Below are 72,089 nucleotides of genomic sequence, written 5' to 3' on the forward strand. Positions count from 1 at the left end.
TCCAATTTGTGCTTTAAAGGAAAACTATTTGCATGATACAGAATTACATGTACTTAGAAGAACTGATGCCAGGAGAATTTAAAATTAAACTCTCCTAATATATTACTGGTATACCACACCATTTAATGGGATTTCTAATCAGATTTTCCTCTTAGAATGCTAAGTCAAATATCACTATAAGCACCTTAGTAATATCTTACTTATATGTACTATTTGACACTTAGTATTTAATTTCACTTTCTTCACCCAGCCATGAACTTCCAAGGACCCTTTGCCAGTAACCTCAGTTATTGCCCTACTCAACATAAGCAGCTAATATAAACAGAATTAAACATTTAGTTGCATTTGATTTCACTTCTTCAGTATTTCCTTTTTTTGGTAGGTTGTAGTACATATGTAAATATGTCAGACTAAGTGAAAAATACAAGAGGGGGCTGCATGATAACTGCTGGAAAACACTTAATCCTTTTTTCCCTTTCTTATTCAAGTATGTTTTCTGTAGCACACATCACTAAGTTGTCTTTTTCTTGGCTTTAGTAAACCTTCAAACACAAACACTTTTAGAAAAAAAACTTAAAAATGGAAAGGTGAACTTGATATACGATTAAAGTACTGCCAATCTTACCTATGCAACTCTACAGTACACAAGAAGCCATGCAAGCCCTTCAGCTAGAAAGAACATTATTGTCACCAAGTGATAATAAAGAAGATTTTGCAGTTCAGTTTTACAGTTTTAGCTCAAGTTACTACATTTAAATAGTTCCAAAGTCCAGTCATAGCACTGCTGTCTGCTGAGCCTTTATCACAAACAGCTGTGACCCACATTAGGGCCCCAAGAGAAGGAAATGCTGGAGAGTTTCTTTTAAAATCAGTTTAGAAACTAAGGACTATTATCAGGAGCAACAGCCAACATCAGGACTGGCCATTACCTATTCATAGGAAAGAAGAAAAGTCAGATATTTTCAATCAAGTGCCTGTTAACCATTTTAGATAAAGTGTGTGTGGTAATCATGACCAAAATCCTGAGCTCTCCTCTTAGTATGATATCAATTTCTCTACCAGAATGTTCAGGACAGGAACAGGTGTGAACTTCCTGCTACACTATATATTTAAAAAATCAGCAAATCTGGTAAAAAGAACCTAACTCACTAAAAACATACTTTTGGTCCATGGGCATTAATATCCTTCTCCTGCTGAGTAACAATTTAATAAAATAACTTTGGGGTCCTTTCTCCCCTAAGCAAAGACTCATTTTCTTGTAATTCCCCACAGAGTTAGAGAGGAAAAAATATTTTTTTCAACCAAAGAACCAATCTTCAATTCAAGGGCTTGCAGAGCTGACTTGCAATATATTTTTAAGTTGCAGATATGAAGTTTTCCATTTTGGACATTAAGAGCTAGTGAATTTTGTAAACACACCTTTCATATTTTTTTCTTTTTTATCATACCCATTGTAGACTTTGTCAATAGTTTTTAATTATTTTGTAATCTACAGAAAATTCTTTGCTTTTCTAATTTATTTCCATTACTTAAAATAGTCTAATTGTAAAAATTTTCATTTGTTATTCAGTTTGCTCCAGATGAATTCTCTCATTTTAGCTCTTGTTTCCTCAGTGTGTTCTCTTTTGCCATGATGGACTGCTGAGGCTGATCACTTGCTCTGTGAAAGCTGCTGACTACACCCTCCTGGAGCTCCCTGTCACTTAGGAAAGTGACACAGGTCCAGGTTTCTACTCCTACAACATTTTCTTAGGGAAACACAAGAGCATGCCAACAAAGTACTTCCCCATTTTGCAGATGCAAAAACTGAAATAAATTTGAAATGCTTGATCTAGTCACAACAGCAGGCTTAGAAAAAGATTTACATCCAAACTTGCTTCTAAATCTAGGAGAGTAACTGGATTTCATAATGTCAAATGTTGAATTTCTAGGTAGTAAATTGGTCCTGTCTTTCAAGCAAGATGAGAAATAATGTGCACTGAGCGCTATTGGAGTTTGCCCACTGATTCATCCAGTTCTTAATAACCCAGAGGCTTAAGACGCTCATGTATATCAGACTATCTTTTCATTATTTAATCTTCTTTCTTTATGATGCCAATCTGGTGTCCACAGAATTCAAAAGAACCAGATCAATGCCTTCAAGGGGCATTCAATCAGCTGCAGAGCCGAGATAAGGCTCTTTCCACAGTGTAGGCAAATGTCAGAGCCAGGGAGAGAGGCAGCATCCCCTCCTGCCTTGGCGCCGCTGGGGAGGAGGTGAGGGTGAGCTGTCTGAAGGGGTTCTGCTGCCTTCAGCCCTTCCCTGAAATAAATGCAAGGGCTCTCTTGCCCACCCCTAACTGCCCTTTAGCAGGGCTTGCTCAGGCTCTGGCTCCAGAGGAAGGAAATGTTACTGTCTGCTCTGTACACAGCCTTACCCTCCTTAGAGTATTTTAACCATTTAATGCTCCTTACAGCAGTTTTTGTAATGCTATTTATTGCCTGCTATAAGGAGCATTCTTACTAGTATTTATAAGAGTATCACATAACAAATACTATCCTTTTCATAGAAGCCTTATATCATAGCTGAGAGAAGACAGCGATACAATGACATTAATAACCATAAAACCAAAATATTGGATTGAAAGAACTACTTCATTCACACAGTGCTAATAACATACTGATGCTGTACATGTGGATAACGAAATGAATATTTTACCTAGTCTATTTAATCAGGAAAGTGCAGTCTTTATATCTATAAAGAAAAGTCAGAACTTGGTATCTTCTTCCCCGGAGTGCTAAGCAAAGGAGCAGTAATATGTATTCACACAGTTAAGAATAGGTAATTCTTCTGGTTCAAAACTGGAAATTTCCTTTTTCTTGGACTCTGGGATCCCAGCTGAGATAAATAATCTGCATGGAAAAAGAAACTTCTTTTTCCAGTCTTGAAAGACCTATCCATTTCTAAAAGGAAGAGATGGTGATAGAACTGCAAAAATACCTGAACAATTACCCCCTACTGCAGCACCTCAGGACAAATCATAGAATTAAAAAGGATTTTGATAGCTAACGTCTTAGGCTTGATTCCAAAAATATATAAATTTATTGAATAGACTGAGAAACAGCACTAGAATATATAACTTTAAAGACAATGAATGTTGTTGAAATATGAAAAGAAATCTAATTCAGCAAGTAATTTGACAGAGCTATCAATGGAAATCACTGAAGTTCAGTTTGGAGCCATAAATACTGAAATATAAACAAGCTAATTGCACAGTACTGATGTTCAAGAGTCCTTTTAAAAATGGCAAATCTTGTACATTTTCATCCTTTACACCATAATTCAAGTTCAATTCTACCATAACATTGTCTTATTTGTTTAAAATGTTTCTTGGAGAAGTCTGAGGCTTGCTATTAATTAAACATTTAAAAAATATAAACCCTTATTAAAATTTAGTCAAAGTCTAAGCTTCAATTCACATTTCTTTCACAATGACTTAACTGATCTCAATGGATTTCCCTAAATTTACACTGTTTAATTAAGATTAATTCTGGACTCCGACTGGTGCCAAACTGACAGTCTAGAGAGAAACAAAAAGTTTCTATTTGTCTAACAGAGAGAGCATAGAAAACTTCTCACTCTGGTTGGTCTTGGATTTGAGCCTTGTTGCTCCCTCTCATGAAAGACAGACTTGCTCTAAAGGCAGGGGATAAAACTGCATCCTCACTGAGATCAGTGAAGCCAGAGTTTTCCACAAAGTACTTCGCTCTCAACTGAAGTCCCCAGGCAGCACGAAGCTAACAGAGGAACAAATATTTGCAATTACATCTTTACTCTTTTCGGTCCACAACTAAATACAAAAACATTTTACAAAGGCAGCAAGTTCCACTGTTAAATTAAGTAGTAAGTTTATTCTGGCTTAAGCCAAAAGCAGAATAAATTACTCAATATTAACAGACCTGTAACACTGACACTGTTTATTCAGGACATAAACACTGATGTTCATAGCATCTGATGGCCTTTAACAGGAACTGGTGCTTTCCATTGATCAGACAGGACTGGTTTAAATTTTTGCCAGTTCCCCATGATAAAAAGTCACTAGTACCATAAGGGTTATTCCATAGTCTCTTTAGATTTAATTAAACAGATTTCTTGGAGTGATCTAACACAGTCCATCTCCTAGCAACTAAATTAACAATTACTTAAGTAACTTAAAACACTCCTGTAAGCCCATATCTGGGACAGGGCAAACATTGGTATTCTGCTGCAGCACCAAGGAGCTCTAGGTCCTTTCCCTCATGGTGACTTTCCTACAAGGGCTGTACCGGGCACAATTACTTCCTGGCAGGTTTGCATTGCCGGAAATAACGTGACAGGATTGCTTTGCATTTGCTCCTTTGCTGCTATGACAAAAGCGCTGCTGCTTTGGATGCAAATGAGGCTGCAAGGACAAACAGCTTCACTTAACCTCACTAAAAAACTTCTCATGCTTCCCTGCATAATGTCCTGCTTGCCTAGGAGTGAATTAGGGTATTTAGAAAACACAGCATCACTGAGTACAGAGAGTTGTTGAGAATGAGCAGCTCTGTTGTGAGCCAGGTGCTACTGTTGAGACACACCCAGGTGAAGAGAGCAAGAGAATCAAAAATTGGAACATTTCAAAGTGTAGCCTATAGTATTGATGTTGTAGTTAAATATGGCAGCACAGGAAACTGAGGCACAAACTGCATGAGCCACTTAAATTGCCTGTCACATTAGATACTCCAGAGAAGAAACTTGATAAAGCTCAAGGGCATAAAAGGGTATATTCTGCAAAGACCACCTAAATCTTATCGACAGAATATCACATTCCATGTACTGCACACAAGAAACGAAGCATCAATAATCTTTAATTCACATAAAGGACTTGGTGAGAAAGCAGTTTTAGGCAGATTAATTTGACAAAACTAGGCTGCATTGTCAACTTTTTAAAAGTCACGCAGGACTTATGAATTTTCATTTCTATTTAGATAAATGTACTACAGTCATTAAAGTTTTCCTTAAGTGGAAAAAAAAACCCCATCAACCTGATACAAGGTGGGACATTATGTGGTCAGACAGCTGAAGGGCAATAGAAAGACATTTCAGAAGAAACAGACAAGATCTGGGTGACAAAAACACCAGTTACAGTATTTCTTCCCTCAGACCAATGCTCTAACTATTCTATACACTCTAAATTAGACAATAATATGTTTGACTTTGACAAGAATTAGCTAAAGCATAGAGCAACATCTCCTGGAGTGAAAATTTACAGCAACAGCCTGAAAGTGGTTAAGGAAGGAAGCCCTGGCAAGCAGTGCCAAGGGTGCAGCACTGCTCAGTGCCAGTATAGAGGTGGTGTGGCAGAAACTGGGAAATATCACAGTAGAAAAAATAAGAGTTAACAGGTTGGATTGCTCTGTCTGCCAATCACCAAATCCATGCCTGGTCTCATGAATTGGTCTTGACAATGAACTCCAGCCCGGGGCAGAAGATTTGGTAGCTCTGAGTCTCTGTGATAGAAGCAGCAAATACCACTGCAAAATAAGGTGATGGTAGAGCAGAGAGATGAAAATTCAACTTCCCAGCTTACCCCTCAGGGCTATCAAAATGCAGCAGCTTCATATGTCTATCACTCAGAGAGTTCCTCTTCCCTGAAACCCCAGACTCAGTAGGGGCCAAGATAAGACTCAGAGTAGTACAAACTCCACAGCCAGACTCTATGAATTGAAAAAGATATATCTAGAGCCAAAGTGAAATGGGCACAGGGTTCTCTCTTAGGAAGTGCTTCTGCACTGAAGATTAAAAAAGGATGAACAAATAGAACCTTCAGGCTAGCTCTGCATTTGATGCTGAGCAAACAGTGGCATGCATAAATGTGTGAGGTATTTGGCCTGTCTTTCCACTTATTTATAAATCTAGTTGCTTCATGATAACAGTATATTTCAGTCTTCATCTGCTGGACAAATGCTGATCATTTTTTGTATTTATTTCCTAAATTGAATCCAGAAGTTGTGAAAGACAAGATTGATTTCACTCTGTTTGCCAGCTGCTGAGAAGACAGCAGGACTTGAGCCAGCCCAGAGGACTCATTCCACTGCTTATTAGTGCAGATAAACACCCAGAGCAGAGCCCTCTGCTCTCCCAGCCATAAGTCAATCACAAGAGTCAGAAGGCAGTTTGCTCTTTGCTACACTAATAGCCTGGCAATTATAAGCATACTTAATTTTTCTCTAGACATCCCATTTTTGCCATGAATGCACCTCATACAGAGTGCAGCCCAGCAGCTTTCACATCTCATTTCCGTTCCTAGGGAGGCAAACAGGAGTCCTTGGAGAGGTTTTATTTCAAAGTGCTGTTCCCTAAGAACAATCTGCCCATCGCTGCCTGTCTGCAGACCTCTTTATTCTCATTTTTAATGGGCTGCATCAACTCTACCTGCTTTTCAGCACCTGATTAAGTGCTTTACACACCATGACACCTTAATAGCAACCACAGACGCTGAAATAGCCTGTGCATAGCTATGAAGAAATGCACATTGTAATATTTTAGTGACATGCATGTTTTATGGGTGAACTTAAACAAATACAAAGACTTTAGAACGATGTCTCCCAGATACATTCACCTAAGAGGGTGGAAAACAGAAATTTTGTTACACCAAGGGTTTCCAGGGGATCACTGGTATTTATAGCACAGTTCATGACCTGAACAGACTGTGGAAGATGTCTTCCCTTATTGCCAGATTTTACATCTAAATTCGTTACTGTTGTGATGTGACTTGTTCAGAAACAATCTAATTGGTGTCTTTAAGCCTCAGCTGCCTGTAAACTTCAGCTGTATTTTAATGGAAAACTTCTGCAGATTCAACAAAACTGGAAGTGGATAGAATGACCAAAGGGACATAAAAGTCAAATAACCCAGTATAAAAAACACATTACAGGAAATCATGTGTAGAGACCATAATCTGAAAGTATATAAATAGTGCAAATGTATTTCTATATTTTAAGTATATAAATGGTATAGATAGGTTTTTCTGAACAATCCCAAGGAGAAGCATCAGTAGGTACTGTTGAAAGGAAAAACTTAAATTTCTAGACTTCTGGTTTGGCTTTTTTTTTCTTTTTTGGTAGTCAGACCATTGTTAATTTGAGTTTTATCGCCAGACTTCTCCCATTTTTTTCTTCAAGATTTTTTCATTTCAGTGAACTAGCTAACCTGATATTTTATGCACTACGGGCTGTCTGGCAAGAAACTGAACATTTTTGTCTACTTCAGTCACATAATCTGGGTCAGTGGCTCAAGATCCAAAGATCCAGGTGCTCTATCATTTCCATATCACTCCACTATGTAAAACTGAGAGTGCAGTATATTGTGATTTCTGAGCTCAGAAATGGCACATACAAATTATCTGTCCAAACACAGACAGCAAAAAACTGATAGCCCTAAATAAAATCTCAGCTGTCTACCACAAGCAGCAGCGTTGGAAAGAAAAAAGCTCAGCTTTGGCAAGTGAGTCACTAGAAATACAGCCTAACAGCCCCAATTAACAAACTTCATTGTTTTCTACCACCCTTGAAAAAGCCTGTTTCAAAGTGGTTTCTTCTCTTTGGTTAACTAGCAGAGGTTTACATCCATGCAGATACACATCTATTGATGGTCCACTCCAATCTATTTATTTCTGCATTTCAGTGAACGTTTCAGAAGCTGAACTGTTCTACTCCTATAATAGTAAAGAGATGAGATACTGCAGCTAAAAGGTTAACATTTTGAAGGAAAAACTTGTCAAAACAACTTCTGCCTTCATTTGAGAGAGTCACCTGAACTGTTGATTTTATAGCTCTAAAAACAATGCCATCTAATTTTGTTCCATACAGAGGGCTCCCAAAAAATTTGTGAGAATTCAGCCTTGACAAAATGAATAGAGAATGAAGCTCCAGGTCTCAGCCCTTCAGGATACTGCAACCACTAAGAATTAAACTAGGTCCCCAGGTTTGACTGCTCAAGGGTTCAAGAGGCTGCTGTAGAGGTCAGCTGGGTTATTACAGGTAAACATTTTGGCTAAAACAAGGCTAAGCTAAGCACATTTGTTCTGCTGTAATACCTCCCAATGCCTGCCATGACTGTTACTGCACTGATGAATCCTGGATGCAGATAGTCTTGAAATAATAGAACACAGAGGAGCTCCCTAACACAGAAGCATAAATAGCTCAGTAACAACAAAAAAGATATTAAGACTATGCTTGCAGTGTGAAATGTTATAAATTTAATTTAAGCTCTTTAGATAGAAATATTGCTTGCCTACAGCAGTAACTAACCCAAGGTATGGTTGCAGTTTCAGCTGCAGAAGTCTTTGCATCCTTTTATTGATTTTAAAATTGCCTGCCACATGCCCTAGGAAAAATAATTTGTAGTTTATGGTACTATGGATAAACAAGTATGATTAGTCCCAGAATAAATAAATGCATTTGTAGCCTCTCTCCTTCCCTTTGCCTCTTGTTTTCCCATTTGATAGTAACGATGGTGCTACACAACACCTGGAAAATTTATTCTAATACTGCTTTGATGTGTCTCACTGGCTAGGTTTAAAACCAAGGGAAGGAATTTGCTCATTCATTTTGCTGAGCAACAGGGAAAGGGCAAACCTCCTCCAAACAGAAATTAAACTCTGCAACTCATAATTAAATTGCTGCAGAGAGAGTCACAGTAACATAAAGACTCAGCTTATAAAATAGCTTTATGTTTGTCAGTATTACAAGTGCCTGATGGGAAAGATTATAGTCTTTTCTCTTTACCCCAAAGTAGTAAGTTTTAATTAACAATTATTTCTTGGCTTAGAGCAGCCTGTTCAAGCTGTGGCAAAATACCATCCTCCCATTTTGTTTTACAAGCATTTACTTGCACTTCAAGTAACACCTATTTAAAAATTCATCTTCAAAACTGAACTGTACTTTCCAATCCTGAAAGGTAACACAGTTCTATTAAGCAAAATTAATAAGCGAGCCTGCTGTTATTGTGTGAATGTCAACAGGTCACAGTTTGAATTCTTACCTCAGCTTTAATTACTCATGTGTGTGGGGGGGTGGGTATATACATATATACATTAAAAAAATATATATATATTTACACACGCATAAGATTTTCCTGGTATACCATTTCCCACTCCAGCCGGGGTTTGATTCAAAAATCATCTCTCAAATCAACTTCAAGTTAGTAAAATATTTAAACTAACCAGGTCTGCTAGAAATCTCATTAATTCCACAGAAATGAAAAACATCCTCCTGAATTAGCACCCAGCTCTCCAGTCTACAAGCACCATGTAATGCAAGGCTGATTTTGAAAGGATGCATGGTTATGGTGTGTTTAAGATATTTTTGCAGTGGGTTGCTAACTAGGTTTTATCATCATTCATATAAAAATGTTATTTTAATTATGAATTCTCTTCTGATTTAACATTTTCCTTTAATTGGCAAATATTTGTAGCAATTAACTCCTCCAGATTGACTCAGACAGTGTGAGTCATGGTTTTCCCTTGGGGATTTAACAATTACATAACTCTGCTTATACATACACCACATATAACACCTGGGTGTCAACTTGCTGGAAGTGTTTCTATCCTTATAAATAATGCAACATCCTAATGCTGCTAATTATGACATGTACATAATTTGCTGCTCCCTAAAGGCAGCAGAAATTTCTATCTCCTACAGAATGCATAATATTAGTTTTTTAAATGACAATTTTGAGGAAAATTATCTCAGGGCAGGAAGGCAGCTGAAATTCTTTTCCTTCTTATGTTACATTTCCATGAATAGAGTGGGAATTTTCAGTAAGTTGGCAATGTGAGATTTAGAACAATAGTCAAAATCCCCACTCCTTTATAAGTAATCCTTCACCCTTCTAAGTGCATTGGTTTGCACAGAATTTTCAACGGCATGTTTGGCAATATCTTCCTTTGACATCCCAAATTCACCAAGAGAATTTTAGTAGAATAAAGCATAATGGTTATGTTCTGGTTTTTTTGGTTTGGGATGTTGGTTTTTTTAGTAGTCCAGAAGCTGGTGAACATTGACTCAGAGATCTGAAGAGATACTTCAAAGGTCTAGATGACAAATTAAGTTTAAAAAATTCATTACATGAAAAAAAAATTAACATAAAAGGCTCATGTTGATTATATGTAGTTTGAGAGGACAAGACACAGTAAGTTGCAAGAAATTAGCAGAGCAAAATTTTCGTTAACCAGTAATAAACTTGGACATGTTTAGTTTTCAATATGCAACCTGAGAAATGGGAAAAGGTCTGATTCTTGATAAATTACTGCTTAACTAATTTCTCATCCACCACAAAAGACGTCAAGTGCTTCCTCACTCTTGGAAATCCGGACTATATATTGACTATCTGCTCTTTATTAAGAGGATTCATCTTGTTTCCTTTTTTCACTAGGGAAGTGAGAGGTTTCATGGGTAACCAGTTTGATTGTGAAGCTGAATTGTTATCGTCATGTTACACTTGATCTGTAAAAATCCCAACAAACTAAGTGGTTGAAATTACATTAGGTTTATAAAAAAACAAAAAGAAAACAAGCTTTACAAAATAGTCTTTTTTTCCCCAGCAAATTAGTATCACCTCCTCTGAGCCCTAAGGAGCTCTTTAAATATATGCTTTCTTTTGAAAAATGTCACAGCTATTGAATTTCTGCTGTAGTTAAATGCTGATACTTTCATCAAATTCTAATTTTCTCATTTTCAACAGAAAAAATAAATCTGCTTTTCCCCCCCCTTTATTTCCTGAGAATGTCATCAAGTTAGTTTTTTCAGAATGGGGTTGGGGAGGTAACAGAGAGGTAGTGAGGGTGAGACAAAGTCAAAGCTTTTTAAACAAAGTCTCAGTTATTGTAAGATTTACTGTAAACTAAATGGCTTTTTAAAAGTTTGATAGCATAAATCTCGCAGTACTGGAAGTTTTAAACATGCAAATAAAGATGGTGTGTCATCTCACCTAAGCTGCTTTTATAGATATATAATTACATTTTTGTGAAGATTGGTGGGTATAGCAAACTATTGTTCCTCATCGATAACATATTAGAAAAGATGCTAACTGCAGCGCACATCAAGCCTTCTTCCAAACTCCAGGCAAAAAATTCTAAGTTTTATTCGGATTTTGTGTATAAAAACTAGTGAAAACAGGTTTGCCATACCCTCTACATATTTAAGCTTTCTGTATTTTCCAAAGCACGGATTAAGGGTTTATTAGATCCAAAGATATTGCATTTCTCCTTTGTAAAACGCAGAGGTGAATCCACACTTTGGCCAATTGCATGTTACTAATTTCTATAAGAGAAGCACATTTCAGACACCAAGTAAGCTCTTCAGACAGCAAGTAGAACTGAACTGAAAGAGTATTAAGGGCTTAAAAATAAATACAATATAAATTCCTTCTGTCTTATGCTCAAAATATCTCTAGAACATTTAGTTTATTTCTGGCAGTATCATTGCAATGGAATTAGGCACATACTACACCAAAAATGGCAGGAAACTCACCTAAGGTCCAAACAAAATGGTCTCATAATGCTTAAAATCAAAATTAATGCACTAATAATTTATGGCTCATAGGTACAGAGACCTTGAAATAACCTCAATAAAGAAATGTTGAAGACAGTCTTAATTGTAAAATGTGTCAAGAAGAAATTTTAGTAGCAATAAGAAAGGTCAAGACAATAAATTTTACTGGGTTTTTCTTGGAGAAATAAAGTGATTCAGCATAGTAACATTGCTGTGTATACATCCTTTTATATACCAAGAAATCACAAGTGACTTATAAAAATGCATTATTAGAGCCCTTCATTTAGCATTATCATCTTCCACAAGCCTAACTGCCATTTGGACAGGTTTTCCCATTCCTTCAATTAAATTTCCTTTCCCAATGTGAAACACAATCAATGTCACTCAATTATTAGGTCAGACCAGAGTTAGGGAACTGAAGGCAGAACTGGCTTGGGCTAAGGAGGCTGCTTGTTCATTTCTGGGATTTGTACAGCACTGCTCCATGTCCTCTCCTGACAGATCATTTATAAGTATTTCTCTTTGCAATTATATTCCAAACTTGTTCAGTGAAATTGATTTTAAATTAAATAATTACTTTAGACAAAGTCATGGATTTCTCCACTATGACTAATTCTGAGAGGCAGCTGAACGGGAGGCATTAATAAATTTCTGCACTACTTTGAACAAATTACACTTATTTTTACAAGGAAGATTTACAGCAATAGCAGATCTAATTAAGTGCTTCATAAAGCAAAACATCGGGCAGATGTCAACCTGCTAAATCAGGTTTTATATTGTTATTCTGATGAGTGTTTATTTCCGTTAAGAAATATTTGCTTCCTACGTGACAGTATTCAGCTATCAAATGTTAGTGGTTTCTAACATTTGAGCAATGTGGAATCTTTAAATCTCTCATTTGGCAATTTTGTGTTGAGTGAATTGAAGTTCAGTTAAACATAATTCTTAACTCAGAAGTAATGTCAGATAATGGTGTTGTTTACATTTCAGTTAGTACTACTCCATGCATTAGCATGGTAGCTGTCTCTTCTAAAAGCAGAATTGCATCTATTGGGTATATTTGCAGGCAAAACCTTTTATGTAAAAGTAAAGAGAAAAGTTAGAGACCACATCAATGGCTAGAAACATTTTCATAGTTATTTTATCAGTGAACAAGTAAAGTTTTTCCAATCTCTAGGATTTACCATATCTTAATAGTATGTAGTGTTATATATTTATAAAATATTTCTACATGCATTCATGTACTATGGAGGGGATCAACAAGCAATCTCAAAACTACTCAGATGCTAAATTTTACACAAATACACAGAGCCTGCCCAGCTTATTTGCACGCAAAGAGTCATTTTGACATTGCCATGTTTTTAGACCCTGATCCCCTGATGTTGACACATCAAGCCTTGCCCCATGCTCCAGGGTGCAGCGTAGGCATGCTGGAGGATCTGCATGAAAAGTCTAGAACTGGCAGGAGAAGAGGATTTTACAGCATGGCTGGAGAAGCTTAATGTCTGTCTCTTTGCCACTTGAGCAGCACTCAAGACACTGATCAGAAGCAGTTGAATACATGAAGGAAAGAATCTGCAGCTTGTGTAATTTTTGTAATCTTTGCACACCACTGGAAGAAGGACAGAGGCAAACTGGACTTGGATAATAAACAAGGAAAATTATGGAGAGGCTAATTAAGGTCTTAACTGAAAAAGATGGTTTGTTTCTATGACAGCAAAACTGTGACTTGATAGCCATCCATGAAGGCCTGCAGCATATAAATATACATTAGGAGAAGATTATAAAAAGTGCCTTAGGATGGGATAAATTGGAATAAATTAATGAAGTAAGAAAGTAGAAAATATACGTTACCAGAATAAGAAAAAGTATGACCACAAATCTTTCAGAATAACTTTCTCACCTAGAAAGACTAAATTTCACAGTGCTGGAGAGCTGAGTTCACCTGTAAAGATAATACTATTCCTTTTTAGCTCAATGGTGAACCTAAGGAATGTATTTTTCTGAGGTTACTTACTGGTTAAGTCAGCATCTCACTTGCCTTGCATTACCTTTAAAATGAGTCTCCCACTGAGAGCCTGTGACTTTCCATTCAGGAAAACCTTCAAAGAGTACCCAAGAGAATGACCGCTGGCTCAGGAACAAGAAAAAAATTAAAAAGATTTCATGATCCAAATTATATTGTAGGAACAGGAGTTTGCATTCAGAGTAAAGATGTCTTATAAAAGACCAAAGTCAATAGGACTATAAACCTCTACCCTGCCCATTTCACCATTGATTTGGTGCAGCCGCAGAGAGAAAAGGAAGATTCTGAAAGCATCACAAAAGCAGAAGTCAGCAGACCTTACAAAGGCAAATACAAGCTTTAAGTAGAACATCAGTGATCTGTATCGTTGATTTCTCTTCCAGCATCTGCATATTCCAAAGGGCAGTCCAAGCCATGAAGGAAAAAGCATGCTAAATACAGGAAAGGATGAGTTAGGCATTGAACTTCTGCCTTGTAACTGGGAAATGAAGCACAAACAGCTTTTTCTGTCCAAAGTAGGTAAGGGAAAGAAAGAGTTGGTATTTTCAGAAGACTGCAGTGTTCCCTCACGTCCCCTGTACTCTGTAGGACAGTAGAGCAGCCCCAGGGTGCTGCTGATCAAGCCTCCAGTGAGGCTAGAAATACTTCAGCATTGTCAGGGAGGCTGGAGTCACCTTTCTGTGCCAAGAGCAGCATTGAGCTTGTCCTGATGGATCATCTCTGCTAGCTTCCCTTCCAGTGCAAAGTGTAGCTCTTCTGCACAGGGAGCCAACTTCAGGCAACAGAGAGTTCCTGACACCATACAGAACCTGCATAATACATGCAAATCATTATCTGTGTTAATCAAAATTAATTATGAGGTGTAAATGAAAACAAGGCTCTAGCAGCTGAACTGCCACATGGATAAGTGTCCTGTCAGGCTCTTTGTCATCTGTGACAGTCACACTGGGCTGTGTGGGCAGAGGTAACCATTCACACCTGCACAATTGCTGCATCAATTTCTAACCATGATTAACAGCACAGAGACAGCAGGTGGAAATTCAGCATTATATTTCCATTCTATTGGCTGCCTTCAAACTTTGATAGGGCTGCAAGTAATGGGGAAACTAAGTAAGACTTGGATCAGCAAGTGGGATAAATGAAGCCATGTTTCCTCTGGATCACATCAATGTTTTGCTTTCAGGTTGTGGTAGAATATCTGTCTTCTCTGCCCCATTTCATCCATACTCTCGAGGCATAAAATGGGAGGTAACCTTACATATTTCTTAACAGGGCAAACTTTGGGCTTTTTTACCTTCCAGTGTGTACTCAGCTGGGCTGGAGGGGAAAAGCTGGCACTGGATGGATCACAGCTGAGATGGGGCCCAGCAGGGCTGACAGAGCAGGAGAGGTTCAACTGAGTTTTGTTACGCGATGGCATTTTGGGAGCCAAGTTTTAAGAAATCAAAGGTTTATCTTGGACGTTTATACTTCCTTTTGCCTCATGTCTTCTACCATCTGCATGAGGGTGAATGAATGGAAGATTTGGGGGCTGGGATTAATCTACAGACATTCTAGGGCTCTGACACTAGAAATCTGAAGGTCTCACAGAGACCCACACATGCTCCCTTAGGTGCTTGTTGAGTTATTTAATCAAGTAAAGGCCATTTCCCTTAATTTTAAAACAGAGAAATGGAAATTTTTATTTGTACTCCAAGTTGGTTAAAGCTAAAAATATTTTTATTAAAAGTGATATATTGGGCAAGAATCATAACTCCAGACAGACAAAGGCATAAAACATGAACTTTACCTTAAAGACAACAAGTAATTTAAAATTCTTATTATAAAATTCTTATCATAGAATTCAGTAACATTCAGAAGGATTGAAAATTATTTAGACTCATTATTTTGACTTCTAGCCTAAGTAATTTTGACTCTGTAGTTAAGTCAACGAAAAGCAATTCCTTAATTCCAATGAGTTTTGGATCAAATCTATTATAACAGAAGGCAGTAAAGAACCTGCATGAATTGCACAGGAATATTAAGCAAAGAGAAGTACCGTGACCCAATATTTAAAGCCAAAATTCAGTACATGGTCCCTAAATAAAAAACCCTAACTTTACTCACTTAAAAAAACCCAACAAAATGTTAAAAACAAACACAACCCCCCCCCCAAAAGCCAACGACAAACAAACAAAAAACAAAACCAAACAACACAACAAAAGCAAATGAAGCAAAAACCAACGAAAACAAACAAATAACCAAAACCCCTCAAAAAACCCCAAACCAAATCAAACTTCTCCTCCAAACATCAGGATATTTTGGTTTGAGTTTTTTGCTACATATTATGAAGTTGAGAGGAAATAGATTTCTCTAATTTTTGACCAAGATGCAAAATAATTTTGAAAGCTATTAATTACTTTCCAGCATTCATTTACCTCATGACCTTGTAGAATTCAGTCTCTCAGAGGTAAACAACTATAAAAAGAGTTTATTCCTCTGATACTGCATACATTCTAGAAATGCCTAGAAGGCAGCAAAGAAAACCAGCTCCTTGTGCTGACTTGTCAGAAATCAGCCCATGTTTTTTGTACAGTTGTTGTTTCTATTTTACCCTGAAGAATAAGAGAAATCCTTTTAATTTCACCTAAAAAATAATTCGAGCCTTTTGTTTTAAATTTGTTAGATTTTGTTGCCACTGGTAAAGGATTACAAGACTTCAATAGTGTCACTCCTCCCCTGACTCTGAAGGTGTCAGATCTGCTATGCCTTACAAATCAAGGGAAAGAAAATCTGGAAGTGACAGTTTGCACTGAAACCAGATGATAACTCTTAGCAGCACATATTTCCTTTTCAAAAAGCTTTTTCTAGGGCTTGTCATAAGGATCTTGAGAAGACTTTATTGTTGATGCTCATTTGGAAAGCAGGACTGAATTCCATAATTTTGAACTTTGCAGCACAGAAGCTGCAGGTTTCCTGGAATCAAATGTTCTCTGGGTTCCCAGACACTTTTTGGTTTGTAGAGGAGGCAGCTCGCATTAAGTGAGTTGTGAAGGGGCAAATGTTAATCTCATTTCACCCATCTTTTCACTCAGGAAATTATTTCTCTTTTGGCAATCGGCAGTGCCAAACAGATATGGATGACTAATGATGAAGGTCATCTGCTGAACACTGTTCCTTTCTGAAGGAGATGTTCATTTCTCAGCTGCCATGGGCAAAATTAGGAAATTTTTTACAGCAAGCAGAATTTTAAGAATCAATAGATTTTTGTTTTTATAAAGGCAGTTTCTTATTTTCTGTCTGTAATTGCAAATGCACAACCCCAAACAGTAGCAAATGTACATTTTCACAAACTTAAATACAAGCACAGGTAATGAATTGACACTTAATAGCTTAACTGTCATTGATTTTAGTCTTCAGTTATATTGATTTATTTGGTGAAAGCACCTTCTTCACCTCAATCTATTTTACTTCTTCCTTGTTAAGAAAGAAGTTTTATATAGGTATCAAATGATCATTATTAAAATTATTCTAGTGAAATTTTTACACCTGTAACCTCACATAAAAATGCAGTTGCATTTCAGTGAACTCTGATCATTTTAATTACCTCAGAGGCTGGTTTGAAAATACAATTAGCCTACAATCAAAGATCCAAGTATGACAAATCTAAGGCAGAATTAATAATTGCAAGTGTCATGGTTTATCCCCAGCCAGCAACTAAGCCCCACAAAGCTGCTCACTCACTTCCTGCCCAGCAGGGTGAGGGAGAGAACTGGAAGGATAAAAGCAAGAAAATCCATGGGTTGAGATAAGAACAGTGTAATAATTGAAACAAAATAAAAAACCAAACCAAAACAAACCCAAAACAATAAATTGTAATGAGAAGGAAAAGATACAAAGACAAATAAAATCCAAGAAAGGCAAGTGATGCAAATAAAAACACTTGGCCACCACCAGCTGACTGATGCCCAACCCATCCCCAAGTAGCAACCCAGTCTCCCCACCAACCTTCCCCACAGTTTGTACACTGAGCATGAAGCCACACTGTCTGGGATATCCCTTGGGTCAGTTGGGGTCAGCTGTCCCTGTTCTGTCCCCTCCCAGCTCCTTGTGCACTTGTACACAGGCACTGGCTCTGGGGTGAGGAGCAGAAATGGCTTTGACTGTGTAAATCCTGCTCAGCAATAACCAAAACATCACTGCATTATTGACAAACCAAAGCCCCACACAAGCTTCTGTGAAGAAAATTTACTCTATTTCAGACAAAACCATCACAGCAAGTCAGTTTATTCTAAGTGGCACTGCAACTTTCAAAAGGTAACACTGTGCCTTTATACCCAGTCACTCAGAGGCTCTAGGCATTCTATAGAGGCTTAGGAATTCTATTTAATTATAAGCTTCATTTTTGTTAATGGCATGCTCTTCACAGATACTTAATAGGAAGCTTTTTTTGCAACTTGCAATGAATACAGTACATAAAAAAGAGAAAATACTTCCACTTGTAGTCATGCAAGAGTCTTACACATAGTTAAAATTATTTTTTAAAAAATAGGAATGCTGTAACAGGTGTTTTAAAGTAGTCTATTCTAGCTGCTAGACACAGTGCATCACAGAGTGTCACCTTCCCAGCTCAAAGGGCAAGAGTGACACAGCACTTTGGGGCTCTGAATTGCCTGGTGACTGACCTTGGCTCCACCCAGCAGAGCAGCCCACAAAAGCCCTGTAACTGCAACATCACTAGGCATCTGGGTTTGTTCAGAATCCCAGTGATTCCTTTGTCCCCAGCTTGCACACACATTTCTGCTTGCAATGCACAGACACAGCTCTGGCCCTGCATGGCTGGGACTCCTGTCCCAAAGGGGCCACAGCTGCTGCTTCTCTGCCTCATCCAACACAAAAGGGAAAAAATAGACTAAAGAGGTTTTGATCACACAGCAAGTCTATTCCACAGTTGTGATGAAAACAATCTGATTTTTACTGGTTTCAGTATTTATTCAGAAAATAAAGCACAACAGAAGAGACCACTGGATTAATTTGGTCTCAATTTGTAGTTACACACTGTCCTTTCCTCAGAATGGATTGCACTGCTACAAGCTAACCCACAAGAACATAAAATAATCACAGAGCTCTATTTGCCATGGCTTCTACTTCTGTGCAACTATTGAAGTAGCAACATATTATCTCACAGGAAAGATATTATCAAAGATTAGAAAAATGCCTCAGAAGAAAGCAGATTGCTATGTAAAGGCTGCTGTGATTCACCAGTAACCATTCAGTGAGAAGACTCTTCATATTTTATTGCTGTGAAATAGAAAAATATCTTTTGAGCCTGTGTAACACCTTTAAATTTCCCAAATACTAAAACAAAACCACCAACACAAACAAAATTTTCCAACCACTACATGCAAAAAAAGAAAAAAATGAAAAAAAAAGAGAAAACCAATTCAATGTTGTCCTGATACAGTTCATTCTACAAATCATACCTAAGATAGTTCATAATATTTAGTATTAAATATAATAAGCATTCAATATCATACTACATTTATCTTTTTCCATAAATATACTCTTAAATATCTGTTGAACTATGTAATATCATAAATGCTTATGAAATAAACTTCTGAGGGAAAAAAAAAACATTTTGGATATTTGAAAACCCCCATTGTTTGTGGATCTCTAGTGATTCAGAAAGAAATCCTGTGTGTATAAATAACCAAAATACCTCCAAAAGGTTGGGGTTTCAGGCTGAGAGAATAAAGGAAACAAAGAAAAATGAGGAACATGGGGTCTCCCAACTTGCTTTGATATCTAATTCTGGATTCCTGTTTCTTAAATACAGAAAATTTACTTGGGACATTCTAGCTGCCACCTAGATTTTAAGTAAAATTTTCTCTTTCATCATCTGCAGGAGTTCATAAATCCTGACAACTCATCCTGTAACTAACAATTGGATCTAGCTTGCCTTTTGTTTTTTGCCTTGCTGAATTGACAGCTTTTGAACCAGCTCTGCAGGGCAGCTGGAGGCTCTAGGGGAGAGAACACAGACAAAGAAAAAAGTAACAGAATAAGCAAAATAGGTATAGGGTGGGAGAAATACAGTGGTGGTATTAAAAGCATGGGAGAATGAAAAATGAGCTGTTCAATCAAATCAGGTGGCTACTAGCTTCACATTGCTTCACAGTAGAGGACAAAAAGCACTTCATGGGGCTGATGTCCATAAGTGAATTTCAAATGAGTGATAAAGCACCCTCCTCCACAGAAGTTATAAATTCTGCTCATCCCTGAAATAGCTACATTGCTATTTATATAAATGCTCTAAGCAGTAAAGTGCAAGTTTGAAAGAAGCAGCTTGGTGCATATTTTGATGAGGCGAGGAATAGAAAAATTGGATGCCATGAACTACAGCAGCTAATTCCAATTTCAGCTAGATCCTAGCTCTCATTAAAATACAAACTGACAAAATAATTTGGTGTTGCTGTGACACAATGAGATGGAGGTTGAGAGTGTTCAAATGGCTGGAGTACCCTAGCAGTAAAATTTACAATTAAATCTAAAGCAAGATTTGGGGGGGCAGGAGGGGAGGGGAAATATTTTTTTCTTTGGAAAATGGCAGAAAAATATCTCAGAGGGGAAGAAATATCAGTGATAAACCCTCAAACCCAAACGAGGGAGAAAGGAGCTGATAACACTCTCGACTCAGTTTTCACTCTAAGGTGACCTGCCACACACCACCAAGTTGGTTTCATCCCCTGCCTCCTACCAGGGAATTTTAATTGGCACCCAAGGCCAGGGTGCTGTCTGGAGCAAGTCACCACAAAATAACTCATTTTACAACTCTTGAGATCATCTTATTAGACAGAAATAGTTGAATGCTTTTTTGATAAACAATTAGTATTCAGAGGTACAACATCTGAAGAAAGTGTGTGTGTTTACACTTGCTTTCTTTGGTATGAATATTGGTATAATTAGTGCCAAGCAAAGCTGTGGGGCAAACCCAAACACTGAGGTGTGGCACAGGAGCTCCATCTGAGGCACAGGAGAACAAACCATTTTCAGCTCTTGCTGAAGGTCACACGTCTGTGCTCACAATCAAATATTCTCCTTGTATTCACACCATCTCTATTCACAGCATTCTTGCATCAAAACTAAGTTTTAAACCAAATCTTTCACATTAAAGCCATAACAAAGCATTTGCACTTTTAGAAATATTTAATTTTTAAAAAAACCCTTGCCTATTTTATTCTGATTCTACCTACTGTTAAGCATTTCAGTATCACTGCTTACATAAAACAAGACTTAGCATCTGAAGCAGACATTTCTTCTGGATTTGTTGCAAAAATTTTGGAACTCATAGTAGACCATAACAGAACTTTAAAAAGTAGCATTTATTTGCTGAAAGCATGACAAAACTCACATGTAACACTTAATTGCAAATTTACTAAACCACATCTCCTTTAGTTGTGCTCAGTCTATACTAATAATTCACTTGAATGGTCCAGTCATCAATACCAATGACAGCTGAATCATTAAAGCCAGCAGATGGACATAAAGGACACCTCAGCATGGGCTTCATTGAGGTGCTGTGAAAGCAAAGTGCACAGATCTTACAGTATCAGCATTACCCAGCATCCCTGCAGCTCTGCCAGGGAGTTAGGTGGATGCTCTGTGTTTAGATTCTGGGCACAGTCCCATTGACACACTTCCTGTGACTGAAGCTCATTTTAGGTAAACTTGGAAATCTTTTAATGAACAGGGGAAAGATAGTAAGGAGTACAATAAGGGAAACTACAAATGAAAGGCAAAACCTTGATGCCATTCAGAGTGGTCTCTGAAACTTTTTTGACTTTATTTGTTAAACATCTGCCTAGTCCTTTTGTTATTATACTGTACCACCAACTTAAATTTATCTCTGTCAGATTTTAAACAGCACCTGGAATGCAATTACATGCCTCATGATACGTTAGCAGCAAGAAGAGAATTCATTTGATATTTTTAACTTGTCCTTATGGGATATTACAAGGGCAGGGTGCTACAAGGAAAAATGAAGAAAAAGAAAATTAAAATAAGAGTGCCTCAAAATCCTCACATTAAAGTTCAAGACATTAACACTGATGACCATTACTACATAATCATAATGAAAGTTCATAATCAAAAATAATCCACAATATTATTTTGTATAGCCCAAACTCTAGATAAAATGTTTAATAATTAATATTTTACTCTATTTATGCCAGACAACTTGTTTGCATGAGTAAAGCCAAGGAAGACAACTTACATAGCTTTAAGAAACCAAATGATTTCTCACACCCTGTGTGACCTTTGAGGGAAAAATAGAAACGTATCAAAGTCATTGTTTTCAAAACCCAGCATATAACCAATGACTTTTCGGACGCTGATTTGGATTTCTGCTAATTTTTGTCCCCCTACCTCTGAGTTACAAGAAATCTTTCCACAATATAAAAAAACAAATCATCCTGACGGCTGTAGGCAAAGCCAGACAGAGAACAGATTCAGAAAGTGTTTAGAGCAAGAAAAGGCAACAGAACCCATTTATTGATTAAAAGAGAGCCAGGGGAACAAAGGTGCACACAATGCCCAGTTAATAAAAAGACAACTAGCAGCTATAAAAGAATGAATACTGGCCCCAAAACCCCCAGCTGATGAAAAGGCTATGTCATGACACAGCTCATGCCATGGAACTCAGTTTAAAGAAATGAGAGCTTTGATCTAAATTACAATATTATTCAGTGAAAACACCAACAAAACCTTAACTGTTCCTCTCCTGCCTGGTGGTGATCTGAGCTCTGCAGAAACTTTGATAAAGCAATGTAAGATCTAGCACAAGCTAAACAAAAAGCTTTGGTGATGCATTTCAACATGTGCTGAACTCCAGGCAGAACCCCAGAAATCAACCTCATTAATGAAGTGTGCTCCATGGTTCACAAGTGGTGCAAGAGCCTCCAGGGCACAGACTAAGTGCTCCAATAGTTTTGGAAGTTCAGTGTGGAAAAATCTACTTATCTTTTTAAAAACCCTGTACAATACCGATAGCCTCCACTGCCAATATACCAGAGCCCTTAACCAGCATCAGTAATCAGGTAATAAAGGATAAGAACCCATCTCCTGGAATAACACGTGCAAAGCTTGTCATATCAGAATACTTAGATGTCGTATTTGTATCTTCTTGTAGTCAGGTATTTAAAGCATGGAAGGTACTAAGGTACCTTTCAGCAGCAGGATTAACCATCTATCTGTGTTTGTCTTGGAAAGGAGAGGGTAAAGGACTTTTTCCTACTAAAGGTCACAGTACCTGAAGGAGAACTGCACTGAAGGGCATCTTATGCAAAGAAGCATAGAGCAATGATTCTGTTGGGTACTGGATTACCTCAACAGTTATATTGACAGTGCTAAGATGACAAACCCACACTGAGACTTGCATCAGGCGTTTGCTGTCTGTTCAAGCAAGAGCTCAGCACCTGCAGAAAACAACCCAAAGATGTTACAAACACCGACCATTCAGACAAATTACATCCATTCCCCTTGTGGGGAACATAATACTTTTAGTCATCAATACTGAATGCAATGCTGGAAGCTTTGTAAGCCTTCTCTGCCCTCTCTTATCCCTTGCACTAATTAATCTCAGTGGGATTTTGTAAAAGGGTGAGAACAGTAACTGTAAAATCACATCCAACAGTCATTTCTAAACTGGTACATGTTACTTCCCCAGCCACTGCAATTTGGGAAACTCAATTGCATTAAGAAATCCTCAATGCAAACTGATGGCATCAGGATGCCACACCGTGGAAACCAAGCCTATTCAAAGCACAGAGTGGCTCCATGTCATGGGGATGAGGGTAAGGAAAATGGTTTGGAGGGGTTGGTTTTTTTGGCAGATCTCTTTTCAAGCAGGTGTTCAATATTTCCTTTCAAAGCAGGACTAGTGGTAAAGTATTACACCTGTACTACTGCAGGACCATGGAATAGAAAAGGAGAAATGCTAGACAGGCATGTAATTCCCATGATTTGGGGGATTTTACCTGACATAATTTTAAAAATGTTTTCATTGCCTCATAAGATACTGCCACTAGAGGCATTAGCTTATTTTAGGGAGAATTCTCATGATGACAGCTAGGGAAAGCACTGGTTAGGCAACCAGTTTATATTATTGAAATCATAGGACAAACATCAGGACATAAGAACAAACATTTAATTTAAATACTTGTAGAGAAAGGGAGATATAAAATTAGCTTCCAGCTTTTTTTTAGAGCGCACTAAATCAAATAGATTATCTTTGGACTGAAAAATCTATTAATAAATTAAGAGAATTTTTGCAGCATTTTTATTACTTTAGAACAGATGTTGAATCATGCAATTCTAGCACTGTAAAATATGGTAAAGTCACACCTACAGCAGTAAAAAATGGATAAGAAAATAATCTGAAAGCACTTGGTGCAAAAAGACCAGAAACACCAGGGGCAGATATTGATGTATAAATTGCATAAAAATTATCTTTCCCAGTGTCCTCACCTTACATTTTAATATTGGAGAGCGCTGTATAGTTGCAAATCATACATAAAAGTAAACACACAGACAGGGATTCTCAGGAGTCTGTAAATTATTAACAGTGGACAAAAAAGTAGACTGTAGTAGGATTCTCCTCAGGCATAATCTCCATTTTGCTAGCATTTTAAACTACAGTTTGAATTATCACTTCAGAGGTTCAGCTTTGGCCACAATAAAGGCTAATCAATTTTTGTCATCCTGATACAGGTTTGTCATAACCTCAGTATCTCTGCATGGATTAGCAAAAAATATTGACAGAACCTGAACATAAAATCTATTGACAAAACCCTGCAAAGTCAGTTTCAAATAATGAAACAAGAATTCTTCCAACAGGTTGAAATAAGAGAACAAAATAGGCACTGATTATAAACATTCACAGTATATGGCATAACCTTGATCTCATTTCAAGCCAAAGTGTCTCTTTCATTGAGAAAACACTTTAGTCTGCTGGCAACAATTTAAGTAATACCTACTATTTGCTTGCACTTGTGACTTGTAATATATTTGGGTAGAGACAAATATATATATACTTAAATCAGAGATTCTGAGGTACTGCAAAATTGAGTCTTTGATTTAAAATGCTTTGAAAGCACTTCCCCAGCCCCAGCTCTGCCCGAGTAGCTTTGCCAGTGCTGACAAGCACCATGCATGGCACCTGTCCAAAGCTTATCAACACTTTAGGGTGTTTCATGTGAGGAAAATGCTGGATTTCAGAGTTTACAGTAAATGAAAACACAAATACTGAGCTCCCAGATAAATGCCTTCTCTTTCCTTTTGTTACTGTGGGATTTGTAATGGACCACAGAGGACTGAGGTGGTCTTTGTTTAGGGGGAATGTCAGACTTGGTATTGAAACAGCAGCCTTTAAACCTTTATATTGAAATTTATACTTGCAATGGAAGCCTAGGAAAAAGCAATGCTTTTCAGCAGCTCTTTTCACTGCTGAAACTGAGTTCTATATGGGTTTTAGCAACAAAGAAACAAATATTAACCACTTAAAGCTCTTGATACACACAAACATTTAAATCCCTGTCATTATGATTGTTACTCTGTAAGTTTATTATATTTCTGCAGAATTTTTATTTATAGAGAGGCCAAGTCTCCCCTGACTTAGGTTTGTAGTTACATGGCAAGAAATTCTTGTATTATGGGTCTTTACAGTAATACAAAGATCCCCTCCTGTGCTTCATACCATAATTCTCATACACTACAAGGAGCTCTCAGTGCCTTATCTATTTCAATTACCGTGTCAGAATCCAATTTTATTGGGTCTTGTGATTGTATTAGTGTCATTTAAATTAGCATTTGTTTGCAGCTACCCCAGACTGAAATTACCAAGCGACAATAGTATCTTTGCTTTCTTTTTATAAGAAACAGGAATGGCTGGTGGGGCTGTTTTGCCATTACAGAGCTTTGCTACATTTTCATGTTTCAAGCTTCATGCCCATGATACTATGGACAAGATAAAGCAAAACTGATTTCAATACATTCATTCTATAAATAGTTGTCTGTCCACAGAACCTTATTCCAAGTGTTACAACAAGAATAAAATCCCATACAAACCACATTTGACTAGATAATACAGCATGGTTCTATGGAGGGTTTTCTATGGATTTTTTCCCACCCACTTGTTCGATGTTGTCTGTGAAAGTCATAACCCTGGGCTTTGGGCAGTTCAAATAAACAGAAAAGTCAGAATATTGTACAAACCAGCTCTCCATCACACAGCCTGATGCTAGCAATAAAGCCAACTAACTACTCTCTGGCACAGTATTAAAGGCAGAAAGCTGCACATTTATTGTCCACTAGAACAACACTGTGTTAATTAGCTGAATCCCAGAGCTACTTCCTATGAAAATCCAGCCACTTCATCATCTGATTTTACCAGGCTACAGGAAGACCAACTCAGTCAATAGTGATGCACACAGATTATAGAGTGCATAATTAATTTTTTTGTTCATGGTTATGAATCTTCTAGTTTTGAATAATTGACTCTTGTCAATGAGACAAATTACAGATGTACTTGTGACAAAAACTGTAAGTTAAAGATGCAAAATCTCCACCAGCAAACATTCTTTCAACTTGTCCAATTTTAGGCATTTTCAAAAACCATTTAATATGATTTCACAATCAATGGTATATGTCCAAACTACCCTATAGACAAAGCTATGCTGTAAAGGATTTTTTCTACACTTCATCTTCCTAGGCCAAAAAAGACATCACACATTATTTATACTGTTCTCCTGAGTCCCCTTACAGTGTCTTCACCAATATAAAACAAATGGAAATAAGCCACATCAAAATCTATACTTAGTCCACTGAAGTAATAAATAGTCTTTACATTCTCCTGGATGTTTTTTCATTATACCTGCTGTTGGGGACAACTTTTGTCATGCAAATTTATGGGCACATTAGGTATAATAATTCTGTTTTGTATTTTATCTCTGCAGAAACACTATTAGGAGCTGTTCTAGTCATCTGAGTGCAATAAAACAGTTATGCTTTTAACACATCTTATTTGCCTATGAATAGCTTTTAGCAAGATAACCACAGGCTCCTTTTTATCAGCATATTAACATTTAATATATTTTTGGACTTGGGGCCTGGGTGCTTGTTTTAAAGCGAGATTATGACACTAAGATTTGTGAAAAACTCCCCATCGATGTCAGTAGGGAGTAATTAAACAGGACTGACATGACATTGTGTCAGTCCCACCCTTACCTGAGTTTGCTTTTTGTGCAAGGCATTCACTGAAAGACTCAAAGTAGGTAGTGTTTGCTCACACTTGCTCTGAAGACAGTAGTTCCTAAAGTTGAAAGCAAAATACCTCCATGCGCAAGCATCACTAATATCCTAAAAGTGTTCTTTTATTTCCATTCAAACGAAATGGGAGCAAAGACCTGCTGTTTATAACATCAAACTAGGTTAACTTCGCACTGAGCCCTCTTGCCTGGAGGAAGGAGATGAACAGCCCAAGCTGGCAGATCTAGGTTAGCAGCCTTCTAGAGGGGAGTGCCTGTTAAAACAGGGGCAGGGCTTGTTCCCCCACTGACATGCTATTGGTAGAGTACATTTTCTCACAGGGGAAGGAGATTTAGCCTACAAAATAAGTATGCAGCAGGTTAAATACTATGATAAATATATGCAGCAGTACCCAGCTCTAAAGGGACCCCAGCAGCCAATGTATTCTCAAGGTAGCAAAGCATTTACATGCTGAGAAATCCTAACAGTGTGAAGCATTTCCAAGAAATGCAGGTTGACTTTAAGCACATAGTTTAGCTCCCTTACAGAGGAAAGCAGTATAGCTGGGAAAATTGGAGATGGTTAATCTAAATCAACTTAAATTCAAACATTTTGCAAATATTGACCCCATTTCTTTTTCATGGGCAATCACAGTTGCTATCAACTGATTTTGCAGAGTATACATATACGTGAAGCTGATATTTGCTGAAAACAGTCCTTAAGCAAAACACTATATAAAATGTGGAATGCATTTTTAGCAAATAGTACAAACTTAGGGAAGGTTGGCTAAGTTAGGTCTAAGCAGTATCATAATAGAATTTCTGACAGAATAGCTTTTTTTCCTACCTGAAATAGTGCTACAACGTCAGCTAAAGAGTGCATTTCAGCTGGATAAATGAGACTTGAAGCTAAATTCAGTCATAACCAAACTCATTTTGTCTAATGGTGCCTTCCAAAGATTTAATATGTACTGCCTGTCCCAGTCATAAAAATTAGGAAGTTTAGCTTCATTAAGGTAGAGCTACAACTGTTTGCAAACAGACAGTAATTACAGACCTGTCAAAACAAACAGATTTGAATAGAAGGGAACTACTCAGCCTTTCTAATCCTAATTTTGGTAGGCAAGTACATCATATCATTACAAAACACATCACATCAGTCAACTTATGACCACAGGAAAACAGCTGAATACATTAGACCAATTCAAAGCAATTCCATTCAAATAGTATTTGAGTGCAAATCCAGACCTGCAGACATGAAAATTAAAATAAGGGTGCCATGCTGTGCAACCTTATTCATTTCCTCTAGATTTTTTTTCATATGTCTATGCTGATTATAATGATTATTTGCTGAAATTGCTGTACTGGAACAATAAATACAAGCAATGTAAGAACCATTGAATCCCATTCTGATTTCTCACATCTTTAAAAGTCAAATGTCCTATGAAGTTACTGTAGAAATTAAAAAACTGTCAGGAAAAGGCAGTGGAAAAATATTTGTTTTCAGAAGTGATGGAATTAATGCTAATTTTCTTCTATTTTAAAAAGACCTTTCGTACTACATCAATGACAATTACATTTAAGAAAATAAACTCATTCCTCAAATGCACATTTCTAGTCTAACAGCAGAAGCTAATATCCTGATTAATATTACATGAACATTTCCATTATCAGCTCAAGTTCACTGAAAAAATAAATGCCTTCATAATGCCTATTTTCAAGTTCAGTGTTCTCCCCTTGTCTTCCTGTAACCACTTTCCCTGTAATTGAAATATTTCAGTGTTTATCTTCCAGAACCCACACACAGGCAGATCAGTGCATGTAGACATGAAGGTGTTTTGCAATTCTTTCTCCTGTTGGATAGCTCTGATCACCTGCAGGAACAGGGTGAGCTCTGCAGCTGCCAGGGCTGCTCTGCATGAAGCTCTGCAAAGACATTTGCTTGTTTGACCCCTGAGATCAGTACTTAGTATCCTGATACTGTTCCTCCAATTTTGCTAGGTCTTAGATAATGGATTCTATTATGAATGACTCCTTTATTTATTTGAAAACTAAGCTCTTCTTCCCTCTGAGCTCAGATCAAGCCATAAAATGTCTCCAAAGAAATTATATATATTGCACAAAGACATTAAGTGGCTTGTAGGAGTAAGGTCTAAAAAATACTTATACTTATGCAGGTGAAATTAATAGCAAAATTCCATGCAAAACTATAGCTATCTGCTGCACTTCTGATAAAGTGTTTTCCACTGAATAGCCTACAGCAGTTATATGAATTACAACTTATATTAATTCGTTTTCTTAACTCATTTTTCACTTACATTAAAGAAGTCCTGTCTTGTTTTTTTGTACTGTTCCCAGAAACTGGAGAAAATTGGATAATCAGTCTTGAGGTACTAGTGGTAAAATTAATATCTTACTTGCACACATATTTCTTAATAGCTTTTTTTATTCTGCAATGATATAAAACATTTTACTTTCTCTGCACTTCTAAATTTTATTACTGATGCCCAGAGAAATTATTTTTTCAGTGAGAAGACAACTTTTGTACAAGTAAGAAAAATCTAGCACTATACTATGCTGTTTGCTGACACCATCTTTTCTCCTTCAACCGTGTAAATTGTGAGGAGAAATGATTTCATTAAGTTTGCTTTAACCTGTTTCTAAAGACTCTAATTTTGCTTTTCCCATCTTTGTGAGAAGAGAGATGATCTTCATTCCCAAACCACGAAGTGATGTTGCACATGGTAAATTAACTAAAGGAACATTTTTCTCTTAAATCTGTTAGCACTGAAAGTACACTTTTGCAGTTTTCATGTAACAACATGCCAAGCATTTTACATGCAACACAAAGCAAGAGCCCTGACTTGTGTACCATTTCCCATGTTCTTTGATTTATTGAAAATTAGGCCTAAGCCATTCTACCAAAAATGTATCAATCTTCTACTGCTTCTGGTGGCTTTGGATATGGCAAAGAGCTGCAGAGCTTTCTGACAGTGACTGATGGAAGTGCTGAGCATCTCTGACAGTCAGACCATGTGAATATTACTTTTCTGTTGTTTTTCTTGCCACAGCATTTTTCTAGGGCTTTCCTCTTTACACAGCTCATCACTTTATAGTTTAATGATGAATTTCCCGTATTTCACATGAGAGTTAAGGTTCCACATTCAACCTATTCCCATTTTGTCTTCAAACTCCTATTTAAATAGAGGTCCTTCCTTATGGATTTTCCTACATTCTTTTAAAATACAGCTTCCCAAGAAATAGTTTTAGTGTCTAGAGGTATAAATTGCAGCAGTTGAACTAGAGACAGTTTGACACAAACTGTCCCAACCAAAAAAACTCCAGACTCCTCCCAGCTGCTAAAACTCTCTCCCTCCAAGCTCAGGTCCCAGGACTGCCTCCCTCTGCAGGTGGAGGACAACTCACTAGGAGTTCCTTCAAGGGGAGCTACACTTGAACTACTTGAACTCCTCTGTCACTCCAAACAAGCTGGACTTACTAGTACCGCACCTCCTGGGCAAAGTGAAAATTCACTAAGCAATTCCTCTTTCACACTTTCCAGGCAGCTTTAAGAGGGCAAATACTTGTTGTAATTAAAGATTTGAGAACTGTAGCAATGCTGAAGGGATGGGAAGAGACAGACAGCAAAGAGCAGGAACAAGCAGCAACAGACAAAGGTTCATCAAAACCAGGGGGCTCAACTATTCTCAGTTTGGGATGAAACCACTCCTAGTCAGGCTGTCAAAATTGCAGGGTCTGCCTAAAAGCTCTGTTCCTGCCCAAAACTATTGAAGATATTTATGTACATGCCCCCTATCCTTCCCCCAGTAGAAATGCAGGAACCAATAATAGCACCCTGCAATACAAAGACTTATACAAGCACTTAAAAAGCTCCACCATTAAGTGTTTAGTTTTCATCCAAAACTAAACAAAAAACAAAATAAAACAAAAAAGGAACCAAAGAAACAACCAACTAACAAAAAAAGTCACTGCTTCAGCCATCGCAAACATAGACAGAGAAATCAACCTTATTTATGTGCCAAGGGCCTCATTATTAAGAGATAAAAGAAGGAAGCATTATAAAGATGACATGAACAGTTTTAAAGATTGAGGAGTCACAGATGAAGCCTGAAATGGAGTTAAGATGACACCAAACAAACCACTTTCAACAGGCCCATTCCAATCACATCATGTCCTGAAAACATCCAACTGAATGCAACTGAGACGTGAGAAAATGACAGCAGCATTTTCAGAGTTTAAATCCAATTTTTCCACATGAGGGGAAACTAAACCAGGAATAAAATGAAGTCATGGCTGAAAGAGGTAATTTGTAAAGCAACATTACAGCTGGTACATTTGAAACTGATTTTTTTCTGTTAAAAACCTAAAATATGCCAAATTGTTAAGCAACAAGTTAAGTACATCTGAATACACCTGAAGTAATCTTTTCATTAACATTTTGACAATAGATGTTGCAATATGAAATCGTTATGACAGAGCCAGGTGCCTCCTGTGTCTCTGTACTTGCTCCAAGCCTTTATTGAATACCTGCAACATGATATTGCTGCAGTGCAGAAACCATGAGCATTAAAAATGATGTAGTGATAGTAACTCTAGAGCAAGCTTTCACTCAGAGTGAGGATGACAACTTGATCACACCAAACTTGCCAGTATAATGTAAATGAGTCGAGGATGGTGAGAGAGTTACCTGCAGACTGCACACATGCAACAAGGCACAAAACCCTTCTGCTGCAGGTGTGGTTTCATGAAGAAAACTCAGAAGGTGTCAGGGAACATTGAGACAAAATTCAATAAAATGCTTTTAAGTATAGTGATTGTGTCAATCATCAACCCCATTAGGGCTACCAATCAACAAATAACCTAGAGATCCTGCAAACATCACTTACTGCTATAACCCTGGCAGGGCAGTAGCCAAAGTAGAACATGGGGAGATTATTTGAAACAGTGTTGAGGTATTTCAGTTTTCAAGCAGTTCCTTAATATGTTACTCAGCTTTTTAAAGTTTAATTATTGAAGTCAGAAGCACAAATTTAAAGTTACCGAGAGCACTGTCTTTATGCTACAGAAGATATACGTATTACGTAGGAAGCTTTATTTGCCCATAACTTCAGGAAAAAAAGGTATAGTTTTACCATTCTGTCTGTGCATTTGAACAAATCACAAGTCCCACAATTATTTAGGATGGAAAAGCTGAGCAACTCACAAGAATCAGTTCAATTTTATATTCTTCATACTTCAGTGTTTTAGAGCACACAGTGAATTACTGAATGATATCATTAAAGCTCATGAAATAATCAATATTAGAGTGACAAAGCCAAATCACCATGTGTTTTGAGAAATAACCTGATAAGCAAAGTGAAATATACATAAAAAATTGTTCTCTGAGACTGAGCACAAAGCTATGTCATAGAACACAGAACCCAAAGAGGTTAAAGCAACATATTCTGACTATGTGATAAAAGTTATCTAAATTTGCTAGGTTGTTGCAGGAAAAAAGTACCTAGGAAAATACTTGGAATCTGAAAAGGAAGGACAAAAAGGCAACCGGAAAAGGAAAGCAAAAATCTCACAGAAAACTTGAAGTACTTCCTTCTGCCTGCTATTTTTGGAAGGGGCAAGGATTAGAAGGAGATTAACATCACATCAAAGTCAACAATTATGTATTCTACATCTAGACAAAGTGCCTGATCTTAAGAGCACTTATGCTGATTAACTCCTATGTATAATTGAAAGAAAATGACAGTATTCTCCAGTCAGTGTCAATAAAATTGGGAAGGGAACACTGCAAGCAATTGAGGCAATTAATCCTGGAACCAAATTCTGTTCATAGGCAATCCAAACCGAATAAGTTTTCGGCTCCATTTTACACTAGTTCTCATGTAAGTAAATGGAAAAGTAATAGACATGAATTAAACATTTTCATTTCACAGTGCTAAGCGTTCACCCATCACCCATGAAGCTCATTCCTCATCCCCTGGGCATCAATTGCAGCAGTGCCTGCTTAATAAATGAGCACCAATTATTCAGAATTATTAAGAAATGTACTCAGCACGTACTCCCCTCTGTCACGTACATTCCAGAGTGCATAGCGACAGTCTGGCATACAAAATATCAAGGGATAGGCCAATTACAACATATAAATAAACCCAACAGAGAAACAAGAGTGCTGGTGGCAACTGTATCTCTAGGACTGATTACCCTGTTTGGGTGCTCTTGTTAAGAAATACAGTCTCTGAGCTACAAAAATGTCCTCAGAAGATGTGTGTTACAAAAATCAATAAATTTATTCCTGCTCCAATGAGTAACTCTTCCATAAAACATGCAAACATACATATAGTACCCCTTTCTCAGACAACTGTTAAATGGAATTACAAATTCAACACTTGGAATTATCAAGTGTTATTCTTTTTATGGTATTTCTTTGCATTGCTTAAAATGAAAACAATTTCAATACTAAGATCTGACTAACAAGACAACTCTGGTAAACACCATCTGGTAAATATCACAATATCCCCACCACTGCTGAACCTCCCCAGCATGCTCTGAACAGCAAAAAGATGCTGAAGAGATAATAAAAGGTTGACTCAGGAATGCTTTTTAATGAAGAGAACCTCATGGCTTCTACTAGTTTTTAACTGCATTCAAGCTTCCCCTGCATTGTTTTATTTCTGCATAATTTCACACAATGAGTTTATAATGTTCCTAATTTAAATATTTCATATTTGCTGACCATTTGGCTAATCTGCACCCAGACTGAATAAAGTTTAAGTTTTTCAAACAATCTACTTTGAAGCAAGTCAATCAGACATCATCTTCCTGAAGAGTGAGTACAGATCATATTAATCTGGTAAGCTAATACTCATACCTGTAAGGAATACCCATGTCTCAAGGAATTTTGAAAGGAGTGTTAGTTTTGGGGACAAAAAGGCAATTCGAGTTCTCTCTCCTGTTTTTTCTCTCTAAGAGGGTAACATTTCAAAAATGGAAAGGTTAATTCACGTATATATGCTTGCACACTGAGCCTTCACTAGGCAGGAATTGGTCTAACAAAACCCATCTGAACCAATTTACAGTAATTTAAAAACTCTGATTCCAGAGCATCTAGTCATTAGTCCCTTATAAAGCAGTGACTAACTCTAAAGCAGGAAGTTCCTGAGCCATAAGCCTCTGGAATCTGCCAGTGTTCCCCCTAGAAACACTGGAAATTATTCTGTGTTTTACTCCTCCTGCCTCTTCTCCAAACATCTGTTATCAGCCCTTGTCAGGGAATGGATATTGAGCAAAATAGACCCAGTGTGACTCTTGTCATTTTATTTATCATTCAGCTTGTTTTCTCTTCATTTTTTTAGTATTAATTTTGATTTAATTTTAAAGTTCCACAAATAACCAAAGTAGTCAAAGACAAATTTATTTTTTACAATGAAAATATTTTTCCTTTTGATGCCTTTTTCTGCAAATACAGTGAATTTGCACATAAAAAATTAGTAAAAATGCTTCATTAAAGACACTACCACTAATCAAGTTTTATCTTATTTCCCTCTGAAGAGACACTGATCTCACAGCTAATCAAAAGTTTTGGCACAATTTCATTTTGCTTTCCAGTTCAATTGAACTGTATTTTCTCCACAGATTATTCAGTCACAGAGGACTCTCAAAATTTTTAACAGATCTTCATTTTCAATAATTTTATCCTTCCTGAATTTACTCACCTTTTCTCACTTTTTCCTTTCTTGTTTTTCAGCTGTCCCTACTCCTAACTAAAAGCTTTCAAATCAGATTTTCCTGAGAAAATCTCCAGAATACTGTTTGGTATTTAGACCCTAATAGAACTTGTCTGAAATACCAGAGACTGTTACACAGTCAGTGCATCCATTATCCAAAGAGCTGACAGCACAGCTCCATCTCTGGGAGGTTTTTGAGCTCTCAACCATATCATTTCTATAGCTCAATTGTGCAGTGTAACTGCTACCAAAGCCTGCAGGGGTTTGGTCAAAATTAATTTGACCACAGCTATAGATCTGATGTTATTTTATAATGCTAATTTAGGAAACTTTTCATGGATTGGAAGAAAGAAAAAACAGTACCACTTTGTATATTTTATTTCTGGCCAGTGATATAATTTGCCTGCTTGAGAACACCAAAAAAAAAAAATTAAAAAACAATATAATTCATATCAGAGGGATATTTAAGGTAATAAATAAATCCACGCGGACTGCTGATAGCAATTCCAGGCAGCTAAAAGTGACAGCACATAGAGGGAAAGCTTTCTTCACACACATCACAACAAATAATGCCATTTGCTGTTTTCCTATAGCACACTGCTGTCTCCCATACGTTATAATGGCAAACAACTGTTTAACTATTTTGTTACTTTTCTTACATTCCTTTCTTATTCCCACTCCCAGGTTTCTCTTACTTTTATATGACCAGGAGTTACATTAGTGCCCTGAACATAGAGTACCACAAGCAAAGATTTCTTTAGCAAAAAACTCACAGTTTTTTAGTATTTTAAATTCAGAGAAACAGCTGGAAACATTTTCAAAGTCACAGGCTGCCAAAATACAATACTTTCTCATTGAAGCATCTCTTCATATGACTGCTGAGGAGGCTCATCAGACAACAGGCTACACTGTAAATCCTATTGCTCTCAAGAGGACTGGAGCTCCATGACTAGTTTAGATGTCTCTTACACTGATTAAAATTAGCATTTAAAATATACACACAGGGAATATTTTCTGGAAACTAATAGTCAGATTAAGGCTTTGTCTTGGTCTGCATTTCCAAGTTTCACTGATGAAGCTGCACCTGTTCAATTCAAATCACATATACTGCTCAGCAGGTTTTGACTTCATCAGAATTTCTGATATAGACAATTTCCCTACAGAAGTGTTATTTTGCCTGATTAGTATTAGGGATGTTCTGATGGCATTTGCTCCATCTACACTAGAGGGATAACAGGGTTTGCCTCCAAGTGCATCTGCAGCCATAGTTGCCTACATAAGATGGTCCAGCCTGTGCTCATCACTGGTCTGGCTCATAAAAAGCAATTAAAAGATTCATGAATTCTTCCCAACCCATCTGGAATTTGTGCTGAGTTCCAGACATGCAAACATCAGGCCAGACAATTTAAATTCAAGAAAAATGAGGTGAAAATGCTATGGCATCATTTAAAATCTGCCATTGGAGCTTGCCAACAGACATCCTGCATTGTGACTACAACACACTCCACCTGGCCTTCCAGCAGTGCAGACAGGGCTGTGCAAACACAACTCCTAGGCAGAGGACACATTCCACAGCAGGGATAGAATTACCCAGTAGGAGCCACAGCAACCACTGGCTAAAAGCTACACAAGTGTTATGCAATCAGTATAGCACAGGGCATAAAGAGCCTCCTGCTCTCACACCTTCCCCAAGGTCTGCTGAGTTCCAACACACATCCCTTTACCTATCAGACTCTTGACAAGACACCAAAAGACAGAAAATGATCCTGGGCAGTTCTCTTGACTTGTGAATTTGTATTTATGTGATGATATTGCTATGGCAATTTTATGCTCATTTTTACGTTTATGTTTCTGAATAGTGATTAGAATTACTTCTTTTCATCATGTCTTTTTTGGCCAGTGCAAAACCAGAAACTAGCAGGGGGTGGGGAGTGCAGCAGGAGGTTGAGTAAAATGCAGCAACATGAAACATTCTGCAAAATCTTAGAAGTGTAAATCAATTCATACAATACCCTGATGAGCAAGAGACATGTTATCCCATTTTATGGGAATCTGAGACACAATTTAAGTGACTTGCCTAAAGCCAGAACTGTCAGGTTGGGGATTAGAAGTTCTGGCTCCCATTCTCTTCCATTTACTATTCTGACTTATATCATAACTGCAAAAGGGAGGCATAGCCTTTAATACTCAAGAAATAGTGTTAAAGAAAAAGCCAAAGAAATTCTAGTGTCAGGCTATATCATCTTTTGCCTTGCAGAAGATTATCAAAAAAACTTTTAAGATCAACTTATATTTTGGCAGTTGAAAATTGGTGGTTTTTTTGCAAAAGGATGCAAAACAAAACCTCTGTAAATTATCTACATTCAGTGTAAAAATACCTTAAAATCAGACTGAAATGTCTATAGAGAGATGTAAGATAACATATGACATTATTGAAAGACCAGAAAATTATGTGCAAAATGGAAATTTGGTTAGATTTTACAAGTTCTGAGAAAGCAGTGCTGGATATTTCTTGAAGGTGGTAATCCCTGCATCACTCAGTATTTGGTTTTTGCTATTGGCAATGTAAACCTTAGTTAGTGTTAGGAGAGAAAACAAGTGTGCAAGTACCCTGAAAAGTCTGTAACTCAGTTCCTTTGAACCATGTTCAGGAAAAACAGTGTCAGGGATCAGGGCATCTATTTTGTATTTATCTTTTTATAATTTCTAAGTAATCATTTAAAAAGTGAATAATTCAGTTTCACAACATAGCAATGCTAAGTAATTTTTCCAAGGTGCAATAAAATGCTTTTTACAGATTTGTTCTTTAGAGAAAGCAAATCAAAGGTGCAACTTGGCCATCCCAGGATAAGGTACATTAGTACTGAATACAGTATGCTAAGCTAACCATGATCTGATTCTATTCCCATTTTACTCTCCCCTTTTTCCACTTCCCCCAGCACCACTCTTGGTTTTGTCTGGCAGATTAGAGAACACCTCCTATGAGGAGCCACAGCCTCACAAACAAACAATCCACAAAAAACCAACCAGAAGAAATTTTGCCAATGAAGTTAAATGAAAATAAAGCAAATACAGCAGAAAATTTTACCAATAAGTTTAGGTACAAGCCCCAAACACCCCCTTTTTTCAGTAGAAGCTTCTACATACTAATCTTACCTTCTGGAGGCTTCTCTTTGACTTGTCCCTAGACTCAGAACTTACACTGGCATGGTCAGACCTCAGAAAATAGAGGATGTGCCCCAACTAGGAACACAGCAGCATTCCTACAAGAATTGTACATTTAGAGAGAGAAGGAATTAAACAGCACATGACTAAGAGGAAAAAGATCCAGAAGAGAAGACAAAGAGTCTTCACGGAAAAGCAAAACTAGAAATCAAACACACCTGTTGTGGTGTTCATTCCTAGTATTCACATCTAGAAATGAAAATTATTTTCCAGATAATTTCATTTAACTAAAAGCATATGCATTCTGCAACACTTGTCCTTAAAATCCCTGTTATTTTGTCAAACACTTCAAATTTATCTTTGGCAGCTTTCTTGACATCTCTTCATCCTACCCCGCACTGCTACAGCTAAAGCAGTGCCTTCTCGAGCTGAGTAGCCAAGTGCTGATGGCCAGCCAGGGACCCACATGGGGACACCAGCCTGGTACAAATGACTGTAGCAGGAGAGAAGCTCTGGGGCAGGGCAAAGAAGTCCCATTCACTGTTATCAAGAATGGAAGATTCAAAATAATTTCCTTCAAAATTCTAGAAGTTGCTTTAAATTAAAAAATAAAACAAGCTGGAGTGTTGGAGTATTTTTGTAGATGCTGAGCCTCTAACACAACCTTCTTCCCTAAAAAAAGGAAGAAGCATAACAACTAATATAAGTTATGGTTCTTAACTGCCTTGGGAACAATTTTATCTGAAAAGAAAACGGCCTGCAATAAACTCAGAACACGCTGGAGACTGAGCAGCATTCCAAGGAGAGGAAATGAGTGATCCATTTTGCATTTACAAGGCACATCCTGAAGTAATCATTAGAAGTTGGTGGGTTTTTTGCATTTTTTGAACAAACTAGTCATCGATACAAACAGCTCTGCAGGAAAAAATGTTAAGTGCCTGCTTAAGTTCAAGAGATGGGAGAAGGAAAAGGGGATTTTCTTCCACGAAATTAGACATGCCTTTGCTCCCCACAGATGGGAGAGCTTCCAAGAGAGCGGGTGTTGCACAGACTATTTTCAAGTGAGTTGCACTCTTGCCATAATGGCAAAATCCCTTGAAATTAACCCTTCATATAAGAACTTCTTGAAGATGGATTCCCCTTACTTCACAGAAAGCCAGATTCCAGTTTTTCCATGAGATAACATAGGTAATTTTGCAATAAAAATAGAGTCTGCTCTAAAGAAATTGGCGGGCAGTGCATTTTATATTTAAAGAACACCACCAAATATTATGAAAGCAGCATCTGTCAACACTTTGTGTAGTGCAGTCTATTCTCCAGTCCCTATACATCTCATACATAGTGTTTAGTGTTAAGCTTCAGCATCAACCGGAAAACAACAACTCCAAATTATTTCTGTCTTTCAGCTCTGGGTTTCCCAGAACAGGTAAGCATGTTTGGTGAAAGAAAGATTTCTATTCTTTCATTTATAAGCAGAAAAAGCATTTTAAGTAGAGTCAGTGATATGAAGCCAGGCAAACATTCCACAGAGCTGCAGAACATATGACACCGGAGTACTGACATGGACCAATAAGCCTGGCACATTATTTCACCAAAAGGAGTCAAAGAAACCAAACTACTTAGAGAAAAATTCCAGAAATCATTGCAGAGACTAAAATGAAAATATTTTCATGTGATTATTTTATGATGTTTCTTATTTATTTTTTATATGGGATAGAGGTTGGGAAATGTGAAATTGAATGTATTTCTACTCAAAGAATATTTGAGAGACAGGGGAAAAAGTTCAGCAAAACACAGAAGTTAAGACACAATGAGTGTGATTTCTTTTTTTTTTTTTTGATACCTCACAGTAAAAACACATGGTCTAGACACATATACTATGATTAGGCAGAAGTTACCTAATGCTCAAATTAGCATGTTCACACTGCCTGGGTGAGTTTGCACTAATGGCACTGACTGACAACACTTCTGGTCTGATGAAGAATTATTTCTTAACTTGCTAAGATGGAAAATACTGTATTATTTCCACTTATCCCAACTGTTATTAGCACTAAATTAAGGCAAAAGACAGGGCATGAAGCATGATGGAACAGCACATCAATTCAGAGATCCCTGTCCATGAAAGAGCAATCAATATACAACATGCCAAAGAAGTTGCTTTTCATTCCCATAGCATCTGACACATCTCCCTACAGGGAAATGTGCTCAGACACAAACAAACAACCCCCTCCCTTGCATGCATTTACATATTGCTTTGACAGTGACAGTCTAGTCACTCCCATCGTACTTCACTGCCCTCAGCTTCACCTTTAAACCTTGTCTTGCTTGTATCATAAACCACTCAGGGAATAGAATCACAGAGAATTATTTTTTTGTTACATTAACATCTGCTCTGCCTTTCTTCAGTTTGATTCTAGCTTCAAACTACAGACTTTAATGTCATTGCCATAGTGGTTTTATGAGTCATAAATTAGGAGTCTTCACATCTCATGCTGAAAATAAAAATTTACACAGGTTCTGCAATATTTTCATATATCAAGTAAAGATTTCCCAAACATTATCTAGGGAGCAGCTTTGCAATAAATATTTTATAGGTTTTAAGCCAGAGGACTCCTCTTAATTCCCCAAAATTCTTAAGATAGCATTTCAGGCACCTGGCATTATTCTGGAAGACAGTTTTATTTACTATTTTGTTCAGAAATTAATTAGGATTGCAAAATTGCATCAGTCATTGTAATGAGGAATTCACATCTCTTTACTGAGGTTGGAATAGCAAGCCAGCTTCTGTCATTTAATACCAGTGCCTGGAAACACAGTTGTTGTAAGTCTACTGGCAATAATCGTTCTGCCTGCAGAACAGCAGTCCAACAACCCCAAATACTTCAGACATATGTGGGTCAAGTCTGGGCAAAAAGGCACCAGAAAGGCAAAGCAGGAGATAAACTTTCAAAAACACTGCCCAAAAGCCATTTAATACCAGGAAAAGGAAGCAGCTAAAAAGGAGAAGCTTGATAAGGTACATCTGCAATATAACTTTTAGGGTTTGGGAGTTTTTTAAACTCTTATTAATCCAGTCGGAGACCTGAACATCAGGTTGGGTTCCTTTAGTTTATTCATCACAGACATGTTATAGTTCAGCAGTCAGCAGCAATGATCACACACAGACTGAGGAAAGGAGGAAAAGGAAAAACAGAAAAAGATCAGAAGTAAAAATGTAGGGTGAAGACCAGTTTTTTATATAAATATTTGTCCAATAAGGTATAAGTAGTTTTAGGAAAAAAATGCATAAAACCACAATATGGATTAAGCTGCTTTATTCAGTTCAAGACATCCACATCTATATGCATGAAGTCTACCTTTCATAGTCTTTTTTGTAACCTAGCAAGTGCTACACTTCAAGAGCCTCAAACAGCATTAATCAAGGGGATTTCTTTAGCAGAAAACTCTAGATGCTCTTGGAACCTAACAACTATCAGTCAAAGGCAGACACATCTTCACAACATCCTGCCTGCCATTCATTTTATCCCAAAGGGCCTCTGCTCATGTTGGTCACAGTAAAGGATCAAGAGTTCCTTAAGAATAAACTGAACACTGAATAAGGAAACTGGACAGCAAAAAGAGAAAAATCAACACAGAAATAAATAGACAAACCACTCATCACTCAGGCAGAATTACATCCTGTTCTGACAGAATGTGCTGGGTGCACAGCCTATTAGCAGCATCAAAACAATCAAGGACATGGTCTTTCTTTTCCCGTCGCTTTTGTGGTTTTATACTGACATACATTTTTATGTTAGGAATCCACTAATCTAACATGCTTTCATCAAGCTGTCATAAATATTCACATATCTAGTGTTTACTGCTAACGAGACTTAAGGCCATTGATCTTGCATAAGGCTATTTTTGCTCACAAAAATCAATCTTAGTGAAATTTGCAGGTCGCAAGTCACAAGATCAACTACTCTGCATAATACTGTTACAGCCACTACTTGTGATTTAATCAAGCTGACATTCATGTCCACAATTTCTCTGCCTTCCTCTACACAAGAGCCTTAAGGATCCTTATTAATGTACAGTAAATGGACAAATGCATACTCATGCAAATTTTTAAAATACAGGAAACAGAAATCAGTGTCATGTTTCAAAGGCATAAAACCAAAAACTCAAACATAAATAGTACATTCCTGTGTGAAACATTTCAGTATAATGTCAAACATCAGTGATGAAAACACTCCCATAAAACTGCTTTGATTATTTACAGAAGACTCAAGTCTTTGATCTGAAAAAGATTTACTTTCTCTGAGAAATGCTTCATGCATTGAACCTACAAACATATGCAACACAACTATTTGCTTCTTAGTACAAAAACAGAAACAGTACTATGTTTTCTTTGAGAGTACCTGCAAGAAAACCTTTGAAGGAATCACCTTGAAATCAAATAGGCATGGAGGTAAATGGAATCAGCAAATGGCTTTGGTTTGAGGAAGTTAAATTCCAGCTGTGGAAAGTTCCCTACAAAACCTCACATGTAAAGAGGCTTGCTAGATAATTGTTCATTCTTAAGTGCAGTCATGGTCCAAATATTTGTGGAGGTTTTCATCTTCAATGTCTTCTACTGCACAGTGCTACCTAAAGAGTACCCTGTTACAATGGCACTTCCCTGCCAAGTGGCAGAGATCAGAATGTAACACAGGGCTGCTGGAACAGCAGCTGCATATTTCCCCTTTTAAAGTAAGCTGCAGGGAAATAGTGGGCATAAGTATATCCCAAAGCACACAAAAAAATTATAACATTCATTTCATAGCATAACCATTAACACTCAGTTCATAGCATAACCATTCCTGTTTCAACCACTTCAGCTGAGATTGTTATTTAGCTTTTTTAAACCCCTACAACTATCTCTGCCAATGACCTTTTAACTACACCATATCAATCTAGTCCTAAAAAATGCATTCTATGTATTTATTACACAAATTGCTACAATATTTGAGATAGACAGTTTGCATTTCTGATCAAGAACAGAAATGGGTTAGGACAAAGAAAACACCAGGTAATCATAATATATAAATGAAAGTTTACCATTGAGACACTACCAAATTTGCCAAAACAAAAAAAAATTGTTTAATTTTTAATTTGTTGAATGCTAGCAAGGGACATCTAAATTATTCTGCATTTCACAATAGTCATCAGTGCTGAAAACAACTTTCCGTTCTATCAGTTAACCACACAACAATAAAAGTACCACTTAAAAATGTATTCCTGATGTACAAGAATTTTAGACCAAAACAACAACTTGCTATTTTTACTGATGCCCCATACTTGAAGGAAAAAGAAAGAAAATTTTTAAAAAAATAAATCAACACCTATTTCTATTGGCTAATTTTATTAATAGTGAAGAAAGCATGGAGCCTTTGTGGATACACCAGGTCAAAAAGGATTTAACGGTATGGTGATCAGCCTGTTATGCAGCTGGCATTACCCAATTCCTGGAAATGCTTGTGGGAAGACATGACCAAGCAGACAAGGGTCTGGTATCTCCAAGAGCTCCAACTTTCTCACAAATTTTATATTTTCCAGGGAGTCATTTGGACCAGGATGTCTGTTAGATTTAATCTTTCCACGGAGCAAAAATTAAGAATAATTTCTATTAAGCCTTTTGGTTTCTACAAACTGCAGAAATTAGCACAGTAAGTATATTCCATTTTCCACCTAATATTTACAGGGTTTTATGAAGAGATCAAGGTCAAGTGCACTCATAAGTGCAGTTTAATTACTTCCATTTCAATACTCACACAAAAGTAGTGGGTGATTCCAAGTTTTAAGTGTCCTTAACTAAGATAAAGAAATAATGAGCAGTGACCTGAGGTACCATAAAGGCTATACTTGTCAAATACAAAATGAAATGCTTACAATATTTCTCTCTTTAACCAGCAGTACCTAGAAATCAACTCCTCTGTCCACAAGCCTCAGACATGATTTTCATCAGTGCACCCTCAGACAAAGGAGTTTCCCAGATATGTATATCTCAAAAGGAGATACAAACAGTCCTTGCCATGGTCTAATACAGGGACACATCCAATATACCACAGGAACTTGCACCCCATTCCAATCACAAGAGCTGTGATAGCAGAGCCTTCATGGTCGATTCCCTCCCTGTGCTTCCCAGGATACCGCTGCTTTGCTAGGACTCTTCTCCAGCACTGCAAAGCTACTTTAGGGCTTATTACAGGCCTTCTGAATAAGAAAAACATTATGTTTTGCAACCCTACACAATTTAGTGGTACTATGTAAGTATAAAGTCCCATTTTTAAATTCAAACCATAGATAACCTATGTTAAGTCAACTTCTCCAAAATCTAAGACTGTGAAACTGTATTTCTTCTCAGCTGAACAAGAAAAATCCCAAAGCTGCAACAAAAATAACCTCTCAGTCAACTTGTCTCTGCTCTAGGATTTCTGAAGACCTTAATTTGTACAACATGAGATTGCCCATAAAGGTGCCAAGGGTCTTGATCATACGTGGCTAAAACTAGTTTTTGCTGAAATTCTGAAGCAGAGTGTGAAACAAAGCTCTCCATGAACTACTGACTAACCCTGAAGCAATTCACACATCCTGTGCACAAACCAAAGATATCAATGCTGTCTGCTAAGCCCAAATTTGAGCATCAGAGTGCTAAAACTTTAGTTGCAGTACTACAAGCTTATTATAAGGACTTACTCAAACTTTCAGTTTGTTGGGGTTTTTTTATCCTGAAATCATAGGCAATAACTTTAAAACAAGGCAATAAGCTTGAAAAAGCCCCACCTGAGTGTGCAGGATGTTCCATTGAACAAAATGAAAGTCATGCTGCTCAAACCTGCTTTACAGACCTGCCCTTTACAGAGCTTTTCCATGGTTTACATATAATAGGATCCAAATAGTGTTTGTGATAATTTATCATTCACCTAAAACCATGTTGTAATATTTACAAAAATCTTTTTACCCAAGTCCACTTCTGTTATAATCACTGATGAGAAAATCTGGGAGATCAGTGCAAAATTTTCAGATTTCTACTCAGAATGATCTGGCTCAACAGTTTACTTCAGAAGTTTCTATAGTTGGAATGTCAGGATCTACCCTGTGACCCATTCTTGGGGAAAATGGGAGTCATAGAAAAGTGTCTCTTGAGTCAGCAAGATTCTTTTACTTTCAACTACTCACTTTAATTGCTGAGCAGCATACAATGTTAAAAAAGATTAAAATCATGACAAATAATTGTCTTATGTTAATGTCACAGGCAGATAACGTGTTGGCTTAATGCTTTACTCATTTTGGTCAGACTTGAGGCACATTTGCCCCATAGACAGAGAACATCAGCTATCTTTATACCACTGAATGCACCTGACAGCTTGCTTTCACTTTATCTCTTCACAATAGCCTTGAAATCTGCTCCTTAAAATTGACTCATACTTCAAAAAGACTTTTCAATAATATCAAAAAGACAAGGAAAATTACTTTCAGTTAAATAAGTAATAGATTAAATTTCTAGTTATGCTGAAATGAATAAAGATTAACTCAAAGTATATTTAGAACAGCAGTGATCTCATTGGGTTTCACATTGTAATGGGTTTGTATTAGGAAAATATGCTGAGGTGATAAGTTGAAACTGTTAATACAATTTTTTACCTTTCAGGTAATAAGGTAATTGTATTATTCACGATGACACTTTGCATATATTTATTTTGTATTTGATATGGTTTTGTTATGTATTTAATGCTACTGCTGTAACCAGTGATTAAAGTAGGCAAACTTAGCTAAAAATTTTTAGCCACAAGCAGCAAATAATTTGTATTAGACATTAGAAATGTTAAAATTTACAGGTTCTACAGATTAGTAGCCACATGAAAAACTCTCCAAAAAAAACAAAATATGGAGCTGCTGAACTAGAGTTAAAGCATTCACCCCAGGTTTTTTGTGTTATGCAGTTTTTTGTACTGTGATACCATAGAAATTCATATGAGCTTCCTTTATCTGTCTGTCCACAAAGCTTCCAATAAAGTGCAACCATTAGAGACATGATAAGATCTGAACCTGCTACAGGCAAATTTTCAAATATTTTAGGAGGCTATTTGATGATTAACCACCAAGTAGATTGAAAGCAAAAGAAAACAGTACATTCAGTGAAATAGGTTTCTAGTTCAAGAAAAGTCTCCCAGAATCCATGAAAATTCATTATTTACTGGAATGTCAGAGATCCCTGTAGATAGAAGTAATTACCAGCTGCACAGTGCCAGCCCCTGTCACTCTATTGTCTCACTTGGAGATGGCTTAGATGGAAGCTTTCTGCTTGCTGATGTCTCCCCACAGGTCAGAGAGGAGCTCCAGGATGGCTGTGAAGCAGATACCATCTAGATACAAAAGACTATTTCCTACTCAGATAGTTCCCTGCAGTGTCTCTGGTGACTGTAACACCAATCAGGTCAGACAAAACCCAACCAGCTTTTATCAGTGCTCTCTATCTGCTTTGCACTTTATAGACACAGTCATGACTGAGGGAGACAATGTTCTGAAATGCACTACATTTTAGGGCATTTTACTGCAATTCTTAAATGAACATAATTATAAGGTTAATTACTTAAGAGTTTAGCAGGAGAGAACAAGCTCTGCCTTTGTCCTTATTCTTCTAAACTGTGATTGCCACGGTCGGCAGCATGAGAGAGAGATTGGGTTTATGTGGTTACATCAGGTGGTGAATACTTTCACAGACTTCAAAAAACTGAAATATCAAACCAGAGATCAGAGGTTTATTTTAATCGGCTGAAAAGATAATCTAAAGAGAAAAATAGCCTTTTTCTTCCCCCACAGTACCAGTCACATTCCTCAGCTGGAATATCCACCACTGTAAATGCAAGCTTTGTTAAGCAAAGCAGTAGTTGGTCTGAAAACTGTCAACGTGACAGAAGATTAGGCTTTATGTGTCTGAACCAGTGCTCATTGCTATCTGCTTATCCAGTAATCAGTAATTACTTTTATCTACAGTGCAAAACTACTCCTAACATGAACCCTCTGCTGTCATTCATAGCAATTAACAGTATGGAAGTATTTCCAATTAAGCCCATTTGCTCTGATCTTACCCATATTAGTATCCATAGGTGGAAGAAGGTGGACTTGGCTTTTAATATTGTCATTATTTAAAGAAAAACCAAAAAACCCCAAGGATTGAAATCATATAGACATGCAAAGAAAATTAAGGGTTCTTCTTTAGGCAGCTGCTTAATCCCTTTTAATTGTAATTGCCCAAAAATAACCTCTAAGCCTTAACTCTTTCAGCCCCATATGGCACTTACAACCAGTCCAGAGGAATTAGCTTAAATCTCCCACCCACAAGCTCCAGACAGGTGTACAGCTCTCCCATTCCTCACAAAGGCTCTTAAGTAAGAATTGTCCCCGTGCAAATGATGGAAAATCTGTGCACTCGTCCCTTCAGCACACACGAGCACCTGGTGACATTAATACTTTGCGTGATCAATACTAACAGGAAGCAAGGCAAAAGTCCCTGAGTTAAGTTGTTCATAGTAGCCACAAAAGCAGTGTTGACAGCTTTTTTATTTTTTTTCCCCACATCAAATCTTGGTCTTGTACTTGGAGCTGGATATTTGCTAGTCAAAAGTCTGACCCCTGGAATCAGAACAGTTTTGTTTCAAGCCCCTTAACCTTTAGAACTGATTCTTCAGAATCTGCATCAGATTTAAAAAAAAACAACCAAGAACAATAAAAAAAGCACTGACAATCATTCTCAATGAGCCCATAAACGTTAAAAATCCCCAAGTCTGTTGAATTATGTTAACAAGTATAACATTACAGGGTATCTCTAGGCACCACAAGAGGATCAAGTCCTAACAAGGATTTTAAAGGTAAATAATGAGAAGGATTTCTGACTGCTCCACAAAGCAGCACAGGAAAAAGAAGGAAAGAAAAAAAACAGAAACAAAAGAATGACCCAAAAATAATCAAACAAATAGCAAAATAAGACTGTGAAACTGGCTTTGAAGCTGATATCACAGGGAAGTAATAGAGTAGAATCATGGTACAGAGAGGTTAGTGTGCATAAAACTCCAACAAAATAGAAATATTTAAGGGCATGAAATGTTAAATTACTGTCTTTCTTAGCAATAATTTATTATGGTAATTCAATATAAGAATATTTTTTAGCATTTGAAATTAAATGGCATGTCCTCTAACAACAGTTAATGTAGACGAAATAACATGTCTTTGACGACCATTTTTCAGAAGCCAAAATTAAGAATTATTTCTATTTATTCTGATTCAGTACATGTTTCTACTAAATTAATAAAAAAAAAAAAATCAGTTTAAATACAAGTCTACGTTAAGGGAGCAAAAAAATTAAAAATTATGTTCTCTTGACAAAGAACATTTTCTTGGATATAGCATATATTTGATGATATAAATTCAAGAGGTGAGTCTTAGAAAAAGACTTTGCTAAACTTGTTAAAAACAGATTTGTCAGCTTACAAAAATATTTTCAGCTGTTCCTCGCTGAAAGATACAAGTACATTTAATAGCATTTTCTTTTTGAAAAAGTCTGCAGGATTCACTGCCTTCTACAGAATTGCCATTCTTTCTTTATTGCATATTTACTCCAATTCCAAGCATTTAGTTTAGTGAGGTTCGAGAAAGATTCCACTATTTCTACAGAGGAAATGAGCAGAGACTTTGTACCCAACAAAATTTTAACTGCAGTAGCTTCACCAAGAGAAAGTCCCATTTACTCATTACAAAGAATAAGAAATTGTGTCACAATTTAAGAACAGTAATTGGGGTATGGATATGAGGGCTGGACAAATCAAGTAAAGAAGCCATTCCTCATCACTACCATACTTTAGACCAGATATTTATAGATACTTTATCAAATGTTAGGAATTTTTTCCACATCTTAGCTATACTTCCATTAAAAAGTATCAATAGGTCCTTTAAGAAAAATATTATCTACAGTATTATCAATTTTCTATACATTCTTCACCTATTCACCTTATCCAAATGGTACATTTCATTCCTCAAACATAGGTAGAATACCATTAAGTATATACTTAAGACATCAAATAAATCAGGATTTATAGGCTCAGAGCCCATTAATCTTCACAAAATCTGTGTGGATTAAATTAAATCACATTAGCAATACCATTTGGGAAGTTGTGTACAAGACTACACAGTAAAGGTTTCAAATAAGAGAAATTATTTCTAGGAGAAAAAAGAAAAAAAGAAGCCAAATTTATGGTGTGATACAAAACAAAAGAAAAAATGTAGTCATGTGAAGAGGGGACACTGCTCTTAGATTGCCCTAGCTGGGATTTTACAGCAGCAAACACAGGAGCACAACTCCCCAGCAATGCACACACTCTGTTAAGAGGCACATTCAGGAACAGACAAACACCAAACAACAGTCCTTCATTTGAAACCCTCCTCGAATTCAGGAATAACGTTAACAAGTATCCATTAAGAGTGTATAATGCATTGTGACCAGAGAGAAGTGGCCTCAAAAATGAATTTAGTTCGGGATGTGTCTGCATTTTAAAAGGGACCAATGCCAACCTTCATTCAGTTGGACAAAGCAACCACCCAAAATTCCTTAAAGTATTCCTAAAACCATTAAATCTGCTCTTGTCAGATCTGTAAAGTTCCGATCACCCTCAAGTAACTTTCCAGAAAAAGCAATCTCTTTGAAAATATACCAAGGAAAACCTGCCCAAACTGATACATAATAACCCCATGGATGTAGCTGATCTGCAAACCTATTAAATATGTAACACCGGAAAATAATAATTTTGCCTATTTTTCTATAAAAATCTTTATTTCTATGATAATTGCCAACTTTATCAAATTTAAACTGTTCTTTCATTCATAAAGCAGAATTTCCTGTCAGGAAAATACACTTGGTACTCATTTATTTTAATTTTTATTGTAAGCATTGAATTATTCTGACAATTGTCTACATTGATGTCTCTCTACTGCTGATTGAGACAAAAAGGTAAACAGAAAACCTGCTGTAACTCTTGCTGTAATGCCAGTGTAGGCAGGGACTGCAATTTGAGATGTAAAATGGTGCCAAAAATTTAACTCACTTCTAAAATGCCTGACAGATTAATCAGGGCTTGGGCCATTTTAACTGTGATCACAGAAATTTATGATCATGAAGTCTTGAAGCAAAATATAATTTATTTAATAAGGAATAAATTAATTGAAATAATTGTCATCATAATCAGCTCCTGACGAGAAACCAAATCTGAGGTTCAGTGTTAGTTGATATTATGTGGAGACTTAAAGCTGTTAGAATATCAATGCCATATAAAGCAATTTCACTTATCTCCTAGTTGAGACAGAATGGACTCACATATGAGTAATAAGGGCTTGAACTCTGGTAAAATATATCTAAATAAGTGCTAAAAATGGCAAGTGGCTTAGCTGTTCCTGTCCAAGCTGCCTCTGAAAGCTCCACTTGATACTTTGCAAAGTATCCAGGACTTAAAATTGAATAAATGTGCCTTATTTGTGCTAATGTTTTCCTGCCAGAGCATTCTTGTAGTAGCATAAACGTTTTATTTTGTTTTACTTTGTTTTGCTAGATAAGGCACAAGTGAGCTCACAGAAGTCCTTCTTTATGGAAGAAAAGTAGCACACTGCCATCTGTGAAATAGGCTGAACATGAAAATCAGCCTCCTCTGGCATCCAACTGCAATGCTACATCAGATCGATTTCAGCCCCGAGTAAATCTAGGCCATGTTTCACTTTTAGAGCCATTTTGTATGGTGTTTACTTCATGGCAGACCCTTACTACATTTAATCCTCAAATTACCTCACTCTGTAGTTCTCAGCCTGAAAACTCTGTAAATAGGGTTCAGCCTTACTGTAGCCAGGGAGTTACTTCTCATTTTTGCCACGCTCACAAAAGCAACACTGTGGGAAAAGGGATAATTGCTTGCTGTTTCTGTGGGGTGGAGGAAAACAGGAATGAAAAGAGAAAAGGAAAGCAAGTAGAGCTTAGAGGAAAAACCAATTCCAGACAGAGTAGATAAACAAACAAATAACTTAGAGGAAAAACATGAACTAATTTTCTCCTCTGCCAGTGTTAGAGGATTTGGGACCAAGGGAACGCAAACCTGTGCCATGCTCATTCCTTTTTCAGCTTCAATCCAGTCAGAAATCCTCATGGGCTACCCCAACAAGAGGACAGATGCATTATTTAAGCAGGTGCCAGTGTGCAGTGCTGCTGGGAGCAGCACAGAAGCACACACATGCAAAGGGGTCACTTCATGCTGCCACAGCCTGCAGCACAGCAAACCCATCTCGGATCTGATGCATCCCTCCTGCCATCCACCAGCAGCAATGTACTCTTTTCTCCTAAAAGACATTCCCAAGACATTTTAATTACCTTGTAGCATCGAGGTCACAAAGGCACCAAGATAAACTAGTTACTTCAATTAGCGCAGGTCTCAGCACTAGCAGTACTTTGCTATAATTTACGTGTTTGAAAAATTAAATCCATTATTTGCCTTAAAGTGCCTAATAGATGAGTAAGATCCTTTCAGTGAAATTCAGCAATATTTTATAACCTTTTCATATCTTGAAGATATTGGCCGCTGGCAAAGCTTCCAGCTGGACAGATAGTCAGCTCCCAGTCCTGTCAGGACATTCTTAACTACAAACACATTTGGGACGTGTTCTTGCTGAAAGAATTGCTACTCACAGCGCAGGAGGTCCAGCAACAGGCAGCTTTAAAAAGCAATGCTAGGCCTCAGTTCTCCAAATATGTATTGGTCTGATGTGCAAGCCCCGAAGTCAATCTGGAATCAAAGCACTGAAGAGAATTTCCTGAGTCTGGAAAATGCTGGCAAGAGGGGCTATATCTTAAGCAGGAAGCCAAGGGATTTTTTTCTGAATTTACTTTTACTACTCATGCACAAAATTTTATTTATTTGATTTAGTAAACACTAAAGTCACCCTCAGAGAATTTTGATGTGAACAACTCAGGCTGTCTATGCCTTACATGACAAATATTAAGCTTAAAAAAAACAAACAAAAAAAACATTGCAGAAAAATTGTTCTAGTTGTCTACAAATGCCACTGCACCACAGTAAGAAAGATATTGTGAAACTCCAAATGGAGGTGTTCTGGTGTTTTATTTAATAGCACTTATTTAAATTGTTCACAAGTGTGCCAAATTAGTTTAAAGTATTCATACATTGAGACTGTTGAACATCAGCAGTGTGCAGTTGCTCATGGTTCACAGGCTGCAAAATTGGTAGGGAGCTATTAATGGAGTGGAGAGATTGCATACAAGAGCCACATTAAAGGAATAAGTCTGTACAGGCAGTCTTGTAACTCAGTTAATCCTTCCCACAGAAGGTTTAAGCAGAACTGACAAAGCAGTTGCAACAGATTTTCCAACTCTTTTTCTATTATATTTTTCCCCTATAATTGGCACAGTACCCCTGAGCTACTGTACCCACAGTGCCACAAAAATCACTTGTTCTCTTAAAGCCTCCCCAGATGTGAATTACTCAGTTTTTTCTACATGCATGAAGTTTGTTATTTGAATTACACAGAAATAACATTACCATGGTAGGAAGAACAGTTTGGGAGAGAGATTGACAGCGTGGAGCCAGCACTAAGGCGTTATAAGACATTTAAGTAATTCATGGAATAGTATCAGTTATTGGAGGAGTATGTTATGATATTCATCAAAAAGAGGGGTTAGGGTTAATGCCATGAGATCTTCTCCTCAGTAAACTTTGTTCTTTATGAGGTGCTGAATATGTGCTGGCTGCAGCACAAGGAATTAGATTTTCCTTCTCCCCACACTATAATCACAGTTTGAAAGTTAAGAAGAATTCCTTTAAGTTAATTCACAGAAAATTAATCTATTATGTCATTGATAAAATAATGAGTCTGCAGTGCTTTGAATGTCTTGCCAAACCAATATCCTGTATTTGCAAATTGCTGGTATTTAAAGTGACTCAGAGTCATCAGAAAACCTTCAGTGTCCAATAGAGACATATAGGTGACAATTTTGTTCTTTTATGAGGGTTTCATAGTACAGAGCTCTGTAAATAATATTAGTCCATGGACTTGGAAAGAATACTTAAATTTTCTTTAACAGAAGACACATATATTGCTTCATTGCATTGATTCTCCCTAAAGTACTACCTTTAAAGCTTTCAGAAAGCATTTAAGGCAAATTCTTCAGATAAGTATTTCAGCTCCAAAGTGTCTTCAGCAATTTTGTAGAAACACTGTAATGTATTGAAATAAGTGTGGCACAGAGGATCCCAGGTGCCAGTCTATGTGAATCTCTTAAATGCAAGAGTGATAAAATAAAATAATGGTTGGGGAAAAATTAAATTACAACATGGTGGAAAATAGCAAAAACCTCATAACTTCCAATACCAAACATGAACTAAGTACCACCTTTCCCTTTTTTAAGTACCCTCTCCCACAAATGTTTTTCTTCTTTAGACATGCAGTTACCTTTTTTTAGGACACCAAGAACCAATCTAAAAACTTTAGAAAAGGACAATAGACAGTGTGTTCTAGTTTTGTGCACACATATAAATTATGGATCAAAACTAATCTTAATATAAGAATTAGCATTTGGCTTACTTTTTTGGAAACTTAAGCTTTGCTTTGGATTTTTAATCTCTGCGCAGTGAGAAGTTATTCTTGGTCAGAATCAATAACCTATTGAACATGGGAGGAGGGAAAGAAACAGAGCCCCACATCACAACAATGCTTGTGATTCACATTTTTTAAACATTCATTTTCCAAACCCAGATAATAGATAACAGCAGGAAATTCGAAGAGAAAAATTTGGGTTGTCTGAAAATAAGGGAGTTTTACCTCAAAAATATTCAGCTGCTTTTTATTCTAGCTTCAGAAAAATAGTTTCTTGATTCATATTTTATATAAACATATTAGTCAATAGATTAAACTTTTTACCGTTTCATGACTTTGGTTGCTGTAGAACTGAGGAAAGAAATTTGCAGAACACACCATTTAATGCAGAAGATGTTTTGGCTATTCTTGGTTTACTGAATTATAGTGTTCAAGGCTTCTCAAATTCCAGCCACCTGTGCTTGCTGTGATGCCTACACACCAATGGGACATCGATCATGTTGACAAGTTTCTCTTTAAATATATAAACCTGCAATAAGGTAAAGCGTGCTACTGAACAGTAAAGTAAAATGTGACACTTCAAGAAAAAAATAATCACTCAGCTCTCTATTAATCCATGCAGCTCCTTACAAGGCAGTACCAGCATGAAAGCAGGCATGCAATATTCAAGTCGGGAAGGCTGAATATCTTAAGCTTTTCTCTAATGTGTGATAACTTAAATATTCCAGAAATTAAAACAAACAAAATCTTCATTATTTACTTGGTTTTCTAGCAAATCTTAAGGAGAAACTAGACAGAGAGATGGCTACAGCTATATCTGAGAAGTGGTAGTGTTATAGCCTTGTTTATAGAGCTGGTTCAATATTGAACCCAAGTTCAGACGTCTGTGCTCCCACTACTCATATGAAGATCAGAAGCATTCCAGAAGCCCTCTTGCTGTTACAGGAGTTGGGTGTTCACTACAGGAGCTGCCAGTGAAGGAGACTCAGTGTCAGTCTAGGACACCTTGGAATGCAAAACAGACAACATGAGGCAACAGAAACTAATGCTGGGGAATGAAGTCTGTGCTGGTGTCTGTTCATGAAGGTACACAACTGGTTAGTGGCAGAAATATGGCTATTTGGCAGCCTCCAGCATGCTTAAAATAAACAAACATGATAAACTGTTACAAAAGCAATCCATAATTAAAACTTCCTAACATTTTTTAACCTTTCGAGCACTCATGCCAATATTCTGAAATTCATGTAGCATTATACTCAGATGTAGACTCTGGAGTACTGAGCAATAAATTTATAAATATTTGACTCAGGATTTCTCTCTGTTATCATATTGCAACTGAAAAACCTTCATGCAGGCTCCTACAGTCACAAAGAGGAGTATAAAAGCTAGACGACATGAAAAAACCTACTTTGAAACACCCTCGCCCAGTCAAATTAAAGTGCTTATAAACACAGGAATACAGTATAATCAGAATAACATTAAAAATATTTTTCAGGTTTTGGTTTTTTTTTTTTTGTGTACTAACTCATATCGCTCTCAACTGCAAAGAACAATGTGTTTGTGGGTGGCAGTAGAAATAAACTGAGAGTGATGTGTTCTCTATGGAAGGAAATTGGTGTCAATTTCCCAAGAGTTCAAGTGCAGAATATTTACACCCATCTGTAGCCCACAAGTATAAGACTGCTTAACTTTTAAGATACAATATCTATTAACTTTTTAAAGTCACATATTTGATGAGGATATTGTACAAAAACAAGCAGATGCAAGTATGAAAAGTTTATGGCACTGCATGGATACTTAGGCACTCCCTGCTGGTTGTTCACTTGCTACCTTCTACAAGGTAATCTGAAAATTTTCAAGTGCAAGCAGCAGCAATATTAATAAAGCCTTCAAATTCATCAGAAAGCAAATTGCTTTCTTTCAAACATTCTGAGGAGGTGGTTTGTTTTTTTCCTAAGTAAGACAGGAATTGAGTGCAAAGGTTGTGAGTATACAGCTGTGAAGTAGCAGAGGTTACTAGAAACGTTTTAGAATTGAAGTAGTTAACTATTTGTAGTCTGTCTATAGTATCTAATCTCAATTTGTTTTCTTTTTTCTATGAAACAGCGTGTAAATAGACACATGAACCGTGCTACATCAGTTTCAGAGTCCTTTGTAGTTTCCCCCACACATTTTTACTTGAGCTACTTTAGATCTTGGGTTTTGTTCTTAGGGGATATCTCCAGCAACACTGAAAATTTCGGGACTAATAATCTAATTTGTAGTTGCATTGAAGTTAATCTTCAGATTCCTGTATAGAATTGACCAGAATTTTTGGAGAGAGACTGAGATAGCAGCATTCCAAAATCTGAGCTGTAGGATTTGATCTCTTCCTCTCTCAAGCAGAATCATTTCAATACAAGGCTGCTAGTGACATTGATTCTAGAAATTCTCAAAAATAAAACAAGTAAAAAGTAGTAGTCAGAGAACAGTTCCTCCCCCCTCCAAGATCCACATGGGAGCACATCCTGGGAATTAGGAACATTGATGTAGAAGGCACATCAAGGGTAATCAGGTCTAGTTCGCTGGCACAGTGCTGTTATTAATTATTGACTATCTCCCAGTGACCTTCAAGCAGTACTTCAGAAAGAAAGGACAGTATGGGTCACACTAAATCTATGTAGACTTCTCCCAGAGAGGGTTTGCTGTTACTGCACAGATATCTGTGGTGTAGAGCTGCAGTAATGAATCAAAGTGAAGTTACACACGGTTTGGAGTGCACACTCGACCTGAAGGCACAGCAACTCATCTTTTCCTAACCTTATTCTCAAGAGAATTAAGAATTTAATTACAAATTTTGACTAATTCATTCCCTGAGAAGCAATTCAGGAGCTCTTTCCTCTGGAAATTATGAACACTTAGATAAGCAAACCAGTTACAGATAAAAGTGTTTCAAAATAGGAAAGAAGTTGTGATTTTTTGAGAGTCAATTAGAGGATATTAAATGCCCAAGGAACAGGAAATAGGAAAATCTGAAGAGCTTAAAAAGCACTGGGAATTATTTTGTAGAGCTGCAGTAAAAAGAGTGCTACAGGGTATTCAATGAAAGCACACAGGGAGTAATTCATCTCGGTTCCTAAGTTTTTCATAAATTATCTTAGCACTCCCTTAGAAATCATAATATAGGGCTATGTGGAGCAAGGACAGCATAATTCAGCAGACCTTCACCTATGCTTAAACTGAAAATACTGCATGCCTTACAAGAATAGTCATTCAAGTAGATTTCTCCAAGAGCCAAATTGGCTTCTACAGGAAACTTTTTTGAGAAGGTGCAAAAAACCTACGTCACTCACCCAACCACTACCACCTATTTTCCAGGGCAGCATAATGCAAAGCAGATATTATCAAACTTTTCTGTATGCTGAGCTAATAAAAGTAGCAGATCATATGTTGATAACTGATAATTAAGTTGGTATCAAAGCCCATAAATTTACTAGCCCTGTTCTGATCTATTAAAGAACTTCCAACCACAGCAAGGATCTAAAATAAAGAACAAGTTTCTTGATACAAAGACCTGTATATTTAAACATGACATGCCATGTTGTAGAAAAACCTCCTACACGATTGCAGTTTTTTTACTTCTAAAACTGCTTATAAATGTTAATACAACATCATAATCCTTAATTCTCAGCATCTTTCTTGTTTTGTAACAAGGATTTTAGAAGTCAGCTCTTTCATCTTCAAATATATGTTAAAACGTGAAGGCAAGAACTGTCACTTTAAAACCACCTGCAGTCCTTAAAAAAGGCAGGGTGCAACCTACTGGTGGATTTAATTGCCCAGAAATGTTCTTGACAAAACTCTAGAGAATCAAGAATCAGGTTTACTCATGTGTAGTCTTGAAAACAGTGATTAAATAGGGCTATTCTGGTTTACCTTAATTGAGGCTCTAGTCTTGCATATCTTTCCTTCCACCAATAGGAAAACAATACAAAAACTTGGAGATCTTCAGGTGCAGTTCACACGGCTTTGATGTTAACAAAAATCAGCAGATGAACAATTCATACAATTTATTCTTTTACTTGTCTAAGGAATGCCTCAGCAATTTAGAAGAGACATCATGCCAAACTCTAGTCAATAGTGTTTGCCTCCTTTAATAATTGAATAGTGATTGATTTGAATTATATACCTTTCTATATTAAGACCTAAAAGGTCTTTAAGTCCCACATACTTTATTAAGTATCTTCAGAGTTCTGGCACTCCTACTAAAACTTGAAGTACACATTAAAATGATACTTTGCATGGGGATTATGGTGTTCACACACAGAAGACCCCAGCATAATCCTACCTTCAAAAACACATCAGTTCATAGAGGGAAGCAAGATGAGCACCACAGTGTTTTCTTTCTTACCAAAGAGATACACACCACATGATAAATTCCACATTGTATATCCAGTCTAAACTTCCACCGTAAGTCTTCCTACTGTTCCATTAGTGTAAAAGTAGTAATATAGCCATGATAAGAACAGAGAGGTTAAAACGTTAAATATAAAAGATTTATGCACAAAGTAATCTCCTGCCATGCTACCCTGCTATTTCAGTTTGTGGGGGATTCATCTGGACACATACAGATTTGGGCCAACAAGATGGTCCTCAATCTTAGTGCAAATTAGCTGTATATCTTCAGCCAGCAACATTGATTTTAAGTCTCAAATACAGGCTCCCATTAAATTCTAAACTGTGACAGTATCTGTAAAGCAACTGTTTAAATTACAGAGGCCAGGAAGCTTATATTTCAAAACTGACAATTCACTGCTATTATCCCTCAAACAATGAAAGAAAAGGTTCAGAATTCTTCATGTAAAAGTTGGTAAATATGACAACGTAATCCAGGTTTGAATCCATTACACATTGAAAAATAACAGTATAGTGGCTGACGCTGAAATCAAGAATTCCAACATACTGATAGCCTTTTGCTGGGTCTTGTTTGAGTTTTGGTGGATTTTGTTTTGGGGTTTTTTGGTTTGGGGTTTTTTTTCTTGTTTTTTAGTTTGGTGGGGTTTTTTCCATCTTTGCTTTTCCTTCCCCTTAAAGCACCACTATAATATTACTGTCCACTCTAAGATTTCTTGAAGTGAGTAGGTTGTGAGTGGTTTATTGTCTTGATTTTTGGGTTTTTTTTACTCTGATATATCAGCATTACTCTCTGGAGGAAACTCGAGCAATTGGCCTTGAACATTAAGAAACCAAGTGCAGAGTAGGAAAGAGACAAACAGGTTCTTCAGTGTAGAAAGGAAGAAATTAGAAAGGTATTGAAAGAGTAGAACTAAATTTCCTCACTTATACATGTTACTAAGAACTTACACCAGTTTCTCCACATAACAGTTTGATGCCTCCAGACATTTCAATTAATCATATTGCTTGAAACAAACTGCACACAGCTTTCATAAAACCTACTAATTCTGGAATCTCTATGACTGGAAAGCCATAAACAGAAATAAAAGGAGACACGCCTCACATCATTTAAATACAAAGCCAGGTGTTTGATACCTTCCTTTTTGGATAACAGCCATCTATTTCTATATTACAGACACACACACTACAAAGTAAAAGAAACAAATGAAAAGATTGAGAAAAATAACCAAAACCCAAACCCACAACTCCCTAATTCTAGCAGGCTGCGTTTAGAGTGTCACAGCAAGTCCTTCAGCCATGCAGAGTAAGCAGCTATATAGCAGTGGCTGGAATATATGAAGCAGAAATAGATGCAGCCAACTTCTGTTTCTCATTGAAGCAATTTGTGCTACAAACACAGCTGCAGTACAGCTACTACTGCACTCAAACAACCACACAGCCACAGCAAAAAATTCTATTTACTTTCTGAGATGTTGTTTAGTATTAACCAGTGAGGCTTCAGCACAGAATTGCACACAACAGGCACAGATTTCAATATTTGTTGTACTAGATCATCAGCATTGATTCTGAGCCACATAAGTCCATCCAAAAATCAGAGGCCCATTATTATATATGTCACAAAAAATACATCTTGTGGCTGTAAGATTACCAAGTACCAAAACCAAATAAGACTATTTCACTTACATATCATTATATTTCAGCTATTTAATAATATTTTTCTGATTTTGTTTTGTTTGGTTTTTTCCCAACTCAGATACTGAGAATAAGACTTCATTGGTCACATTATTCTATTTTCTGGGAAAAATAGTGGGGGACATAGAAATGTAAGAACATTCCTTGGCATTCATTCCCTTCCAGAAGCATGGCAGAAATTTCTGAACTTTAAGGAAATGTCTTTTGATCCCACAGAGCAGCAGCAAAAATCCTTTCTTTATTGGCACATTTATAAGATCAAAATTCTTTGCTAGTTCTTCACATTCCTTGCTTTGTGCATTTACCAGTAGAAGGAACAAAGTCATTTAGAATGACTTCAGTCTCACAGATGCTTTATTTAGACATCTGCACTGTCCTGTGAAACCAGTCTGACCATGAACATATCTTTATAAAGACCCCTGAACTGCACAAGTGTTTTATTGCAGAGTTACAATTGCATAGAAATACAGGCCAAGGACCACCAAAGCTTTGTCTAGCTGTTTCATGCTCTGCAACACTACCTCATTTCTTTTCACCACTCCTCTCCCTCCACTGCCCACTCTTGCTGTAAATAAGTATATTTGGCATCCTCATTGCCTTCTCCCTCCAGCATCTCTAATGGGGTAGCTATTTACCACACTACAGCTAATCAGACTGCTGTCATTTCAGAAGTGCTTTATGTGCTACATACGTCAGATTTTTCATTTGCTGGCAGGAAGTCTGAGCAATATGTCCTCAGTGAGGATTCACTTATTTCCCTCATTGCTTCCTGAAGAAGTTGCAAGACATGTATAATCATTCACAGGATTTCTTGCAGAGTGCTTTGGGCAAATGTGTCACATTGAGTTATTTTGCTCTCTGATAGATATTTGAACCTGAAAAAAAATGTTTAAGCCAAGATAGACAGTTTGAAAGTAATAGATCCTTGGAGGAGAGCAGCCTTGAAAAAGAATTACAGCCTAAAGAAGACACATTACAAGTCTAGGCAAATCTTGAGGCAAACACTGTAAGCATACCCAGCATGGTCATGAAGGAGATACCTAGCAGGAATTTTATAGAAAAGGGCGATTTTGTCCCCCTCAAAAGTCTTTTTCTACTACCATCACAGAAGATTCTGTTATAATTCTTCAGAATTCTCACCACAGCTGTCCTGTTCCTACAACACTGGGGATATTATGGGGTTTTGTGTGCTGCTCTTACAGGGAAAGGTGTAGTGTCTAACATTTTCTAGGGTGGGGACAGCAAAGGCTTTGTTGTACAAAAAGGAGATGTAAGGTTCTGCTCATTCCTTCCTATAAGGAAGGTTGCTGGTTCTGCTTTTAATCCTTAACGATTTATTAAGGAGAAAGGACATGAGACTCATGAGTTTTTAGCCAAGATTTATACTACAGAAAGAACTGTAATATTTCAGGTTAGCATAAGCATAGAAATTCTTGCAGTCTATTAATTCGATTCTCCATTCCTCCTTTCTTACACAAGTGCTCACAATTAGTTTCTCTTTATTAAAAGTAGAATTTTTTAAATATTGGAGTAATGAAGATTAATCCTCACCCACCTTTGTCAGCTTAAGCTTTTTTATCTCCCTCAATGATGTAATTTTAACGTTAAGTAGAGAAGGTGATAGCATAGCTTTCTTTCAAGATTTCTTTACTAACAAAGATAAGATTCAATGCTTTTCACTGAAGAAAGTGAGCTGAGACACCAAAGTGAGCAGGACCTCATATTCACCAGCTCAGGAAACTGACTGTTTTCCCCCCACAGCTAGACAAAGGCCACACAGACATTCTGATTTAAGCAGTCAGTTCTTTTCACATGGACCATATTTTATTCCTGTAACTTTATAAGTAATTACTTGGTTACTGTTACAGTTTCTTGCTGTTATGACTTCAGTCAGTAATGTCTTTTTTATGCTGTTAGTTTCAAATTTAAGAACCACAGTGCTCAAAATAAACAGAAGCTTCAGAAGAGGCAGTTGAACAGATCCTTTAACAGGTCTCCTTATAATGACACCTTTATCATTACTGCAAATGCATAAAAGAAACATTTAAGACTTAAATCCTTAGAAGTAGCCCAAAAAACCACATGGATAGGATATCAGTGAATAGCCATTTGAATCACAAAACATGAACATAAATTAACTAGACAGACTCTCCTGTCTCCACAACATAACGCCACTGTTCCAAGCAGGTGTGTTCTAATAATCTAAAGTCATCTGCAAGAAATTACGTAACAGCCTAGAAAATGTGAATTCAGAGGTCAAAGTGGAACTCAGACTGGTAAATCTGAATGGAGTTCCACAGCTTGAAGTAAATGAATGTTTAGAACACATTATTTCAAATAAGCTTTAATTCAGACCTACCATAATCTACAACTGCAGCTTTATTACTTCTCTCTCCTCTGTCTTTTTGGTGTTAGCTCACATCATTTGTCTTACATGACATTTACTGCTGACATCCCAGGTGAGGACATTGCCCTCCTAAAGCTGATGCAGCACTTAACACAATGGGTACTTCAACACATTTTGGGCTTTTGCCTTTATCAACACAAAAACTTTGTATGTTTATGTAATGTCTGAGGATGTACATTTTTTCAAATTCAAGATTTTGCAAAAACACCACTATTGGGCACTATCTACACCCTTTAATTTATTCAGGCTGGCATTAAATCCATCAGAAGTCTCAGTCAAGGGCCAAAATCATGGCTTCTAGAATTTTATGACCACATAGTTCAACCTAATTCCTGCAGCCTGAAATCGCTTGAATGAACTTCAGAGTTGTGCTAAGTAATAATGTCTTGGGTCATTAACTTTAACACTGCCAGCATGCCCTCATGATTGCATTTACTTTAATTAATGTAAGTTAGTAATTAATGGCACACTTAACAGAAAGGACAGCTTTAGCATATTGCCAGTTTTTAACAAATAAAGCAATCACAAAGTGCTTCAGGCAAGAGTGGAGATAATCTGTAGCAGGTGGAAAGTGCAGGGACAAGAGGGCTAAGCCAGAGTATTTTGTGGATTTTTTTCTAAATTTAGATGTAACAGGTTTAATTTTCATGCTAAAAACTTGGCCCATAATTAATCACATTTCATCACTTTTTTATTTTTGTAGTGCTAAACTTGATTAATAAAATAGCATTCATGCACTGAATCTATGTAAAATTACTAAATTATTGGATAGAGAAATGTTAGTTATTCTACCATAGCAATGAGGACATCCAAAGAGAACTCAATAAATAACTGGTTACCAGCATCCTACTACCCTGAACAGCTTTTGCCAGAACATTTGTATTCAGACCACATTCTGCCCTTGTGCATCTTGTGCAAGGATTCAGCTTCTGGTGAAACTTTGACCAAGCCAAACTTCATTCAAGGGATGAATGTCCTCAAAACCACTTTATACAACCTTTCCTAAGTTTTTCAGGGGAAAATAACCTACAAAATAAAATGCTCCCACTAGCAGAAATAAATCTACATATGAGAACAGCAATATTGTAAATGGTAAAAAGCTCCTTTTCTAAATACTCTGCTCCAAAAAATTACTAATCCACACAGTGACTTCAGACTTGAAGACAGCTTACCACGTTGTCCAAAGCCAAGGGAATCTTCTTCTGTGTCAATGTAGCATTTAAACAATGTATTTGAAGAGAATACTCCTCAACAGACCTGGATCAATTATCTGTAGTGTCTGATTGTAGAACACCACATTGACATGAGACACAATTTGATGCTAGAATGAGGTATCAAGTATAGCTAATATACAAAACAGTAACACAAAAGGAATCTCAAAGAAAAAAGCTCATTTCTTTGACTTTTCCAACTCCATCCTGAAAGACAAAATGAGAGCATAGGCCTACTTAGGCCTGCATGACATTATCACAATTATCATTACCCCAAATGTTTTCACTGGCAGAGAATGAGACTAAAGACTCAGGAAGAAGAAAAAATAAGTCCAGATATAAGATTTCTTTTGGATGATTCAGAAAACCATCTGTCTGCCAGTGCTAAGAACAATTTACTTTGAGAGCCATCTGTGGGAGAAAACTGCACCTGAAGTCTGGCAAAAAGCACATTTTTCTTTTAATGACTCATTAGCTCATTTTCTCTTCTGAGAATAATAAAGCTTCCATTCCTGTCTTCCAAGAGGCTGAAATATTTGGAGAAATTGAGAGAAAAATGGTGAAAACCAAAGGGAGAGCAAAGAATGTTGAAAAAATTTGCTGGAGAAGGAGACACACCACATGCCATCAAACTCTTGATTTTTGTATTTGCTTCCATAAGACTGCTCCCTCCAGCACAGCAATGATGAAGGATTCATCTGGAGATGACAAATGTCATGAACAGGGTGGGAGTCCTTTCAAGAGGAATCTCAGAAGCACCTCAATAATTCCCTGCATTCTAGTCCATATGCCACACCTAGGTCTGAGGGCAGATTCTGCCAGAGCAGAAGAATAAGCTGCTCTCCCATTTGTGAGCTTGGCTTTTTCTTCACAGCCTCAAGTACTAGCAAGGAAAGCATCTGTTTAAATTAAATGCAGAGATATAAACATGTCCGTGTACTCTGAATTACAGTCTAAATAGATGTTTGGGCTATAGTTACAGAATAATTATAAAAAAATAAATAAAAGAAATTTTACAAGCCTGACATTAGAAACCAAATTGTTATGGACACTCTAAGTTATGAACACTTTAAGTTATGAATTAAAGCAGCCACTACAGGAATCATAAGACAGACAGACTGCAGAAGTGACAAAGGGTTACAACATTTCCATCCACCTATAAGGATCAAAAGATATCACAACATGGGGTCCCTCTATTGCCACACTGCTGCCATCCTGGCCACTTTACTTCATTATTATCACCCTTTATCCTGACCACCCAGAACAGGGCATACTGACCAAGACAATGCTGATCATAGCATTCAAGTTACCTGGCATTGAAATCACTCCTCATTCTCACATTTGAATGCAATATCAGGCAATGCATTTCTGAAGGAACAGAGCCAAACCAGTCAGACTAAATTAAAGGACAACTGAAGCTTACCTTGTTAATATGTAGACAAGATACCAAGATAAAACAATAGAATACAAATCATTATCTGTGTTCATCTATATTTCTATCCCTTTCAAAAATTAAGAGGAAAATGACCAGTGTGCAATGATTTAGAATACTATAAGTTGGAACAAAAACTATGAGCTGTAGCTTACTATCACGTAGTGGATGGGAAAAAGTCTGAGTAACTCAATTCCTCTAAGAGGTTTTGTCTATCTCTTCTAGAAATTCTGCCACAATTCCCACCTAAGAGATGCAGTTTCCAAGCTGTTACTTCAGGCGTAATAGCAACTGGTGTTATCAGTAAATAATGAACAGTATCTGGCAGAGGTCACTCAAAGGGCCTGATCTCTTTGCTGCACCACTGGTATTTCTATGATGCTATTTTCCCTTTGTTTCTCACATACGTGCCACAGCTTTCATATATCAGTGCAAACACAGCACTTTAAAAAGTGGTTTCTCTAAAACTGCGTGTTGGACAGCCCCATCCATCATGTTGGTGCTATTCCAGAGGGCACATTTGGGGACAGATATGGGTCTATCATCAAGCTCTGAACTGATGCTTCAGAACAGCTTTGTCAAACCTTACCAAAAATAAACATTTTTTCCTTTCATTTGTGCACAGACCTCCTACATGCAGCTTAAAAGCCCAGAGCTTCTGACAAAGTCATCTGGAAACCACCTCATAGTTAGCACCACAGCATAATCCTTCCCCTTCACAGGGAAGTCTGACAGGAAAAGTCTGACAATACACAAGGGCTTTCAATACAGCAATTTCCAGGCAACTGTCCACAACAGCGTTTCTAATTCTATACAGATAATGCAATTTAAAAACTAGTCTAACATAGTTTACATATATAGACATTTATACAAATAAAAAAAAATACCCAAATTGAGCTTGTTTCATATTTCTGCTCCACAGACACTGAATTTGATTTGAGGAAGTGGTGCAATATGTGACACATGCAGAGTGACAGAAGTCACCCAATTTCAGGATGCTCCCATGTACAGGCTGCAGTGATGCACACAGAGGTTACTTATGCCCAATCACATTGAACAGCAATGAACAAAAAGTCAGCTATAATTAGTTTTTCACTGGCTTTGCAGCAAAGCTTGCATAGCTTTGTGTTTGGGGCTGTGCTTTGATGGTTGGAGTTTTTAAGAGTGAACAGAATTGGAAATTGTTGGCAAGCTTACAAAAATAATACAGATGAAGCCTGACAGGAGTCACAGTGCTAAGCCTAAGACTTGCTGTAATTGAAACATCAGGCAGTGGAGAGGCTGATTAAAATCAACATTTTCATCTGTCTATTTTGGCCCTCCAGGACATGGTCCAGAGACCAAATTGCTGGAAATTAGTCATGCCTTGCTCATTACCCCAAAGGCATTGACTTGCATACAAGAATTTGAACATATAACTTGAAAAGCTCACTGCTGTCCAAGCAGGATAATTTTAAAGAAAAGCAACATTAAAAAAAAAAACCAAACCAAAAAACCCCTCAAAAAATAGACACCAAAACCCACAAAAAACTCCACCAGATTTAGACAGATCAATAATATCTCCTGGGTTCCTTTCAAAAACCTTTCTACTGAACATCTGTTGATTTAATACATAGCCTACCATCCTCAGGATTAAAAAAAATGTATAATTCATTTATAATTCCATGTTTTACCACCAGTATACACAGAAACTTTGTAATCAATAAATAAATTTTGGAAAGTGATGAAGAAATTCGAGTACAGATTAAAGTACTGAAATCAGTATCAGATAGACAGCTTTCATCTCCACTGCATTATTTGTACAAGACGTAAACTAAATATATATAAACCATGCAAGATATATATATATAGATATATATATCTATCTTACTGTATCTATACACAAGATGCTGCATCATATATGTGGTATATATATATATAGTGCACACAGTAGGAGGAAGAATGTGCCCCTAAAACCAACAAAAGGTACCATGATTTTACTTGAAAGGAATAATTTTCTTGAAATTTTTAATTTCAAGCTCTCCATACATCCAGTGAAGTTCTAATTAGGCATAACCAAAGACTCTTTTTTGATCACTAGAGGACCAAGGCATCAAGTTAGAATTTTTATTAAATCCAGAAGTTTGTATTATTAAATAATGAACTAAGGTTTGGGGCTTAACATTTTTGGAAAAAAAATGAGGTAATTGTAGTTCGTGTAGTTGTCAAAATTCCTAATATGAGGCTATGTTTTTAATGTAACAAGAAACTACTGAACAGCTTTTGAGTTACACATAATGCTAGATGATTATTTAGCCTCTTGTAAAACCAAGGAAAGGTTATATTTCCTAGACCTTTTTTCCCCCTCTTTGAGTAAGTAAAAAAATTAATAAGGCCTCAAGTCTAGAGAGGTTTCATTTGTTTCCAGAATCATTATTTGTAGAGTCACTAACTTCCTGCAAGAATCTCTCCTTTAAAACAAACATTAATTTGTCAAGGACAGACTAAAATAAACTTGCTTAGTGATGCACACAGTAAAAAATTTCCTTTGTGAATACAAACTAGTATCCTTAAAGCAAGTCTCAACTGAAAACAAACACTGCAAGCATAGATTTCCTATTCTTCCTTATAAATATTGAAAGTTGTACATCAAAAAAGGTTTAATGAGAGTGTTTTTCCTAAATTTGCCTCCAGTGTCCAAGATGTACATACACCAATATGAACTGAAATGCAGCAATATCACGTTAACACTAAATAAACAGTAAAGGCAAACAGTCAAAAATTAGTTTTGGAACTTTTTCTCCCAATTTAAAGTTACTCTAGCAAGTCCTTTAAGGAGATGGATATTCAATTGTTAAAAGCAGAGCTGTTGCATGACAAACAGTGCATTACTTGTGACAAACAAGGCAGCCTTTACTACTCCTGTCTCATGAATAAGTATCAAAACCAAGCAATGCCTACCTAAGAAGTGGGCTGCCATCAATATAATATGTTTATTGTATATAATTCAAATGAGAAAGTTCTGTTTCAATGAGCCATGATATTTAAAACCATGGTGCTTGACTGCAACTATCAGCACCACAGTAGGATACATAGCATGCAGCAGGAAAGTAATTTCATTTCCAAAGGACTCTCTTGAAACCAATTTTGAAGTGCCTAAACACAAGCTATGGAAAGATAACTGTAATAGTATTTTGAGCCTAGACTACCCATGTGCACATTATAACTTCAAATCTTATTATACTGGAAAAGTGATACAATTATAATCCTAATATTGGAGGGAAGGAAGGGATTTACTATTTTATTTTTGTTTTAAATATCCTGAGCTGGGGTGGATCCACAAGATCTATATAAACCTACATCCAAACTTAGAAATCAGAAATTTCCTCTCTCACACAGATAGTTGGGCTTTGCCAACAAGGAGGGACCTTGAAGTAGGCTGTTGGTCAGGACAGAGGGCATTTTGGAATTTGTAATCTAAAACATTAAGAAAAGAGGGTTTTAGAGTGTTAGTGACATTCCATTGTCATTCAGAGGGTCCAGCCTGTAGCACAAATTATGTTTCTGAAGCAACAGAAACTTGCCTACACTCCCTTAAAAAAATTAAAAATTAAAAAAAACCCCACACATTGTGTCTGTTGTATAAAGAAAACAAGCAGCATCTCTACACCAGAAGTTTATTGTAAAACGTTTTTAGTATACTTAATTGCCAAGATGGGTCACCAGTTCAGCTACTGATTTAATATTTCATTGAACTAGGGGACACTACCCAGGCTGGTGACCTGCCATAGAGCACAGATTTAATGACTGAATTACATCTTCTGAGAATTCTTGATTACAAGGTTACTGCTGATCTCCAGTCAGACTGAGATGGTCTTTTGTTAAAGATGTGATCCCATAACATACAAAAATTGTTATTAGAGAAGGTAGCATGTTTCTGTCCAATAAAGGTACATAATTTACATTTCAATTATTGAATCTGAAAGAATTGGAAGGGGAATTTACAAGAATATTCGAGACAATTTTTGCAATATCACTAAATGGATAAGTTTATGAAACAACTATGATTAAGTGATAAGCATTATCTTCTTGAACAGCATGATGCCAACAGAACAGGAAATTGGAATAAGAAGGGCATAGAATTTGATTCCTCAATTAGGAAATCTAAACCGATCCAGAAAATCTACAATTACACACAGAACTTGCTTCACAGAGAATTCTCTATAGACGTTATGATGTTATTCAAAGACAGTTATTATGATAACTTAGGAAGCAACAGGCTCAAAATAAGCAGTTCTGAATAATTTAGAACAAAGTTAGGAAAAAAAGCTTACTTATAGCTTAATTTTTAAAAGAGAGAGACATGGAGTTTGTAAGAACATTGCATGTACTAAATAAAGCACCAGATTCTGTCCAAGCTTTCAAGTATTCCCGTCTAACAAAAAACCCAAAAAACAAACAAAAAAAACAACAAAAAAAGTAAAGTTTTTGATACAATCACAGAGGCTGAAGATTGAATGTGCAACATGACATACTGAATCATGCAGCATCTAGAAGCTCTTTTGTGGATCAAGCAATTAAATCAGAGGCTAGAACAAAAGCAGCCAGCAGTGCCCAAATCTCTCCAGAACTGGGATAGACCAAGAAACAGCCAGCAGGCTGCCTGGGCTCTCCAACAGCAGAGCAGTTTTATTTCCAGCATGTCTTATTGCTAAAGCACTAAAGATACTGCACATGCAGCTACTGACTAGACTGTACAGCTTTTCGGAAATCAAGCAAAGTGTTTTACAGGGTTTATGTAAAGATAGAAATAGCTAATCATCACTGATGACAAGGGGTTTATTTCAGGATTTGGGGTTTTGCTGTTCTTTTTGAATTGAGGCAGCAATTCCATCTGTTGAACAATGCAAAGGAAAGGAAAGACGCGGAAAAAAGTAACATTTCTGCATCTCTTTTGAAAACTGGTCACTTTTATCATCTCACCAGTGCTTTGTACCTGACTCAAGGCAATACCCAGCACCCCTCTACCCTCAACAACTAACAGACCATGACTACAGCACTCACATTCCTTGCCATAAATGTGGGCCAGCATCAGATGCCCAAAGACAGCTTGTCAAAATTAAAACATTTTTCCCCATACACACTGTAAAGCTATTTTTACTGATAATTCCACATACCATAGCTGTAAATCCAGTTTTCAGCAGGATGACCATCTCCTCAAAACTAATAAAAATTTAGTTTCATCTATAAGAGTTATTTACACTGAAAAGCAATTTCAGATTCCCTGGCTTCTAGGTTTAAAGATAGAAGGTAATTTTCACTCAATACACTCCCTTAAAATCATGTCTTTTTTCCTCTAGATCATGTCTTTTGTATTTCTTGTTCATCATAATGACATTTGAACAAGTTATTTAAGAAGCTATAAATCACAATTGAAGATTTAGTGATTTATAAGCAAACTAAAATACTTCCGTGCAGAGCCCTAAGTCTTAAATAATCACTTTCTACATAGTATTTAAATTATTAATCTGTTTCAAAATGTGATCTTTAGAAGGTAAGCCTCCAGAACACAGCCACAAAATGAGTTTGGGACTAAGAGAAGGCGTATTATTGAATTTCTTTCATGTTGCAAGGCTTCCTCTTTTGCACCTCAAGTGACTATAACTTATTACTGTGTACAAGTACACCACAAGCCAAATTTGTGTAGCTACTCTATTACAAACACTCTTATCTCACACACTATTCCTCTCCACATACTGCTCTCCTGTTCTTCTCTTCAAAGAGCTGAGTGTAGACAGGGAGGAGGAAAGGAAGCATTATCATCTCTGTGCAGGCAGGCAACAGCATCAGAGAGGTTCAGCTACCTGTTGGAATTGATACAAGAAGCAAGCCTTTCTCCAAAGCAATCTCTGCCACAAGGTTGTCATTGCTTTTAAAGCAGTCTAGGAGATTTCTGAAACACACCTTGAAATAACAAGGCAATCCACAACTCGACACAGACTGTAATAGGTCTTTCTGCACAAGGTAAATTGTTTAATAAATCTAAACCCAACACAAATTCCATCACTCAGGAAGTTACCCAATAGTCAGACTTGACTAAGAGCATGGATGGAGAGTAAAGATAAAAAAGCTACTGCTGAATGGGTTCAAGTTTTATGTTCAAAACTGTTCTCTTGATTTTGGTAAAATAAAATTTATTGGAAGTATTCTAAAAAAAGTACCTTTGAGAAATTCAAGGTATCACAAGTAATACAGAAGAACTCATATTTTCACTGATATCACAAGAATGGTCCATCACTTTCTGAATTAAAAAATAAAGAAATTAATCACAGGTTAAGCAATTAAAAGCTTATCTCAGTCAATAATTAAAATATTTTTGCTTATCAGGGTCTGCTCCCTAGATTAAATATGTTTTTCCTAATTTCATGAGTTTCATAACCTGGGAAGATGGCACGAAATAAAAGTAAGAGATGGGGAAAATAACATCAGGTGTTTGGACAGATGATTTTACGGATCAGCTTATCCACCAGGAAAAAGCCAAGCAGAAGACTGACAAAACTGCACACCACTGTTCTTCCATTTACCACCAGGGAATTAAAATAAAAACCCAACAAAAACAACAACAAAAAATCCCCAAACCAGTCTCCCCTGCACAAATTAGGCTAATATATACCTATTCTTGAGATACGCATGTAGATAAGGAATTAGGAATGGAACAAACCTCTCAGGACTCAGAACCAACAGCCCCACATTCCAGATCTAACATTTATACTTGCTTTGAGTGCTCACACATAGCTGCTTCTACTTTTACAATAGTTAATTCCAGAGAGTCTGTAACATTTCAGTATTTTAAAAAAAATTGCTTCCGATTGTGTGAGATTTTTGCTTTCCAATTTTCAGTCAGGAAGCAACTGGCAAGCATTCACTGACTGCACTGCTACAGAAAGCTTATTTTGAATATACATAAAAACAAGCTTCACCAAAAATTTGGTGCTTGGTCTGTTTTGAATTTATTTAATCTACTTCTGATAAGGCTTAATGGATTTAATATTCCATTTCTTAGAGTAAATAGTGTGAAACAAGTTTGCAAATGTACTGTAAATAATTGGGTTTATTCAATCTATTTGTAACTAGTAAATTTAACATCATTTATGCTAACACATCTTATATAAGTGTGGCATGATTTTCTCACAGCTCTTGATATAATTTTCTTAAATATGTTAGCAAACAACTCTGCTAGCAGGACTGGTTGTCCAAAACATCAGTCAAAGCTTTCTTTAAATAAGCAAACAAACATGAAGGTAAAATTGAAATTCTTATACTGGATGTTTGCACTGGATCATAAAAACACCCTCTCATGTTGCAATGAATAAATTACTACATGTTGAGTGTTGGCTGCAAGTATGGAATTGAAAATAGAAGGCTCTGTGTGATCCTTTTGCATTTTACCAACGGTGCAACAGAGATAGCAATCCAGTAAAACAAAATCCTAATACACTCCATGCCATTAGCTCATCAATCAGTTGGAGGAAATGTGA

This window comes from Lichenostomus cassidix, chromosome 7, assembly GCF_008360975.1.
Source record: "Lichenostomus cassidix isolate B80296 chromosome 7, HeHo_3.0, whole genome shotgun sequence".
Taxonomy (NCBI): domain Eukaryota; kingdom Metazoa; phylum Chordata; class Aves; order Passeriformes; family Meliphagidae; genus Lichenostomus; species Lichenostomus cassidix.